This window comes from Amblyomma americanum, chromosome 10 (assembly GCF_052857255.1).
Source record: "Amblyomma americanum isolate KBUSLIRL-KWMA chromosome 10, ASM5285725v1, whole genome shotgun sequence".
NCBI classification, from domain to species: Eukaryota; Metazoa; Arthropoda; class Arachnida; order Ixodida; family Ixodidae; genus Amblyomma; species Amblyomma americanum.
Window position 1 is genome coordinate 80702660 of NC_135506.1, and position 72089 is coordinate 80774748.

The window sequence follows — 72089 nt, forward strand, 5'->3', positions numbered from 1 at the left end:
GAGCCATTGTAAAAGACTTGGAATTATCCATTCAGAGAAGGGTTGTGGCAACACGAGAGAAATCAAATAATACAAGTTCCTAATCAATCCTTAGAAGGGCACTCCGTACACACGCATACAGATACAGACAAAAGACAAGGCTAACAATAAATCCAACACCAGAAGCGAACTGCAATGAGTCGGAAGTACAATCTACCGCAAGACAAATGACCATTCAGAGTAAACAATTCATCAATGTATGAAGCGAAGACCGACATGACCGCAAAAAAATGAGGGGGATAACAGTAAATGGGTGACAATATAATACAATGCGCGAGAATACAAGATTAGAATAACAATAAAAAGGGGAAACAAAATAGCAGTAATTGTGGGACAATGCAACCTCTGCATCAGATATAAGAACCAGTTCACCCAATTCAGGCGCATGTCAATCAACCTTTAAAGTCACCAAATCTACACCAAACAATGTTGTTAATTTCTCGTCAGTAACTTTGTCACACGAAGAGTGCATGGTGCTGTCCAAGGGCCTCAATGTTTGCTCCACTAGCGGTATAATTATTGAACTTCAACTATAAAAAGATCTGGATAATTTCTCCCGAAACCTTAGACTGAGAGAATACTACCACGGTCACCTTCAAACATTAGATCCTGGTCCAAAACTTCGATCTATTACTCATTGGACACCACCTCCGCAGCGCGATAAGTGTCTAGATTTATACATAAAGGCAGTGCAAAAGGATATCCTTTCCGAATTTCAAAAACGACGCTCTTATCGCCCTAATCTCACAATGCCTGAACGCACTGCGTTGCAGGCTCTAAACAGCCGATCTGACATCGTAATAAAACCAGCGGATAAAGGTGGCGCCATCGTAGTTATGAATGAAAAGGATTACCTTGATGAGGCCCAAAGACAGTTAAGTGATTCCTCATTTTACAAGGCTCTCCCTACTTATCCTACGCCAGAGTATAATAAGAAAGTTTCAGAATCTATTTTAGGTTCGGCAAAAAAGAAGAAAATTGAGGACAAGATCGCAAAAGCTCTAATTCCGTTACATTCAAGTCTAGGACGTCTTTATCTTCTTCCAAAGATACATAAAGAAAATAATCCGGCCAGACCAATTGTCTCTGGAATTGGAACCGTTACTGAAAACATCTCGAGTTATGTCGACAGCCTCATCAGGGATATCTCTTCCTTATATATTTCCTATGTTAAGGACACCGCACATTTTTTGAGTGAAATTCTCGACTTAGTCATTCCAGAGGATTCCTTACTAGTGACCCTGGATGTCGCTTCGCTGTACACCAATATACCGCATGCTGATGGCATCAACGCAGTCGTCTAGAAGACGGCGATTAGTGGGCCGGCTGTCTGACATCGGTCCGTAATTTTCGGCTTTATTTTCTCACTTCAGAGGTATTCCAGTCTTTTTTTCGTGTGTCCTCGACGTGCGACGACCTGGGGGTCTCTGGCCGCCGGCAAAAGCACGTCAAGCGACCTCCTCGGCGCTGTGCGCCGTATCAACGCCGACACGGAACATCACCGCCAGCTGAGCTCCAAGCTGCACTGATGGCAGCAGCGCCAGCGGCGGGTCCAGCGGCCCCTGTAGTTGCGGCTACAGACCAGGCCCCGCCAAACAAGAGACTGCGCGACGACCAAGCCAGCAACGAGCCTCTGACCGACCATCCAGAGGACATGGACCAAGCATCATTTACAGTTGTATCCTACAAGAAAAAGAGAGCTACCGGTGTTCCTGTAGTTTTCAGGCCCACTGAGGAAGGAGGAAGCCTATGGAAAGCCAACCCCAACATTGTGGCTTCGGCGAGTGTAGCATCGGCTAAAGAAAAAGTCCTCAGCCATCGCATACACAAGGATGGGAGCCTGATGGTTACAGTATCGACGCTGCCCGCCGCCAACCGTCTGCTCACGGTAACTAAGCTGGCTGGAGTGGCTGTAGAGGCCCGAGTCCCATACTCTTACATGGCAAGCTATGGCAAAATACAAGATGTACAATCGCCCAATTTTTTAACCTGAACGCGCGAGCGTCGACCGGCCAGTCGATAAGCGCCGTACAACGGAGCATAGCGGCGAAGTGTGCGAGAATACGCGCGTGCGCACAATGCCCAGTCCAGTGCAGCTGCCCTCTGCCAGGCTGTTCCGGGAACCGGACCCCACCCCCTTTCGAGCACCGTTATCGTCTTCGTCTTTTCTTTTCTGAACGCTGCCATCACGCTATAAATAAAGGGTCAAGTGGCACCGCTTGGGCTCGATGGAATGCGACATACACCGGCTGATTGCACTACGTGAGAATCAGCACTTCTTTTTATTTTTATTTTCCCTACGGCTCACGCGGCAATTTCCTGCGGCAAAAAGATATCTGCCGCTGGAAGTCCTGCTGATTAGAAACTTCGATGTTGCAAAGAATAGCGTGCCTTGCCTATGTCTGACCAGAAATAAATTTATTGCTTTTCTCGAGAGCGAAACCAGAAGAAAAACAACGCCTCAATAAGGATACCTTTGCTCGCACTGGTTACCAAGGGGTATTAGAGATTTTGGTAATTCCAGCTGCTTGAGAAATTGTGGGGTCCCGGGTGTCGCAACTCGCTTGTTGCCCTTCAGTATTTGGAGAAGGCTCCACCAGACTGAACAACCGTTGCGATGCGTCGCGGAAGAGAGTCGTACAGCGCTGGTACGAGGTCGTGGTCGATTTTCAACAGCTCCCATTCGGCTTCAACTTTGCGCCACAGTTCATCGCAGCTCACGTTGTGAAGACCCATTTTTGATAAGTTCTTTTTCATTAGGCCCCACACGTTTTCAATTACATTCATGTCCGCTCCTTGTGGCGGCCAGTCAATCGTCATGATTCCGAGTTCTTCCAGGCGGCCTTTGGCAGCGCGAGACGTGTGCACGGGGGACAAGTCCTGCTGTAGGATGAAGCAGCCGTCATTGAAAGGACCGTCGAGCACATGAGGCAGGAGCACCTGTTCGACGATATTAATGTAGGAGGCGGTACAAAATCGGCCCTGTATTCTGTATAGTGGACCAAGGCCCTCTTTGGTTACAATCCCCCAAACGTTGATGCTTTTGCGTCCACTGGCTCTCACTTGGTGGACGTATCGGGGGTCATACCTACAAGAGAGGAGAACAATAAGTCAATTTAAAATTGCGGCAATTTACACCACAAACGTTTCTTAAATTAACAATAACAAGAAAAGGCTCACAGGAATAAATTTGTGAAAATAGAAACAGGCACAAACTAACTAAATATTCGTAATAGGAAGAAACGAACCTCGTTAGGTCTGGTCTGTATACTTGGCGTTTTTGGTCCCACTGCGTGCAGAATGTGGACTCGTCGGTAAAGACGACATTGTGCCAGTCATCTGCTGTCCAGTGCAGATGGGCCTGTGCAAAATCCAGTCTTTTTGCTTTCGCTGTGTCGGAAAGAAGCGGCTTTTGGGCAGCACTTCGATTCTTCAGGCCTTCTTCCAAAAGCCGTTTTCTCACCAATTCTTCGCTGACATCGAGGCCAACCGCATCTCTAACCTGGCCAGCCGTCATGAAGGGATTAGTCTCGGCGGCGAGAACCAAGGCGGCATCCTCTTCTGCTGTCGTCTTCCGAACGCAGTTCCTTGCTGCATCACCTATGCGCCCTTCGTCTCTAAACGCGCAAATTACCCTGTTCACTGTCGCTACATTTAAATCCAAAGCCATCGCGATCTGTCTTTGGGATGTGCCGCTCAAAGACATGCGTACTGCAGCTACTCTCTTTTCCTCTGGCACCCGAGGAGGCATTGTTGATGCTGCGTGAAGCAAACACTCCAGAAAGCGGATGCAAGGCCTTATATACTGTGAAGCGCGATAGCAATGACATCTGATCGGATTATTTCACTTATCAATTCACACTTCCCTCTCCTACAGAAAAGAAGGCGGTACCACGTTGCCTTTTCTAATCCTTTGTCAGTGGCGTGCAGAAAACAGAAGGAAAGGCGATAACGGACAAAAAAGCAGGTGGGGTGGGGTCCGGTTGCCGGAACAGCCTGGCAGAGGGAAGCTGCATTGGACTGTGCATTGCGCGCACGCGCGTATTCTCGCACACTTCGCCGCTGTGCTCCGTTATACGGCGCTTATCGACTGGCCGGTCGATGCTCGCGCGTTCAGGTTAAAAAATTGGGCGATTGTACCTGTCACCTACACAGACGAAGATCTGCAGGAATATCTACGCGACCAAGGTGTCCTCTCAGCAAGGAGGCTAACCGCCTACACTCCTGAGGATGGTGGAAAGATAAAAAAGGTACGCCGTCGCACAGTTATATTGGAATTCGCAAAAGATGCGCCGCTACCAAAACGAGTAACGCTGGGGTTCTGTAGTTACCCTGTAACTGAATACGTCGGCGCAGCAACTCAGTGCTATAAATGTCAGAGGCATGGCTACATATCAAGACACTGTAACGGCCCCGTGCGCTGCAAAGTGTGTGCTGGCCCCCACTCGCAAAAAGAATGCACTTCGAGAGCGCAACCTAAATGCGCTAACTGCGGTGGCCCACACCCTGCTTCCTATGGAGGGTGTTATAAAAAGAAAGCAGCCACAGTTGCTCGCACGGCAGAGCAAACACAAGGGAAACCCCCTAAGCGCCATAAACCACCACCTAACCCCGACGTGGTTTTCACGACTACGGCAGCTCTTTCCGAGAATCAGTCAGCACAGCGTGGCAGAGCAGCTGACAAGACCTACGCAGATGCGGTAAAAAAGAAGCGTGGGAAGTCCGTTGGTTCTTCTCCTTCATCAAAGCTACTGCAACGCACTACACAAGACCCGACAAACAGCGTCGCTCGCTCTGACCCTAGGGCGCCACAACATGACAAGAAGATCAGCGGCAGGCAGCAAACCGGAAGCTCTGAACAAGATGTCACATTCCTACTGATTCCGATGCTGTTTGCAGCCATCAAGGCTATTATCCGTGCAAACCCCTCGTCAGGAGGACTCCCAGAAGTAGAAGCTGTCCTTGCAATGGAGCCGTTGGTGTCGGTCTCCTATGCTGCGCAGGGGCGTAATACCACACTTCAGTAATCATGGCTTCCACAGCGAGAACTTCACCGCAGCTGACAATCCACAACATCTTTCGTACATGCACCATTTTCCAGTGGAACGCTCGCGGGCTACTTTCTAAACTCAAATTTCCAACAGCTCCTGCGAGCGTACCGCTTCCCCTTCATAGTCATCTGTGAATCACAGCGTCGAGGAAACTTTCCGACTCAATGGATACTATTTCCATCATTCACAACGACCAGATAACGTCAGCAGATTGCTGATTGGCTTTCGCAAGGATATCCCGGCCTCACCGGTTGATGTCCCGCCTCACAGCGACAAAGAATACGTATGCGCTGTTACAGTTATTGCCGGACAACAGTACACTCTGATTGGAGTATATCTTGAGCCAGGCACGCCATTTGATGCTTTGAGACTTGAAGACTTGATAGCAAGGACGCCCTCTCCGCATATTATTTGGGGAGACTTAATGCTCATATTGAAATTTGGGGCAGCTCGCATACATGTGCCCGAGGTGCCAAGCTTGCAAAACTTCTCTCTAAGCATTCAGTTCAGCCATTAAATGACGGCAGCATCACCTACCTCCGAGGCCCGACGACTACCAGCAGCATCGACGTGACATTTGTCACAAGTTCATTCGCCCACAACTTTCACTGGTGCACTGATTTGGAGACACGTGGAAGCGACCATTACCCAATCCTGATATCGGCTTTCCATGTGCAGAGGAACCCAAAGAAATTCCTTTTAAAATCTACAGACTGGGACGCATACAAGGACGCTGTAAGCAGAGGAGTTACTGAGGCAGCTCGCAATGAGGAATTAGCATCGACAATTGCGTATTGTCTGAGGGCGAGTACACAAATTACAGCTAAAAATGATAACCTACCTTCAAATAATGACACATTCCAAAGGCTTTGCGCTATACGCAGGCGAGCTGAAAGGAAAGCTCTGCGCACAAAAAGCCTCGGTGACCTACGTGCATGCCGACGGGCACAGCGTCACATTCGACGCTACATGGATAAACTCAGTCGGCAAAAGTGGCGTGACTTTTGTTCTACGCTGGATGTGCGCAAACCAGTAACCAATATATGGCGGATAGTTAGAGGTATGCGCACGCCACTTCAACAACTCCCCCCCTTCGCTGCACTTTCCCTTCACAAACAAAAATCTGTAAGTCTGAGAAGAATACTGCGAGCTGCGGTCGGCAGGGTCAGGGCATTCGACACTCTCCGCAGATGGTCAAACAGGCATCCCAAAGGCGGCAGTGCCAGCGTTAGACCTGCCTTTCACTATGGAAGAACTATCCACAGCTATCGCGGAGAGAAACAGGCACATGTCTCCGGGTCATGATGAGGTGACCTATGACGCCATTGCAAAGCTACCCCACACCTCCCGTCTTCGACTCCTGGAGTATTACAATTCTTCCTGGATGGCTGGTGAGGTCCCCACGGAATGGAAGGTGGCAAAAATCGTGCCCGTTTTGAAACCCTGTAAGCAGCCAACAAGCTACGCATCATTCCGGCCCATTGCCCTACTGAGCTGCGTAGGTAAGCTCATGGAGCGCATGATCTGCAAGCGCATAACTTGGTTCCTAGAGAGCCGAAATGAGTTCCCCCAAGAAATGAACGGGTTCCGTCAAAACAGGTCTGCAACTGACAATATCATCGCCCTCGTCTCATGAATTGAGGAGTACCTTCATGCTGGGTACATCCCAACAGCCGTTTTCCTAGACATCAAGGCCGCTTTTGACTCCGTCTTTCATCATGCGATTCTCGCAGCCTTTGGCAGTCTTGGCCTTGTTGGAAGGCTATACAAGTGGATTGGGCATTATTTAAAAGAACGACAAATTTTTATTACCACTCCAAACGGTCCAACACGCTTTCACGCAGTGGAGAGGGGCGTACCACAGGGAGCGGTGCTCAGCCCTCTCCTGTTCAATATTGTCCTTATTCACATAAGAAGACACCTTCCGCGAGGGGTCCGAATAACAATTTATGCTGATGATATGTGCATCTGGACCGCGTCACGTTCGTGCTATATTACCCAGCAACGTCTTCAGAGAGCACTATTGCACATTTCGATGTACCTGGCTTCCAGAGGTCTTCGTCTCTCGCCAGAAAAGAGTGTTGCAATGGCGTTTACAAGAAAAACGATGACCCGATATCCGCTGCTCCTAGGCGGACGATCGCTGCCATATGTACGATCTCAGCGATTCCTGGGTGTTGTAATCGACTATAATCTGTCATGGTCACATCAGATCAAAAACCTCCGTGCGAGGATTACTGCAGCATCGCAAGTATTCAGGTTCATGGCGGGAACAAGGTGGGGTAGCAACTGCCGATCAATGCTTCTGCTTGAAAAAGCCTACGTTGAAGGAACCTTGCGCTACTGTCTACCAGTGCTTCAAAGATTATCTACATCAAGCAATAAGACTCTTAATGCCGCTCGGAACAACTGCCGGCGAATATGTCTTGGCCTCCCAAAGGGTTCCTCTGCATCAGGAACAGTAGCGGAGGCAGGATGTCTCCCACTAGAGGTAATTGCCGCCCAGGAAACTATGCGTGCCCATCTCCGCCATGTCCTGCAAGGGAAGAAGCACTTCCTACAACGTATCCACCTAACTCACAGCAACTCTAGCTTTGGCCAGGCAGTGCAGCTCCTGCCCCTTCCTACTATTATTCAGCCACAGAAACTACTCCCTCTGGCCTTTCCTCCATGGACACTCTCTCCTCTAAAGGTGAAGAAGTCTGTTCCAGGTGTAAATGCAAAGAGCCGCATGCCACAGGCAGCACTTCTGCGAGCTACTCTCGCCTACTTAACCGAAGAATATACGCAGCACACTCATATCTTCACCGATGGTTCAACTACTAAAGAAACTTCTTCTTGTGGCCTTTATGTGCCCTCAACAGGCCATGCCCTTTCTTACCGGCTGCAGAGGAGGACCACCTCTACAACAGCTGAGCTTCACGGCATTAAGGAAGCTGTTTCTTATATCCTGCGCCGATCCGCCGGCCGCTGGGTTACCTTCACCGATTCAAAAGCATCTCTGCAGAGCCTGGCCAACCTGCTGAAGAAAATGAATCACCAGCCAGTTTCCCTGGACATTAGGTATATCCATCATTTAGCTATTGCCGCAGGCCTCTGCATAACATTTCAGTGGGTACCTGCTCACTGTGGCATTATGGCTAATGAAAAAGCAGATGAAGCGGCCCGTAAGGGCCATCAACATCAGAGATACATTCGAAGTTTTCTCACGAAATCTGATGCGTCCCAAATGGCTTAAAGTTTTGCGTACGAAAAAACGTATCGGCTTTGGAGTTTGCCGACACATCAGCACCAATTTCTTCACTCAATCGACCCACATCTTAGATCAAGACTCTCAAACAGAATTCCTCGACAACTCGAAACACTTTATCACCGACTTCGTCTGAATGCTGCATATACAAACGGCCTGCGATACCGTTTTGGACAAATGAACAGTCCGCATTGTGACAACTGTGCCTCGATAGAAACTGTGGAACATATCCTGCTTGAATGCCCTGCGTATGCTAACGAGCGTGCGTACTATGAACATTGCATGCAGAAGCTCTGCCCAGTGCCCCTAACAATGGGCAAAGTTTTAGGCCCCTTAGCCTGCTTCAGGCAACAGAGACTTGCAATGAACTTTCTTTTAACATATTTAAAAGGCATTGTACATCTCGATAAGCTCTAAATTCACTTGCAGGTTACCTTCATGCATTCTTCTTGCAGTGAACTTCGTCAGCCCATTTGTCGGACTATGCACTCCATCATTCCATAGGTTACATCAATACTCGCCACTGCATCCTTAGTACCCATTTCATGGCTGCATTTTATCTTCCTTTTTCCCCTTCCACCTCTTTACGCTGCTCTCCTTCAGTCTTTATCTCCCAAATTCCCCTCCCTACGCAGAGTAGCATACCAGCGATATTGAAACGCCGGCTAAATTCTCTGTTTTTTCATAAAGAGTCTCTCTCTCTCTCTCTCTCAGTCGTGTATGCTTATGAGCGCTTAGAATCTAAACAACCGGTTGACGGCAGCACACTTGCAGAGATGTTAAAACTGATACTTGAGTTAAATAACTTCGAGTTTAATGGCCAGCACTACGTGCAAATAAGTGGAACGTCAATGGGAACCAAAATTGAACCAAATTACGCTAATATATTCATGGCTGTGCTTGAGACGAAATTCCTGAACAATTTTCCCTTTAAACCAATATTTTACAGAAGATTCATCGATGACATATTTATGGTCTGGACACATGGTGAAGAAAAACTCACTAAGTTTATTTCGGACTTCAACAGCACTCATCCTAACATCTCGTTTTCGTCGTCGCCTTCATCCTCAACAATGAATTTTCTTGACGTCCAGGTGACCATCACGAACAACAAACTTGAGACAACAGTCTACAGAAAACCCACCGACCGTCACCAGTATCTGCACTACCAGAGCAGTCACACTCGCCATTGTAAAACATCCATCGCTTACAGTCAGTTCCTCCGTTTCCGTAGGATTTGCTTTAAAGAAGGCGACTTTGAATCAAACTGCGAGCAACTCCGTGTGGACCTAGCACGACAGAGGCACCCATTGTCAGTCATCGGCGATTCAGTCAAGAAAGCTTCAAAGCATGACCGGCGCGAACTCATAAATGGCAATAAGCAGTCACGCCCGGACTATCAAGTCAATCTGGTCCTTACCCATTCGGCTTCAATGCTCAATGTTAGCACAATTCTTAAAAAACACCACAACATCCTTCAACAGAGTGAAAAGATGAAAGAAGTTATCCCTGATCCCCCACGTGTTGTGTATAGGCGCGCAAGGAACATCCGGGATATGATAACATCGTCTACAATCGGCAACCGTAGCTTCAGAGGATCCGCGCCATGCCATAAAACTAGGTGCAAACTCTGTCCGATGATGACAACAACAACCAGTGCTAAAAGCACAGCGTCATCCTTCTCATTTAAGATAAAAGGTAACTTTTCATGCGACAGCGCTAATGTTGTCTACCTACTGGAATGTGGCACCTGTAAATCTCAGTACGTAGGGCAGACAGTTACACCATTCAGAATTCGCATCAACAACCACAGATCACATGACGGACACAGCCAAATCTCCCACTTTCAAAACACATCAACTACCTTGGGCACCCATTCGATAACTTTACAGCTATTGTACTCCAATCGGGGTTCAAAACAAATTATGACCGCGAGAGCTGTGAATCGTACCTGATTCACAAATTTAACACAGTCTCGCGCGGCATTAACGAAACAGTAGGCCGGCTATCATGCTTACACACTCAATAGATGTAACAAATAGTTATCCCAGACTCCTGGAATAATAATTATCCCAGACTATCAAAAATAATTATCCCAGACTCATAGAACGGGCGGCAGCATGCATAACAAGCATAGCTTCCGACGTGTTTTCCTTTTTTCACTTGCATTGTCCCACATTTACTGCTATTTTCTTCCCCTTTTTATTATTATTCTAATCTTGTATTGTCGCGCATTGTATTATATTGTCACCCATTTACTGTTATCCCCCCTCATTTTTTTGCTGTCATGTCGGTCTTCGCTTCATGCATTGATGAATTGTTTACTCTGAATGGTCATTTGTCTTGCGGTAGATTGTACTTCCGACTCATTGCAGTTCGCTTCTGGTGTTGGATTTATTGTTGGCCTTGTCTTTTGTCTGTATCTGTATGCGTGTGTATGGAGTGCCCTTCTAAGGATTGATTAGGAACTTGTATTATTTGATTTCTCCCGTTTTGCCACAACCCTTGTGTGAATGGATATTTCCATGTCTTGTACAATGGCTCTTCTTTCCTTTTTTCCCCTAATTTTCTTTCTTTTTCTTATTCTTTTTGTCTTTCTGTTTTTGCTTCTTTTCTCTCTTCTTTTTTTAGAGGAATCTTTGGCATTTCTCTTTACCCCCTGCTTTCCCCCCTACCAGTTCCTCTGGAATGTTGCCTTCTGCATGTACAGGGGTCAAGCCCTTCATGCTTCTCACCAAAATGCGCCCTTCACCCCTTTCCAAAGCAGCCCTGAGGTGGTGCCAAAGAATCTCCCCCTTTTTTCTTTTTTTTCTTTTTTTTCATTTTTAATGTCCTATTTTGTATTCTCTCGTGTTGCCACCATCCTTCTCTGAATGCATATTACCAAGCCTTGTACAATGGCTCTTCTTTCCTTTTTTCACTACTTTCCTTTTTTCTTTTTTCTTTTTTTCGTCTTTTTTTCTTTATTAGAGGCCTCGTTTGCATTCCTCTATACTCCCCCTCCTTCCCCCCTACCAGTTTCTCTGGAATGTAGCTTCCTCCTTGTACAGGGGTGGAGCCCTTCACGCTTGTCACCAAAATCCTGAGAGGAGCGACACCTCGAGGGCCTTTTCAAGGCAGCCCTGAGGTGGTGGGAAAGAATCTCCCTTTTGATATTTTTATTATCTTAATCTTATTGTTCTTTTGTTATTAAAAAAAATCGGCCTCTCCAGAACACCTGCACCAATTCACTCTCTTCCTTTGTTAAAAAAAATGTTCTTCCTGGTGTCTTCCCTCCCCTCCAAGTGTTCTGAACTAGTGCTATGCTGTAAACTTCTAAACGTTGTACCTCGCGCATTCTCTATAAAAACTGCGTGTTTCAAACGCTGTACTACACTCGAAAAAGGCTGGTCCTCCAGCCGAAACGTCGTGAATTAAATCCTGTTATGTTTCTTCAATTTTGGTGATTTTATATTATATTTACCAAATCAGCTGCCAGAAATCACTTTGGTATATATATATATATATATATATATATATATATATATATATATATATATATATATATATATATATATATATATATATATATATATATATATATATATATATATATATATATGCGTATCGCCTCATAACTGAATAATATCTGCTGGGGTCCTTGGACCCAATATATTAAACATATTTTTGGAACATGGCGCAGTGCTTCCCTTGAAGCACCCTGGCACGAACTGCCCGGTATTCGCTGCTTCCGGGATCGGCCCGGGGCAAATTAGCGGGTGCCTTTTCTTTATATCTTTGCTCTCCTATCCTTTAACTCTCCTACTTTCAGCACGGGGTAGCGAGCATGGCCAGTCTTCAGCCAATAGGCCGGCCCGTGCACTTTCCTTTCCTTCCCAGCAGAACAGCAACTTCAGTGTATTGCAGTCGTTATGGAGAGCACGAAAGACACGCAACAACGACAGAACGAAGCTAGGAACAGAGAACGTGCTCAAGAGACGTCAGAAGAACGCTCCGAGCAACTCGAGAAGCGTTGTAACGAAGATGCGGCTAGAAGACGTCATTGATTGATTGATTGATTGATTGATTACAAACGTCTTTATTTCTTCAATGTTCTCCGAACATGTGGGTGGACCGCCTAGTCCGGTAGTCCACTGGCTGCTGCTGCTGCGCTGGCCCTCCCCACCAGCCAGTGCTGACGGTCAGGATCATCGCTGAGCAGAATAGCCTCCCACTACTCCTCCGAGGGGTTGGGAATGGGGTCAACTAAGGGATTATATTGGCATGCCCACACCATATGGTAGAGGTTAGCTACCGCTCCACAATGTGGACACTGTGGAGAGTATAGTGTAGGGTACCACTGGTGTAATTTAGCTGGTGTTGGGTAGGTGTTGGATTGTAGTCTCCTAAGGGTGTTCTCTTCTAACTTGTTGAGGGCATGCCACGTCCCGGAATGACTGTTCAACTGGTTGGTTGGATTTATGGAAAATAAAATTGCGCAGTATCTGTCCCATATATCGTTGGACCTCTGAACCGCACCGTAAGGAAAGTGATAAAGGGAGGGAGTGAAAGAAGAAAGGAAGAAAGAGGTGCCGTAGTGGAGGGCTCCGGTATAATTTCTACTACCTGGGGAAGATTAACATGAGCTGACATCGCACAGCACACGGGCGCCTTAGCGTTTTGCCTCCATAGAAACGCAACCGCCGCGGTCGGGTTCGACCCTGGGAATTCCGATCAGTAGCCGAGAGCCCTAACCACTGAGCGAGCGCGGCGGGTTAATCTTCAACTGCGTAAAAGACCAGTTTGAGTGCTCAGGAGCTTCGGAATGAGACGCTGCGTAGACGACGTGCCGAGTAAACAAAGGTTTCGCAATTCAACTAGGGTTAACCAGAGCTAAACCAAAGCCAAAATTTTGAGCTTCACCTCCATCGAAACGCAACCGTCGCGGTCGGTTTCGAATCCGGCAACTACGGATCAATACTCCGGATCAGTACACGAGCGCATTACCTAATGAGCCACCCCGGCGGATTCCTTCCTTACCTTCGTTATTGAGTGTATCTTTATTTGTAAAATACTATTTTATGCCAAAAAGCATGCTGTCGCCCGAGAAAAAAATGCGCATTTTCGTTCCTCAAATTTCGTCAAAACGAATAATGTCTTCACGAGGTATAGAGCGTAGTTTATTCTAGGGTGCACTATAGCAGAGGCCGTAATAGTGGCCCGCTTGAACTACTTTTCTCGGCAATGCTCCAGCGGCTATGCAGGAACAGAAAGGGTACGGGCACCAAGCCCATTTCCTTCCCTTTCCTTCCAAGCTTAAACCACATTGCCGAAAGAAAAGTTGGGAGTGGCTTAGCTCGGCTATGACAGGATATCCGCAGCGAAAGCTAGGGCTCAGCATGGTTAGTCTTGGTTAATCTTGATTGCAAGTCCAGGTTAGTCTGGTTGTCTAGCTATGTTGTCGCATTAAAGACGACACAACTGTGGTTGTGGACCACGCGAGCTCGCGAGCTCTCCTTTTCAACCCTCCGACATGTTAACAGGCATGCGACGAAGCTGGTGCAGCGAGAGGAGGCGAGCGCAACGACGAGGAACGCGGTGTGACGTCATACCGAACGGCAGCGGCGGCGAGCCGCGCAGTGTTACATCATGCCAGAAGGCGCGGCGAGCACACAAAGCATAGTAGCCGTCTCACATAGCTCAGTGGACACTCGAACCGCGCTGTAAATAAAGGAATAAGGAAGTGAGGGAACGAAGAAAACGCGGTTCGAGTGTCCACAGAAATATGTGAGGCGCGCGTTTTGACGTGATGTGCTTCCTCGGAGGGCGGAAACGGCGAAATGCCCACGTTCACAGCCAGTAAAGCTTTCGCTTTAAGAAAAAAAATTGTCTCCGGCAGTTTCGCTTCTTCCTTCGTACATCCACAGCAAATCGGCATTCTACAGCACCCCCCACACACACACACACAGAGAAAGCCCGAGCGTTGCACAGCCTTTGTAGACGCATGGGGGGCCACATTCTTTACATGCAAGCGATTAAGCGAATTGAGGGAAGAGCCACATCGTGCTGCGAAGCGTTTCGCAAGCTTTCATTTCAAATGCGTTTTGAACTGCCGACAAAAATAATAATAATAATTGGTTTTTTGGGGAAAGTAAATGGCGCAGTATCTGTCTCATATATCGTTAGACACTTGAACCGCGCCGTTAGGGAAGGGATAAGGGAGAGAGTGAAAGAAGAAAGGAAGAAGGAGGTGCCGTAGTGGAGGGCTCCGGACTAATTTCGACCACCTGGGGATCTTTAACGGGCACTGACATCGCACAGCACACGGGCGCCTTATGCGTTTTTCCTCCATAAAAACGCAACCGCCGCGGTCGGGTTCGAACCCCGGAACTCCGGATTAGTAGTCGAGCGCCCTAAACACTGAGTCATCGCGGCGGGTCCGACAAAAAGGCTTGAAATCGCTTTTGGTTGTCGGCAAACATTAAAAAGTGTTATATATACGCTTTATCTTGTCACTTGTTCTCATATTTCAAACATTAAAAAGTGTAATAAATACACATTAGCTACCCACCCCGATGGCTCAGTGGATAGGGCGCGCGGCTACTGATTGGTGCTCCTGGGTTCGAACTCGGCCCCTGTGGCTGCGTTTTTATCTGGGCAAAGCGTTAAGCCGCCCGTTTGCTGTGCGATGTTAGTGCACGTTAAAGAACCCCAGATGGTCAAAATTATTACCGAGCCCTCCACTACGGCGCATCTACCTTTCTTCTTTCACCCTCTCCTTTAACACTTCTCTTACGACGTGGTTCAGGGGTCCGCCGATATATGAGACAGATACTGCGCCATTTCCTTTCCCCAAAGATTATTATTATTATTATTATTATTATTATTATTATTATTATTATTATTATTATCATTATTATTATTTATACACATTATACTGTCACTTATTCTCATATTACATTACAAAAATATACGTCTTGCTTATTAAGTATTTTATATTTCTTAAAGATATAAGAATAAAAATAATGCCTATATATACTCTTTTTAAATATTGTAGAACACAAGAAACCGGTTCAAGCACTTATATTTTGCAACCAACATTGCCAACGTAAAGGCGGCCGTGTGCCGGGAAATGTCAGTGCAAGTTGGTGGTCGAAATTATGTCAGAGACCTCCACTACAGCACCTCTCTCTTCGCTTCACCGTCTTCTTTATGCTTTACCTTATAACGGCGCGCTTCAGGTATCCACCGAGAATTTTGAGGCACTTACAGCGGCATTTCCTTTCCTAAAAAACAATCACTTTTCATTTTTTTCAATTTAGGCTTTGAACACCAATTTATGATAATTTCATTTTTAAAACAAAATTTCTTACATGCGGCTTACAAACGCAGGTACTGTGGCAACGCGGGGCTGTCTAATTCAGAAGCGGTGCTGCCACCGCGAAGTATATCCAATCTGGAGAGGCTGTATGATCTGTGGCGGCGGGAATAAATTGGCTGTTGGGGAAAGGAAAGCGGGCAGTATCTCACACCTCGGCTGAAACTTTAAGCGCGGCGAAAGGGAAGGGAAGAGAAGAGAGACAGAAATAGGGGCCGTAGGGGAGGGCTCCGGAATATATAATTTCTAACACCTGGTGACTTTAGCGGCATTTACATAGCAGACCGCACGGGCGCCTTTGCGTTTCCCCTCCATCAAAACGCGGCCGCCACGATATTGCGATATTTATTTTTTGACAACCAGGAGGAAGTGACGTCGACCAAACAGGGCGGAAGAAATCCTGAGCCATGAAATATAAAAACACCAGCACTGTGGTCTTTGGCGATATCAGAAGCGTTTGTTGAGGGGTTCTGAGATTAGTGCGCAAAACTTGCTTCACTCGCCTTGCGCGTCTCAGGACGGTTGTGCCTTCTCGGGGTCGCCTTTCACGTGTGTAACAGTCGGCCACTGTTGGACCATCGGCGAGGTGTTCGGAAAGCCAGAGCCTGTCAACACCTCCTAGGTAATACGAACGCTGACCGTGCAGAGCGGGCAGCAGTTTTGCGTTTGTCGTCCGCTAGCGCCGTTACCCTCGCTGACTGCTCTGGGTCTCCTGACAGTTGCAAAGGGACGCCTCAAACTGCCGTTCAGGACACATTCTTTGAAGATTGATCCAGTCTGAGCACTAACGAGGTGTTGCGAAAGTCACAGCCCGTCGCCACCTACGAGGTAAGACGAACGCTGACTGTTCAAAGCGGGCAGCAGTTTTGGTTTTAGTCAGCCGCTAGCCTCGTGACGTTCCCTGACTGCTCTGTGTCTCCTGTCAGTTGCAGAAGCACGCTTCAACCTGTCGATCGGGACAGATAGTTTAAAGAGTTATCCAGTCTGTTTGAGCACTAACGAGGTGCTGCGAAAGCCACAGCCCGTCGGCACCTACGAGGTAAGACGAACGCTGACCGTTCAAAGCGAGCAGCAGTTTTGGTTTAAGTCAGCCGCTAGCCCCGTGACGTTCCCTGACTGCCCTGGGTCTCCTGTCAGTTGCAGAGGGACGCTTAAACCTGTTGATCGGGACAGATAGTTTGAAGAGTTATCCCCTCTGTTCGACCATCCGCGAGGTGTTCGAAAAGCCACAGCGCGTCTTCTCCTCCGAGGTATGACGAACGCTGACCGTTCAAAGCGAGCAGCAGTTTTGGTTTAAGTCAGCCGCTAGCCCCGTGACGTTCCCTGACTGCTCTGTGTCTCCTGTCAGTTGCAGAGGGACGCCTCAAACTGCCGTTCCTGCAGGACGCACTGTTTGAAGAGTGATCCAATCTGTTTGAGCACTAACGAGGTGTTGCGAAAGCCACAGCCCGTCGGCACTTACGAGGTAAGACGAACGCTGACCGTTCAAAGCGAGCAGCAGTTTTGGTTTAAGTCAGCCGCTAGCCCCGTGACGTTCGCTGACTGCTCTGTGTCTCCTGTCAGTTGCAGAAGCACGCTTCAGCCTGTCAATAGGGACAGATAGTTTGAAGAGTTATCCATTTTGTTTGACCATCAACGAGGTGTTCGAAAAGCCACAGCGCGTCTTCTCCTCCGAGGTAAGACAAACGCTGACCGTTCAAAGCGAGCAGCAGTTTTGGTTTAAGTCAGCCGCTAACCCCGTGACGTTCCATGACTGCCCTCTGTCTCCTGTCAGTTGCAGAGGGACGCTTCAACCTGTTGATCGGGACAGATAGTTTGAAGAGTTATCTATTCTGTTTGACCATCAACGAGGTGTTCGAAAAGCAACAGCGCGTCTTCTCCTCCGAGGTAAGACGAACGCTGACCGTTCAAAGCGAGCAGCAGTTTTGGTTTAAGTCAGCCGCTAGCTTCGTGACGTTCGCTGACTGATCTTGGTCTCCTGACAGTTGCAGAAGGACGCTTCAAGCTCTCGATCAGGAGAGATTGTTTGAAGAGTGATCCATTCTGTTTGGCTATCAGAGAGGTGTTCGAAAAGCCACAGCGCGTCTTCTCCTCCGAGGTAAGACGAACGCTGACCGTTCAAAGCGAGCAGCAGTTTTGGTTTAAGTCAGCCGCTAGCCCCTTGACGTTCCCTGACTGCTCTGTGTCTAATGTCACTTGCAGAGGGACGCCTCAAACTGCCGTTCAGGACGCATTGTTTGAAGAGTGATATAGTCCGTTTGAGCACCGACGAGGTGTTCCGAAAGCCACAGCCCGTCTGCACTTCCGAGGTAAGACGAACGATGACCATTCAAAGCGATTAGCAGTTTTGGTTTATGTCAGGGATGGTTTTGGTTTATGTTTGGGATGCTTCAACCTGTCGACAAGAACAGATTGTTTGAAGAGTGATCCAGTCTCCTGAGCGCCCCTGTGCAAACCTGAAGTGAAAACATGGCGGCGATGACCGTCGCAGCCGACCTCGAGGGAGACGTCAGCTATAGTAGCCGACTCACTTCTGCCATGCAGGAAGAAGTGTCTGAAGCGCTGAAGCCGGGCCCACCGGAACAGGTTCTGGTCGAGGCCTTCTCTATGGCTGTCACTCGACATGACATAGCCACGCTAGGAGAAGGCAAGGGACTTAATGACAATATCGTGAACTTTTACCTGGCCATGATTGCGCAACGCTCCAAGCGGCAAGGCGGTCCGGCTGTGTACGCGTTCAGTACTTTTTTCTTCACCAAGCTGCATAGCTGTGGACCTGACGGCGTGAAACGCTGGACGCAAGGCGAAGACCTCTTCGCTTACGACATTCTACTGGTGCCCGTGCACTCCGAGGACCCGTCCCACTGGTGTCTCGCCGTGGTGGATTTCTGCACGCCCGAGATGGTCATCTATGACAGCCTGGGTCCGCGCGATGAGCATGCCAACATCATCGATGATTTGGCGGACTACCTGGAAAAGGTGAGCCACTGGCGTGACTGCGACCTGGACTGGAGCGGCTGGTATTTTTACCCATCCAATGTGCCACTCCAGAAGGACACCTTCGACTGCGGCGTCTTCCTGTGTCAGTACGCTGAGTGTCTCACCCGGGATGCACCGATTTTGTTCAAGGAGAAGCACATGCCGTACTTCCGCGGCCGTATTGTGTACGAGATTTTACACCGCCGGCTCCTCTCATGGTGAAGCCTACTTACAACATGCCTCGGTTCAAGCGTCCGTGCACCCAGAATATATTTTCAGTTCGATTGTACTTATGTAGCTTAAGTGCGGTTTTTATGTGATTTGGTGTAATTGCTGTTATTGAGGTTTGCGCCATTCTTGATTTTTTTTTCATATCTACTGCCCCTAGTTATTCATTCTGTATATTGCAGTGCGTGAGTAGCTACTTCCCGGTTTACTAGCGTTCGTCCTTTTTGCTTTTTTATGTCGATAGTGTCGATTGCTTTTGCTTTTTCATGTCGATTGCTGAGTGTGCATTGCGTGATGGTAGAAATGTTATTGGAAGAGACGGAACTGGTGAGGGCGAAGACGATGCAGCGGAGGTCTCAGACATAATTTCGGCCGCCTGGTGTTCAACTTCCTCTGATAGCGCACACTACGCGAAACTTTTTCTATTGCCGTCGAAGATACCCGGTTCACAATCTTGTAAATATTTTATCATCGTCTGCTCGAAGATTATGTTCAGATTTTTATATGCCTCTTGCTAATTTGTAATAATTTCTTCATTGATTTGCGACCACGCTGATCAGAGTTCAGTTCTACGTTTTTCAACGTTTTGTGTGTTGACAGTGCTTATGCATATTTATTGTGAATGATTGTGAGATCTGTTTTTGTGTGAAAAATTGGTTATTGTATTCTTCGCGATACGTACCAATTGACACCCAAGTAAAGCTCCAGTTTGGTTATAGAATTCTTGGTCACCCCTCGGAGTTTGCCTTTATTCTAATGTGTACAAACCTCTTCGGTCGTTGAGGTTCGGTTGCTTGCTATTGTCTGATAATATTTGATTCCGTAGCTTACTTGTTTTCCAATAAGATTTAACTTTACAGTTTTCATAATTAACTTTTTACAATTTTCCTGTCGCCTGTCAGTGCAAATCCAGCGGAGATTCCATCTTTTGCATATGCGAGTATGTGCAATCAAGATGAGCTGGCCAGCTTTTTTTCAAATATTTCTCTACAGCCCGATTTAAACTGTTTAGCGCTCTTTTAAGAAGTTTAAGCCCTAGAGACATTTGTGGCATTGGTTCATTACATTTATTTCGCATAGGAATCAACCACATAGTTTATATGTTTTCGACGTATTGATTTGGTGGGACCGTATTTCTATTTGCGAAGCGTTTTCCCTATTTCTATACTGTAAGGAGGAGGTGATGGAGAAAGACGAGGTGCGGTAACTGTCTCGCCATAAGTGTAGACTTGAGCTTTAAGGAACTCTCTTAAATTGTGAAAAAAGGTAAGTGCGCGGCCCTGGTGGTGATGACATGGATTCGCCAAGATTCATATCTTGAAAAGATTGTTGCCAGCGTCACATTTTCACACGCCTGCCACTTTCTGTCGCGACATGTGACGCCGCGACTTAAATCCGCTGCTAAAGAAAATATAAACTGTACAGAGAACCCAAGCAGCACAGGTCATCGGCCCAGTATTGCAAGAGGATGGTCCCATCACTCTCCTTTGTAGGGCCAACTTTGCCTATACAGTTCCAATGTTGGGCCAATTGTGCTGCTTAGGAAACATGAGGAGCAAGGTACCTGAATCACAGCAAAAAGCCATCCGCCTGGCGGAAGTAGCCGCGAGCAATCAACGCCTCTTTGCCTGCTTCAAACCGCGGAGGTCCCAGCCCCCGTCACCCAGGCCTGGGTGCCGGGGACGGGGAGTAGGCGGCCTCCTTATCTGGTTGATATAAACTTGGTATTATCAACCTCATCATCTCAATCGTCCTCCGCAGCTCAGTTCGCTCACTGCCGCATGGATGGAGGACCAAGCGATGGATAGGAAGCGAAATAATTGTAGAAACAAGCGCATAAAATGCGGCCCTTTTTCGTTAAGAATGAAAGAAAAAAATAATAATTGGTTTCTTGGGGGAAAGAAAATGGCGCAGTATCTGCCTCAAACAAATTTGGTTTTTGAGGGAAGAAAATGGTGCCGTAATTCTCTCAAAAATGCCAGTGGACATCGGAACCGTTTCGTAAGGGGAGGGGGAAGGTGAGAGTTAAAGATAGAGAGAAAAAGGTGCCGTAGTGAAAGGCTCCGGGATGCTTTCGACCACCTGGGGGTCTTTAGCGTGCACTGACATCGCACAGCCCAAGGGCGCCGTCGCGTTCGCCTCAGCCTCCATACGAAACGCGGCCGCTGCGGTCTGGTTCGAACACGGGCGAAGGGCGCCGTCGCGTTCGCCTCAGCCTCCTTACGAAACGCCGCCGCTGCGGTCTGGTTCGAACCCGGGCACTCCGACTCAGTAGACGAGCGCCTTAACCACTGAGCCACCGCGGCGGTAGGTTTTTGTCGGCATAGTGGAAAGCATACCCTCGAAGGCACTGAGATACAGCAATCAGCAACTAATCATAAAAGGCACTCACAGGCGCAGGCGCCTTATGCTGCGTAAAGCAGCCACCGTAAGCGCACGCTTTCTTCGCGCGCTTTGGCTGTGTACTCTTTCAGAAGCAAAACGCATAGCTTGTTGTATAGTGCCGCATTGAACATGAAGGAGCAAGAACAGTGTGCGGCGAAGTATGCACTCCGTTGCGCTCAATATGACCATAGACCGTATGGCCACCTGGTACTGGGAGCACGAATCGCCTTTCTTTTGTTGACAGCGCTTAAACAACACGGGCAGAAGACATAGAAGACGACGTCACAGTCGTCTTCTGTGTCCACTGTGCGTGTTTTTTAAGCGCTGTCAACAAAAAAATGGATCACCACCAACTAGTCCGACAACTTGTCTAATCAATGAAGCGCCTGCAAGAGTGCATTGAGGGCGGCCGCAGAACGTCAGCATGTGCGCGTTCCTCGCTTGCTCAGTGGCATGCGTTAATCCTTTTGCTTCCTAAGGACAAGAAAAAATCTCGCATTAATAGCCGACCGATACTCAGCAGCACCAGCCGCGGTGGCTGAATGGTGAGGGCACTCGGGTACTGTACCGGAGTACCCCGGTTGGAATCCGACCGCGGCGGCCGCGTTTTGATGGAGGCGAACCTTAAAGGCGCGCTTTTGCTGTGCGATATCTGTGCACGATAAATATCCCTATGCGGTCGAAATTATTCTGGGGTCCTCCACTACGACACCTCTTTCTTCATTTCTTCTCTTAGTCCCTACTTATCCCTTCCCATAAGGCGTGGTCCAGGTGACAGCCGAAACGTGAGACAGATACTGCGCCATTTCCTTTCACAAAAAGTAATTTTCTATGAATCATTTGTCGACTTTTACAAACGTTTTGAAAGGCTTGCACCGTGCGTTGGAGGTATTCACTTTCCCTCTATTTTTTCTGTCCTCTTCTCTAGTTCTCTTCAGGGAAGCTGATTGGGAAGGAAGGACCTTATAAATCATGCAATTAAATTTTGTTCTCTATTCAGTCTGTGCAATGCGCCAAAATGGCTGGTGAAATGCCACGTGGCTTCCAGAAGACCTGGGCGGATGGGGGAACGGGGGGGGGGGGGTGCTCGCCAAAAAGGAAGAACTGGCGGAAGTGACGCCATCCGCGGAAGTCGACCGGTCGTCCGGCTTTGTTCGCTTGCTAAGTTCCATCCCATGCTTTGGTGAACGAAGGATCAGCGCAATGTTCTCCCGGTGCCGCTTGTTTCCTCCAGTTTGGTTGTTCTGTGAGAGAAACTTGCGGTATGCAGCATACCTTTAATCTGCCTACACAGATTACGTAATTCCGTTAATATTTCTCTTTTGGTCATTTCATTTTCTGACCGCTTGTAAACTTTTTCCCTTTTACAGTTAGTTCGCATCCACGCCGCGCTACAGCCATTTACAGCACTGTTTTATATCTGTTTTATACTGGCAGTCTAACCACGATCCGCCGTTGTCACACAGCTTGCCACAGTTCTCGGTTACGGAAACCAACGGCCCCTGCGTTCTACGAAAGAAGTAACGTGGTGGTCAGCGGAGTAAAGCTTCATTTGAAAATATCTTAGTTATTTGCAATGCAGTGCATGTACAACGCCGAGTGCCGTCCCACGGCGCCGTCCGGTGGTAGAATTGCCTCCACCGCCGCGCCGCCCGCAAACCATCCGCATTATGTTGCTTCTAATGCGCGCAAAAGGCAATCGGTGTGAAACCTGTGATGATAGGCCGCTCCTCGCTTGCTGTGTGCTGGCTTTTTCTTGCTGCAAGGTAGATGCGCGGCGAGAAATATCGCTTATGCCGTTCATGACAGCCGAAATTGAAATTTACGTTAGTTAGCGCCATACAAGATTGATTTACTTCGCGCCCCCTGAAATGCGCACTCGCATTCTCAGGTTGATTATGTTTGTTATTTTAATCTTGGTGTTACAGCCAGTCTGGACCACGGAATACTTTTCATTGAGAGTTGTGCATCGCTTGTTACGTGCAGGTGCTCGCCCGGCTTTCGTCGTGCTGACTATGAGCTGGGATGAGGGATTTACACGGGATGCAACGAAAAAGAGAACGTCTTTAAAGACGGCCCAGAACTGCAGAAAGCAATAAAGCTTTCCCCTCCTGCTCCTTAAACCCAAGTTTTTTTCTCAGTGGCTCTTTCTTTCTAAACACCCTTCTTCTCTTCAAGGTCTGATAGTTACGCCTGTACATACGCCCCTAAGCTACCCATATTTTTGTTCTCGAGGCCGGTGGCGCTTTTTACAACAGGTGCAGGTAGCACTCTTTCTTTCAGCATGGTTGTCGTTGCAGCGGCGACGAGAAGGGCTTTTTCGTGAAATGTAAAAACTGATATGAATTTTGCTTTTGGTAGGCTTCAAACCTCTGAGCACAACAAGGAGCCGAAAACTATTAGCTAAAAGTTACTTATTGGTATTAGTTAACCAGACAGCTGGATAGCTGCCTCAGCTGTGTTCCAATGCAGCTCAATGCTCACGAAACTGTTCCGAAGAAAGCGCTCATCTAGTTCAAAAAACCCATTTTACCTGGAAACATTGCTTATTGTGTAAAAAGTTTGAGTATATTACCTCTCCCCTATCCTCTCTCCCTGTCCTTTCACCTCCTTAATTCCATTTCTCCATTCTGCCTGCTACCCATTGTTTTCGCTGTCCGAGCTAACCTGCTTCTGTACCGATGGCAGATGCCGGGGCTAGAAAAAATCTCATCCTTCCTTTTTATTGTTCATTGAAAAAGCACTAGTACTAAAAACTGTGCAACGATATCTGTTGCTGGCTGCAAAGCTGTTGAATAACCTTAAGCTTCTGACACACACATACTAATTTTGTTCCCTGTATTTCGAGGTTTCCAACCATAGTGTAGAGAATTAGCTGCAGCATAGCCTCAAAGGAGGTCTGCATGCTGTGCCCGGAGGCGTTGATCGGGCAGCGGGGATCCGTATCCTTAGTAAGGCTACTAAAGCGCAGAGAGTTTTCTGCCTGCCTCATGAGCTGGTCACAATCAACATGTGCGAGTCGCCCGCCAATTAGTGATATCAAAGTGACGCAAATGGAAGGCCTTAAAGCTTCAAGTTTTCCAGAATTTATTTGTCTTCTAAGAAAGGAACCGGCATATACTGGTGTATGTAACTTGTCGCAGTGCCTTGTAAATCTTTCCCTTTCGTGCAATTCGCTCCGCAAGTGCTCCTGTTCAAGTATACAGATTGGATTGACAGCAAATTTTGTTCTTATGTTGATTTATAGTTTGTTGATTGTTAAACGTCTCAAAGCGACTGAGGCTATGAGGGACATCGTAGTGAAGGGCTCCGCAAATTTCGGCCACCTGGAGTACATTAACGTGCACTGATATCGCAATATACACAGGCCTTTACAATTGCTTCTCCATCGGGAATTGACCGCCAAGACCGGGATCGAAACCGAGTCTTTCGGGACAGCAGCCGAGCGCCATCACCACTCAATTATCGCGTGCTGCTCAGTTTAATAATAATAATAATAATAATTGGTTTTTGGGGAAAGGAAATGGCACGGTATCTGTCTCATAACTTTGGACACCTGAATCGCGCCGTAAGGGAAGGAATAAAGGAGGGAGTGAAAGAGGAAAGGAACAAATAGGTCCGTAGTGGAGGGCTCCGGAAGAATTTTGACCACCTGGGGATCTTTAACGTGCTCTGACATCGCACAGCACACGGGCGCCTTAGCGTTTTGCCTCCATAGAAACGCCGCCGCCGCGGTCGGGTTCGAACCCGCGAACTCCGGATCAGTAGCCGAGTGCCCTATCCACTGAGCCAGCGCGGCGGGTTAATCTCGAACTGCGGACGAGACCAGTTTGAGTTCTCGAGAGCGTCGCATTGATACGATGTGTAAACGACGTGTCGTGGAAACAAAGCTTTCACAATTCAACTAGGGTTAACCGCAGCTAAACCACAGCCAATTTTTTGCGTTTTGCCCGCATCGAAACACAGCCGCCGCGGTCGGGTTAGAACCCGAGCACTCCGAATCAGTAGACGAGCGCCTTAACCACTGAGCCACCGCGGCGGATTCCTTCGGTATTGAGTGTATCCTTGTTTGTAAATTACCATTTTATGCCATAAAGCATGCTGTCAGACGGGGAAAATAATGCGCCTTTTCGTTCCCCAAAATTCTGTCACAACGAATAATCTCTTCCCGAGGTATAGTGCGTAGTTTATTCTAGGGTGCACTATATCCGACGCCGTGATAGTGGTTTGCTTCAATTACTTTTCTCGGCAATGCTGCAGCGGCTGTGCAGGAACAGGAAGGAGGCGGGCACAAAAGCCCTTTTTCTTCCCTTTTCAGCCAAGCCTAAACCCCAGTTCCAAAAGAAAAACTGGCAGTGGCTTAGCTCGGCTATGCAAGGATTTGCGTAGCGAAAGGTAAGGCATAGCATGGTTAGCCTTGGTTAACCTTGATTGCAAATTCAGGTCAGTCTGGTTGTCTAGCTAAGTTGTCGCACTAAAGACGACATAATTGTGGTTGCGGAGCTCGCGACTTCTCCTTTTAAATCCTCCGACATGTTATCAGACTTGCGGCGCAGCTGGCGAAGCTAGAGGAGGCGATCGCAAACGACGTGAAACGTGATGTGACGTCATACCAAACGGTGGCGGCAGCAAGCCGCGCAGTGTAACTTCATTTCAGATGGCGCGGCGAGCACGCAAAGCCTAGTAGGTGGTGGTAGTGGTTTTTATTAAAAGAATGGCAAAAAGGAAGGAAAAGATTTTTGCTAGCCCCGGCATCTGCCATCAATACTGAAGCACCTGAGCTGGGGCAGCGGAAATATAGGATAGCAAGCATAGTAACCGTCACATACATCTCGGTAGAAAACCGAACCGCACCGTAAAGGAAGGAATAAAGGAGGGAGGGAAAGAGGAATACGCGGTTCGGGTGTCCACCGAGATATGTGAGGCGCGCGTTGTGACATGATGAGCTTCCTCAGAGCGCGGTCAAGGCGAAATGCGCAAGTTCGCGGCCAGAATGGCTTTCGCTTTAAAACAGAAAATGTTTTGGGCAGTTTCTCTTCTTTCTTCGTATATCCACAGGAAATCGGCATTCTACAGCACCTACTCTTTTTTCTTCCGCTGGCGCTCGAAGCGAGCGGACGTGTTTTTAGCTCTCCGCTCCTTCGGGCACTGGGCCTAAGGCTTCACGGCGCTGCGGGGTCTCCCCATGGAGGCCACAGACACCATGAACAAGCGACGGCCTGTGTTCAGCGGTGACAATGAGCAACGCAAGGCAGGCCGCTCACGCTCCCGATCACAGAGACGAACGCCATCCAGAGCAAGGTCGTCCTGCACCATTCGGCGAATGCAGGCCGAGATCACTGATCTGTGGGCACGGTGAGGAGCCTGACGGCGGCGCTCACCACCACTTCGGAGAACCTGGAGTCCATCATCGGGACCTTAGACGTGTCGACGGCGGACCCACGCGTTCTAGCCCTGAGGGAGGCCATGGCGCTTATTCCCCAGGCGCAGGACTCCATGGCGGCTCCCTCCCCACCATATCTGGCCACCCCCGCGCTTTCTTCCGCCATTGCTACTCCCGGGGAACCGGCTGTGATGCCCTTTCCGCCTGATGCTGCTGCTGGGGGCTCACCGCGGACATCTCAGCCGAGGAGAGCATGTGCACCCTTATGGACGAGTCTGTTCTCAGGAAACGGCAACGCTCAACGGGGTCCGAGGAGGAGAGGGGCGCGGAAACCAACAGGGACATCGCGGTGGCCAAGCGGGCAGCTCTAAGCCCCCCACCGTCACTGTTTCCTCTTCCTCCATACTCTAAGCCGCAGGGTCTGCCCAGCACGGGCCCCATGGGGCCCTCTTCCGGCCTGCTACTGATGCTGCTGGGGCGACGGCGTCCGGAACAAAACCGGGTGCGACCTCACCAAATCCCGCCGCACGAGATAAGGCTGCGGCTGGGTCTTCGCCTGCTGGCAGCGACCGCGCCCAACTCCGCGGCGCGCCGCAGCAATGCGCCGCAGACAGCGGCGACGATGATGCTGGGACCAGCCTGGTCCCGTGGCGAACCATCACTACCAAGGGGCAGCGGCGTCGGAGAGCTGCCCTGGAGCGAGCCGCGGCTGCCATGGAGTTCTCGTCCAGCCTGGTGGGGACGGTGCTGTTTCGGCTGGCGAACCGGGGCACCGCCTTCACGAGGGAACAGGGCTGGGTGTTGGCCGAGGAGACCGGTCCGGGCGTCCTCGCCGTCCGGTGAAACAAGGGGCGCACTGTGGTGGCAGTGGACGCGGGGAGCAGCGATGTTTTCCAGGTCCTACTAGCCACTGCCGTCATTCGCGGCGTGCCGGTCTTCGCCAAGGAGCCTCCTCCTCGGAACCAAAGCTCCGGCCTGGTCTTCTGTGTGGACGGGCGCAGGACGGCGGAGGAGCTGCTTGCGGGGGCGGAGTCAATGATGCCGATTGTATCGGCGTCTCTGAAGGGCAGCACATTCGCTCTCCGTTTTGGGGCGCCGACACCACCAGCGTTCATCTCCATATTCAAGCGCAGGCTGGCGGTCTGCCCCTGCCATTCCCGGCCGCTACACTGTGCCAAGTGCGCCAGCCTGGGACATGCCACTGAGATATGTCGTGCTCCTGCCCGATGCACGCGCTGCGGCGAGCCGAACGAGCCTGGTACCTGCGCGAGCAAGCCCCGTTGCATTAAATTCGGGGGGGCGGGGGGGGCGGCACGCAGTCATTGACCCATCGTGCCCACACTGGCAGGGAGAGCTTCACGTGGCGTCTTTAGTGGCCACATCCATGGCACCGATGTCCAAGCGGGTTGTCCGAGCCGTCGTCCAGGCTGAAACAGTGGCCCCAGCCCAGCAACATCAGCAGACGCCGCGCGCGTTTTCTTATGCGCACGCCGTCAGCGGAGCACCCCAGCAGCAGCAGCCACCGAAGTAACGGCAGCACTGGCAGCGGCGGCGGCCATCCGGTTGCCCGGCGTCCCGTACAGCGCGGCCCGAGCCTGCGGCCGCTTCCCATGGTCAGCCCCCTGACGCACGGGACGCGGAGATCGCGTGCCTAAAGCTGGCGTTGCGCGACCTCAGCGCACACTTTCCCGGTGGGCACCGATGTACACCGGGCTTGCTTAGAAGTAGGGGGTGCTCCCGCACAGATAAGCCAGCATGATGGCTAGCCGCCGGACTCCCTCGCGCATACCATCCATCCTGCATTGCAACGTGCGGTCACTTACAGCGCGGTACGCCGAAATGCCAGTTCGCATCGCACAGGATTCGCCGGAAGTTATCGCGCTGCAGGATACGTACGTACGTTCACATGACGGGGAGCCCCAGATGCGGCTACCTGTCTACATTGGCCACCCACTCAGCCACCACGTGCGAGGAACCCACCTGTGCCGCAGTGCCCTGTTGTGACACATCTCATCGCCCCGGGAAATCAAGGTGCGCGATATATGTGCGGCAGGACGTCCAGCACACCCTTGTTGGCTCGGCGGCGGCCATTTCTGACGCCCAGGAGTGTGTGGTGGTGACAGTGCGCGTCGGTTGTGTTGACACGTCGGTGGCCAGTGTTTATGTGCGTCCAGCTGTCGCGTGGAACGCGCTGTGTTTTCGGGCTGTGTCTTCGTGCTGTGCCCCGCGCCAAATCATCTGTGGTGATTTTAAGGCCCACCATAGCGTGCGGGGCAGTGCGCGCCACTCCGCGCGTGGAGACGACCTGCACGACGCAGCAACGCAGCTGCGACTGACCCCCTTGAACACGGGCGAGCCCACCTTTCGACGACGCGGAACAACTGGCTCCTGCATCGACGTTGCCTTCGCATCCAGAGGCATCGAGGCGACATGGCGCCGATCACGATATTTCTGGGCTCGGATCGTTACTCCATCCTAATCGATCCCACTGCGTTAGAGGCGCGCCCCAAACGTGCCTACTCCATTAGCAACTGGAGTGCGTTCAGGCCGGCGGTCGACGAGGCGGCGGCCACTGGCGCAGATTTCTTTTCAAGTCTAGTCCGAAGCGCTCTCGTAGATACCCAACGAGCAGAGGTAAGGGCAGGGCAGCCCACACCTGATATGAAGCTGCTCAATCTGCGCGAGAAGAGAGATCGCGCAGAGCGACGGGCGCGACGGACTGACAGAGCCGCCGACTGGAATGTCTACGACCGCTTTGAAGCGGCAGCGCGCTGCCATGCCATCAAGCTATACACCCGGCAGTGGGCTTACTATGCCAAAGGATGGAGGAAGATTTCAGCTCGCGGAGGCTGTTTGACACCCTCCGGCGCATCACCGAACCACAGGAAAACCGTCAACCGCTGGCCGCCCTCGCAATCTTCAGCGGGCTCAGCTTTGTAGAATTGGCAGAGCGGTTTGCCGATCGATTCGCGCCGCCCAGTCCCGCAAACGCAGCTAACATAGCTGCTCCTGAGAGCCCCAGAAGCGACGCCAGTCCCTCGCACGTCGCCTCGGAAGGTCCATGTGATGCGCCGTTCACCAAGGCAGAACTGAACAATGAGCTGCAGCGCTGCCGCCGCCGCTCGGCGCCCGGACTGGAAGGGCTGACATACCAGATGCTGCGAAATCTGAATGCGCAGCAACGACAGATCCTCCTGCAGCAGATCAACCTGTTGTGGGAACGCGGGGCGCTACCAGTGGATTGGCGAACCGCGGTCGTTTGTCCCATCCGAAAGACAGGGCGCCCAACTATACGGAGCTGAGCGGATACCGTCCAGTGGCATTAACATCGGCGGGAGGTAAGCTCATGGAGCATATGGCATTGCAGCGCCTGAACGAGCGGGCTGCGGAGGCTGATTTGTTTGACGAGCGGCAGAAGGGTTTCCGTGGGATGCGGTGCACGGCTGATTCTATACCGGACGTTGTTACAGCGCTGGAGCATGCCAGGGCGGCAGGCAAGGTTACGCTGCTGCTACTACTGGACGTATGAGGCGCTTTTGACAACGTTCACCGCGCACCAATTCTCGCGGTCCTTGAGGGGGCCGGTGTGAGCGGGCATCTTTTGCGATACGTTCATGGCTTCCTGAGCGGGCGCACCATGCGCGTACGAGTAGGGGGTAAGCTCCACAAGCCTCGCCCGGTGAACATGGGCGTGCCGTAGTGCTCTGTCCTATCACCATTCCTGTTTAATGTGGCCATGTCGGTGGTACCGGCCTACCTCCCCACGACCGGCCGACACCATCTGTACATGTCCACATATGCAGACGACATAGCTCTTTGGTGCCGGGGACCACCGCGCGAGGCGTTCCACGTGCAGGGGTGCCTTCAGGGAGCCCTGACTGCAATCGACGCCAGCTTGCGCGGCCTTGGTCTGTCGCTGAGCGCGGAAAAATCGGTGGCCATGGCCTGCGTTTCGCGCTCGCGTGCGCACCTTGCGCCACTGTCACTGGTCGGGACTCCGATTCCTTGGCGTAAATCGGTGCGGTACCTTGGCCTGGACATCGACTGGCGCCTTTCCTTCCGCCCCGCGGCGACCAAGGCCTGTCTGCAGATGAAGAGGATCACCGCCGCCGTTCACAATCTCACCGCTCGAGGCCAGGGCATTTCCCAGCAAGCCGCGCTGCGTCTATACAATGCCGCAGCTTTGGGGGCGGTGCTCTATGCGCTGCCGCTCGTCACGGTGCGCAAGCCGTGCTGGAATAAACTCGAGCTTCAGCACCGCAAGTCCCTGCGCGTGTGCCTAGGCCTGCCCAAAAACTCGCAGTGCGCCGCAACGTTGGCCGAGGCAGGAGCGTGGCCCCTTGAGCTCCAAGCAGCGCGCAGGGCACTGCATCACATCGACCGGCTTCACCGCGCACCGGACGGCGGCTCGCTGCTGCAGCGTATGCGCTCGCACCCGCGCTCACGAATGGGTGAGGCGCTGCTCGAGTATGAGCAATTGACACAAGGCCCACCCCCCTACGGCTCCTGCGCGCCCTGGCCTGCTGCTTCGGAGGTACAGCGAGAGATCGTCGGCATTGCGGGAAAGCGGAGCACACCCCTCTGGGCCGTGCAGCAGCTGGCCAGAGCCGTCATACACGAGGAGCTCCAGGACCATCTCCTCGTGTACACCGACGGCTCAGTGGCCCGTGACAGCTGCTCCCTCGCTGCGGCGGCCACTATCCCCGCCATGCGACTGCACAGCCATCAACACGCAGCATTCCTGGGCTCCTCCACCACGGCGGAGTTGATGGGGATCCGGCTAGGGCTGGACCTGCTGCTCACCCTCGGCCCTCCGCTGCCCAGTAGTGCTCTGCTGTGCGACTACCGCGCCGCCCTCAGCCGCCTGCAATCTAACGGCCGCGGTACCCCACTAGTGCGGGAAATTCGCTCGGGCATCGAGCGCCTCGCGCAGAGAGGATGTGCCGTGCGTGCACAGTGTGTGCCCGGTCACTGCGGCATCGCCGGCAACGAAGAAGCTGACTACCTCGCAACCGCTGCACGCCAACTACCTGCCAGCGATCTGCCCCTTGCGCTGGAGGACGTGCGTGCGGCTATCCATGATCATCTCCGAAAGTAGCGCCCCGACCCACGCATTGCGGGAGGTGAGCGCATCGACAGTGTCACCGGCTGTCGCGCACTTACACGGTCACAACGCGCAATGATCCTCTGGGCGCGCATTGGCTGCGTGTGGCTCGGCGAATGACGGGTGCGTCACGGAATCGTGACGAGTGATGTGTGTGACGGATGCGGTGCAGTGGAAACATTAAAACACCTGCTCCTTCACTGTGCTCCGTTCGCCGATGCTCGTCGTGATATGCTCGCGGCCTATAGGGCGCAGAGCATTCTACGAGACTCCATCAAGACGCTATTGTGGCCGCAGGGCAGTGCGCGCACTCGTGAGCGAACTTTGGTGAGCCTCTCTGCATTCCTCGAACACACGGGCTTGACGTCCCGTCTGTTCTCCGTCAGGTAGTTACACGCAGTGACCGAACGCTCCGCGAGTTCTACCTTGAACGATTAATAACTGGACACCCCACTCCAGTTGTAACCAACACAGTGCTCTGCGCATGTGTGATTTAATTCCTCTAAATTGAACTAATCACGAGCACAACCTGGACACATTTCTTATTGTGTAAATAGTGTGTACATATTACTTCTCCCGCTATCCTCTCTTCCTGTCCCCTCACCTCTTTCATTTCATTTCTCCATTCTGCCTGCTATCCTTTATTTCCGTTGCCACAGCTCAGGTGCTTCAGTATCGATGGCAGATGCCGGGGCTAGAAAAATCTTTTCCTTCCTTTTTGCTATTATTTTTAATAAAACCACTACCACCACCACGGCCGCCGCGCAGGCCTGTGAGACGGGGAGTTGCGCGTCGGCGGTTAGAGGTTGGCTGGGAGTCGTTGACTGGTAGAGGCCTCTTCCACCTAATAGATTGTGTTGCGCTGGAGCTCAGGTTCCGGGCTTCTTAGCAGGGTCTACCCTGCTTCTCTACTATCAATATTTTTGCCCACCCTGGGAGAATTTGGGCACTCCAAAATTATGCGGTCGAGGGTCCCTCTCGCCCCATCGATGCCCTACATTGTGGGCATCGATCATGCGACCTCAGCTCTGATGTTACGTGATAAGCCCATTCCGGGTTAATAAATGTATTGGTTTGTAGCCGCCTCCGCGCGACAGCTTCTCTATTGTTTAATTTTGGGTCTGGTGGGGGTACCAGCCTATGTCCTAATTTGTAATCGTTAACAACTTTCCTGAAGTAGGCAGCGGTCCGTCGTGACGTCACGTCAGTGTTGGTGGAAGGAGCAAAGCTTTAGGGGCGCTGTGTCCACATTACAGGTAGCGCGCGCGCGTGAAAGTCACGGTCGCCGCTGGCACGGGGGACGAGGAGGGATACTTATGTATCCTACATCTGACATCGCACAGCACACGGGCGCCTTTGCGTTTAGCATCCATCGAAACGCTGCCGCCGCTGTCGGTTTCGAACCCGATTACTCCGGCTCAGTAGCCGAGCGCGCTAACCATTGAGCCACCGCGGCGTGGGGGTCGGTCAGTGGACCAAAATTTGTTTTGTGGCAAAGGAAGTGGCGCAGTATCTATCCCACACATCGGCGGACGCCTGAACCACGCCATAAGGGAAGGAATAAAGGAGGGACTGATAATAATAATAATAATAAGGGACGCCCTCAATCGCGCTTTGAGGTAAGTGGCGGTGGTGTGAGAGAGAAGTTGGCTGCATGCATTAGCGTTGGCTGTCGCGGCGGCCGTAACTGTAGCCATAGCTGTCTTGAGCACGTTGTCTTGGATTTGACCAAAACTGGACACCAGTTTGTATATATTAGCGACTTTTAGCAGAGCGGGCCAGCGGCCAGCGGAGAGGAGCGGACGAGAGAGGGCGCCAGTGCGCATGCGCAGAACGCTCAGGCGGCCAGCGGGTTCACGGCGCTGCGCGCTCGCCCGCTCATCTCGTTTTTCGAGCGGAGATCGCCCAGCGAGTGCGAGCGAGCGAGCGTAGTCGAGCACTAACATGGCGGCCTCCGGTGCGGACGTTGCTCCGTCAGCTTCATCGAGCACGGACGCGGCGCAAGCACGCCTGCAAGCAAAGAAGCCGCTTAAATGTTTTAGCACGCAAGAAGATCTTTGCCTTCTGCGGGAAGTGGCCGCGACAGGGCCATTCGGGGACGAGCTCAAGTGGGTGAGCGTCCTCGCGAGCGTTAACCGGGCGGTAGGCCGAGAGCTAACGCTTCGCGGAATAAAAGATCGCGTAGATCTTCTCATCGGCTACTGGAGGCGGCAAGGCTCGAAGAATCTCAAAAAGTGATTGTGCTTTTGTTTGTTCTCTCTGCAGCTCTGGCGCACATGTTTATGTGACGTGCATTTTCTCGCCTATTCAGATCGGGGACCGAAGAGCAGTACACTGAAAAGGAGCATATTCTTCAGGACCTCTCCGACTACGCGCGGGCTGTGCAGTACGAGCCAAGGATTGCCCCAAGGAGTGCAGGCTGCGCAGTGCGTTGGAAGAAGCCAGGAACGGCTCATGACGCCTCAAGGACTAGTAGGGCAGCTCAGGAACGACGAGGTGCGAGCCAGTTAGAGGAAGAACTTGCTGGCGACTGCGCCCATTCGGCCGAGCCAGCTTCGCAAATTTGCGTAGCTGGTGAGAACGACGGTAAGTTTTTGTCATGCCTGCATCTAAGTTCGCCTTCTTGTCTTTTCTATTTTGACCGGATAACTCTAAAGCCACATGCACGGCCCGTAAGCTCGTGTACTGGGCTTCCTACAAGTAGCCCATGTGTGCACACATGAAGCACTCGAGTTTTCATGTAGTTGTCTGTGTTCTAGCTTGTTTTCTCTTTCTCTGAGCCTCTCGGGAGGAGTGGGGGAGGGTTCACCGCATGACTGTGCACAGAGGTGTATCACAGGCTGCTGCGCGCCCACTCTTTGCGGACTGAATCAAATGATAGCGGAGCTGACAGTTGCATGCCAGTGGGCTGAGCTTTTTATCACACCTAGTGATAGGTGAAGAATACGTTAGTGCGACTTCTATACAGAGTTGCCTAATTCTAGCACAACAGACAAAACAAATTAGGTTATAGAAGGATCTGGGGCATCATGAGCTGATTTCGAAGTCTAACTGCTTGGCCCATAGGAAATGTTACAGCTGAAACGGGACAAATATTCATGGCCGGATTATAATCCTTGTAGCAGCTTCCATTGCTGGCCAAGCCAAATTTCACGTCAAGGAGCGCTTATAAAATCTAGTTAGGCACTTTATTTGTCAGGATGTTTTTGTGACAGATACCTAGCTTAACACTCGTTCGACAGTGACGTTTCATAAGTGAATGACAACAGAGTGCCAGCTCAGACATCATTGGGAACATTTTATACATTTTTCAAGCTTACCCAGAATTCATTTTGAACCGGGAAGGCTATGCCAGATCGTCGAATTTCATTTATGGCTGGCAATCATCGGATTGTATTGCATATATTGAATTTGTAGTTATAAAAGCACTGAGTGAGTGCCAGATAAAAATCACTGAGTACTTTGCGTTTTTTATCCAGGAAGGCGCAGGTTGCTCCAAAGCTTTAGGCTAGGGTAACATCTTTAGTGCGCACAAAAATAAAGTTGTGGTGCCTATCCAGCAGAAAATCTTTGTTAGAGAAGCTGAGAGACGTTTCGAGGCTGTTAAGAAAAGAATTCCCATGAACTGAAATTTAATATGCATGTGCTGGTCCCATTTCGCTCAGTTGTCCTGCGTAGGTGCAGCTATTGAAATTTTTGCCACTAACTTTTTCACAAAAGAGATGAATTTCTCCTTTAGCCGGACAGTGGCCAGGGCCTCGCATTGAATGAGCTTGTTCATTCACTCAAATTTACCGATAAGTGGAACAAAAAGTAGATTTTGCTCATCAGTGTACATACCGCTTAATATGCACTCTTGCTGCCTTGCAGCGTTTTTTACTTTTCACTGCTTCAGAGTGGGCTTTCAGTGCAGCCCAATGATTCATGATTCAATGCAAGGCAGATGCAATGCTGATCCATCATGTCGCACTGAGTCTGGTAGGTGTCTGTGCGACAAGATGGCACTAACAAGATGTGCCACCGTCACCTTGGGGTATGTCCGAAATGATAATGAGGGACATTGCCCCCTTCTCTTGCCCTTTTGGAGAATGTGTAATCCACTTGAACGTTTCGTACACATGCATTCTTGCCTTAGAATAGCAGCCAAGGCAGATTGGAGGTAGCACATTGACTGCCTGATGACAGAGAAGCTCTAGGAAACGATATACACACACTTTAGAAGCACGCATGTTCTACCTTCATTTTTGTCTACAGGCTGTTGGGCCGCCCACACAGGACACTTGCCCAGTATATCCCGACGCCGACACAAAATTTAGTATCGTTTGCAATCCGCTAACAGGGCTCCATCGGAGAAAACGGTTTCGAACACTGGCACAAAGTAGAGAAAGGGTGTACGAAAACATTCAGAATATTTATTACAAAACAAATTTTATTGACATGGGCACAGCAAAAAATGTATTCCAAAAATAGCCGCATAGACAAATGTAAAATTTCAATGCCAACTCGGAGGAACAGTAGCCTAATCTGGGAACCCTGCTTGAATGATTTTGCCTCCTCCTTTTTTCATTCATTATAAACAGGATCGCCAGCAGCCCAGCGGTTTCTCAGCGTTTACGATGAGGAGCTTGTGCTCGGACCATCTGCAGCTACCATTGACAATGAGCGGGACCGGATGGATGGTGGCCAGCAGCAGCAGAGCCAAGTCATGTCAGCACATTAAGAGCATCCTCCCTCCGCACCATCATCAATCGACAACGATCAGCGCCAGCCTGCAACTAGGTAACAGATTCTGCCGACCATGGGTAAAGGCAAGTACTTTAGGAATGTTTATTTACCACGTACAGTACACACGGAGCGGAATGGTGTTTAGGAATGCATTATTAGTGTACACAGGTAAATGTTGACATGCGTAGCGTTTGGGCAGCTTTGTCCGTTGATTTGCGGAAGTCGAACTAGAGCCCTCTTCGTTTAACCCTACAGTACAAATTATTGCTCATGGCTATAACGAAACCATGAGTATGTATTGAGACTCATTCCTGTCACTTTTAAAACATATGCATATAAACCACAAATATGAACAGTAAGAACCTTGCCTGAGTAGGAAGACAGAATGCAGAAATGAAAATACATTTTGCCATGGCGCAGCAGTTCATGACCCAAATGTTTCTTTATCACACGAATGCTTAACTGAATTGGAAACAAATCCCATCTCTTTCATGAATAGATATAGAAATATCGAATAAATGCACCGGAACAAAATTTGTTTATCAGGGTACGTTAGGCACGAAAACACTAACCTAAAAGCTAGGTGTCACATAAATACATGCTTCAAAACCATGGAACACATAATCAGTCGAATACGAACTGCATGACAAGAAACTGGTTTGAGAGTAGTTATGCTTTATCACAGGATCTATGCTTGTCCTATGGCATAATACTACACAGCAATCGCACAGTGCATGAACTCGCTTGAACTAACGGCCGAAATTGCCTTGCTTGTCTACCTTTTCAGGAATTCGAGGACTACAAAGCATGGGGCTCCAGCTGCTCACAATGAGGTAGACAAATGAATTTCACCTCCGCAATAGGGAGCTGGCAATTGAGAGGAAGAAAGTGGAAAACGAGGAGCGCCGCCTTGCTTTAGAAGAACGCAAGCTGGAGCTCGAAGAAAAAAAATTCAATTAGAATCATCCTCTCGGGAAGCAAACCAGCAGAAAATCTTTGAGCAATTGCAAAAACTGTTCGATGACCAAAACAAAAAACTGGCTAGTATTCTAAATGCACAACATCAATGATATCCATAACCAAATAATTGCCATCTTGATTTATATTTCCACAGTTATGAAATAAACTCTTCGTTTTCGCAAGTGCGTGGTGTTATGAAGCACTCTCGAGGGGCAAGGTAATCCTCTAGATGTGGTGCCGCAAGGCCAAAATACTGAGAAATTCGGGCGCTGTACAAACAGGTATGGCAGTTCGCGAGAAGTGCACTTGCTTTTGTATATGCGGGGCAGATCCTGGAGGTAAAGCTTCTGATTTTTTTGAAGTCTACAAAGGCAAAAAGTCTCGCAATTTTACCGAAGCCCCATTCCACTGCCTGCCTCACGCTGCTCATAGCTTTGTTGAATGCTTGCTGCTCAGGGGTCAAGGAACCACCGCCATAGGGCTTCAGCAGATGGGGCCGCAATGGGTAGGCAGGGTCCCCGTAGATGACGTAGTTGCGCCCCTGAACAAGCTTTTCCAACTTTGCATATGCTTTGCTGTTTCCGAAGTTACCTGGAAGAAGGAAAATAAATTGTATAATGAGACTACGTTCAACCTTGCCTGTTTCTAAGCACCAGGCATAGTCAAGAAATAATGATAAGCAACGCTTTGTTGAGGCGGCTGTGCTTGCCAGTTACTTACCAGCAACATGTTTGCTTCCGGGATACGATCCGTCTAACTGACAGATAATCCCATTTGGGCACATTACTGAATGATATTTCAGGGCGTGGACGCGTTTGTGGCCACTAAAATAAACTTTTTGGTTCCTTGATGGTCTGCATGTCGCCCGCGCCTTGCCGTTTATGAACGCCCCGCAGTTTTTAAGCGGGGCTACTTTTTTGTAAACTGCCTCAAAAAAGCACGAAAATGTGAGAAATATCGACTCGGAAAACTCTTATCCTATTTACGGCTTACCTGAGAGAACGTTTCCAGCGAGTCCAGGTTCAACCAGGCATGGTTGCTCAGGTCGTCTAACAAATGAAAAAACCGCGTTTCAATGTGCCCGAGAACTGCGTTGGTCACAGACGATAGGGTCTAGCTGTGTCGCCTAAAAAGGTCTTCAAGATCGCAGAGCCGGATCGGATATGCAAGCCGTCGCAGGGTTATGCACAGGGCCTCGTCCCCGGGAACTGCCACCCTCTATGGAGTTACCACAGCTTCAGGTATTAATAAGGCCCTCTGCAGCCTATGCAAGTCATGCTTCTCAAATCTGAAATGCGTCTTGAACACACCACTGTCGATATCGTAAATGTTCAGAAGCCCGCGCACAGAGAGTGGGTCACATCGCGTTTCACCAAACACTTCAAGACACAGCAGATCTTCTATCTCTGACCACTTTAGCTGTGACAAGAGCTGCGGGTCTTGGAGTATGCTCTTCGGCATCTCTAGAATTTACCATATAGCTGTGGCGGAGGCAAAATGCGGTCCTAACTCGCGAACTCGCCCTGGTTTACACACAGCGCACCAAAAAACAGCTTGCGGCCTGGGGCTTCGCCTTGACTTGACCGTCACAGCGCCAAATGCTTTTTTTTCTAAGATGACGTACTTTAAATTGAATAATAACGACCTCTAATGTTTAAATATATATCATAAACACGAAAAATGCCTTTATTTACAACTTTAGTAAAGAAAATTCAAGCGCGATTCATATTCGTTTCAGCGTAACTCCGCTTTTTACCTATAGGTGGAGCTGCACAGCACTCCGCGCTGCTCCGTGCTCCGCTCATTCGGGCGTTTTAGACGCTGCGCTATCACTCTTTACTCGCGCTACATTCCGCTGGTGCTCCGCTGGGGAACTACCAGCGGCGCGGAACGTAAACACGCTCAGCTAAAAGTCTCTATTACTTCTCCCCTATCCTCTCTTCCTGTCCCCCCAACCTCCTTCATTTCATTTCTCCATTCTGCCTGTTATCCTTTATTTGCGCTGCCCCAGCTCAGGTACTTCAGTATCGATGGCAGATGCTGGGGCTAGCAAAAACCTTTTCCTTCCTTTTTACTATTATTTTATTCATAAAACACTTTTACCACCCCCAGTCGATAACTCGGCGAGGGCATTTTTGAGGGCGGTGAAACGCACGTCAGAGCTATGGGGTGTCGGGTCCGCCGGCACTTGTATCGGTTCCGGGGGTAACTGGGCAGTGGGCGGGGAGCACCGAGCCGTTTATAGCGCCTGAATTTTGGCGTGCAGTTGAGGATTTTGTGCCCGGTGGGGAGGTGGCCGACACCTTTCACATGGTTTGGGCATGCAGGCAAAATCCTTCTCTCCCCTCATCACCCCTTCCCCTACCCGAGAGGTCTAGGAGGCGACTCTGCTCGGCTGCCAGGAACTATGGGCCAAACAGGCCCTGGTTCGGCGGACCTGCGCAGCAGTCAGGACCAACGGGGTCCCGGAATGAGGGACTGCGCCTTCTATAGTAGGAGGCGAGACCCACTAGGGGCCTCTCCCGGTCTATCTCTCTCTATATATAGATAAATTCTTTTCACCACCACCACATAACATATCGTTCCGCAAGGCACAAGAACCTTATGCACGACGCCTTTTTTTCAGTTATTCATTTTTCTGCGTGAGGCACTGTGCACTGCCAGAAATCTTTTCTGGAAGAGGCTGGCTCCAGCTTCCTGTGAACTGCGGCGCATATCTTCCCAACTCTATGTTCGCCGGAGAACTCCACCTGCACATTCTGCTGCGCAGCGATCTTCTTGAGACGATGTGAGACACTGTGTGGATATGGGATGCACACGACCTTCCTTCGTGCCTCTTCCTGCGGCCCAGGAGGGTGAGATGCCGCCTTTACCTTCAGCTTGCACAAAATTCGTTCTGTTAACCGCGCAAGGACCCGCCGCGGTGGCTTAGTGGTTAGCGTACTCGGCTACTGATCCGGAATTCCCAGGTTTGAACCCGACCGCGGCGGCTGCATTTTTATGGAGGCACAACGCTAAGTCGCCCGTGTGCTCTGCGATGTGAGTGCATGTTAAAGATCCCCAGGTGGTCGAAATTATTCCGGAGCCCTCCTCTACGGCACCTCTTTCTTCCTTTCTTCTTTCACTCCCTCCTTTATCCCTTCCCTTACGGCGCGGTTTAGGTATCCAACGAAAGTTCAGACATATACTGCGCCATTTCATTTCCCCAAAAACCTATTATTATTAACTGTGCAAGGATCCTTTCTTGATAGGCTGCTTCACGAAGTCTGGCCACCTGCCCAAGGAAACCTTCCGTTGCATCGCTTCCAGAATTTTTCCCTGGAAAGCCTCAACCTTGATCTCTAGAATGCCTCTACGGCACTCCACAGTAGGCAGCTAGGCCACCACGGTGCCGACCGGCCGCCGCGAAACGCTGGTCAGGCCGGAGGAGCCCAAGGCATAATCATCCTGCTCAGCTGGCTCAGATTCGGGCATGGGCTCTGAGTGGCCCGTCCTGTTTTGTCTCTTGTTGTTGAATTTTACTGGCTAGGATCTCATTTTAACGCCTAAGATAGAATCGGAGCTGAAGGGAGAGTTCGGTTGGAGAAGAGGAAGGGGCGATAGCGACATTAACCCAACTGCTCACACGCCGGGCATTGCACTAAGCTATGGGCGAGGGTGAAGGTACGGTAGTTGTAGAGGGTGCTGAAGGGGTTGGTGGTAGCAAGGCTTAATGTAATTGGATGGTAGAGTTTGTGCCTGGAGGACACACCTTAGGGTTTGGTGGCAATTGTCAAGGTATGGGAGGGAACTTTCGACATATTTCGCAGATACAGTTCACGGCTTTTACTCAACATCGTTTCTCCACCTATGCAATTCACAACCCTTACATGTTTATATAGCAGCGTTGCACCGCGAATAGAGCCGCTGCAATTAGCCTCCGCTGACAAACGTGTCTATATACAAGGGAAGAAAAAGCGCAAGTTTAGACAAAAAACTTAGACATGGCCATTGCGAAAATATTTCACAACCTCTTCGGTATTCAATTCCGAAGTTCCTCCCGACGCGTCCCATGAAATCCTTAGTCGAACAAAAATGAATAGAATATGTGTGAGGCATAACAAATAATTAGCTACGGTTGAAATACTTCTGAACCCAGTTAGAGATCGAAAGCTGTGGTGTGTCCGAGAAGTAGACAGGGCTTGCCGTCTGTAACGAGCGCGTTCCACACACTAGAAAGGCAGCGCTCCCGGTCTGCGCCCTGGCAGGTGGCAGATATATTAATGGTTGATTGAGAAAGGTCGGTCACCCAACGAACGCTGCGGCGTTGTCTACCGTCCTCTACCGACGAATATAAAGGTCAAAGGTCAACGTCAAAGGTCAAGAATCAAAGGTCAAGTGATGCGACACCATAGTGGAGAACATATGGTAAGACCTATAGCCACACTTGACCTCTGGCTCACTTGATGGTCAACCGGCAACGCGCGGCCAAATCAGCTTTACCTAACATAGTGAAGCTTTAGCTTCAGAAATATCAACGTTGTTTTTGTGGATCCGAATGGTGGAGTACTTCCAAAGTCCATGCACTAAAATTTGAATAATACAGAGAAGATTAGCATGGCCCCTGCGAAAATGAGATCTAAAAAATGATTTTCTTTTCAGTGCACTGAGTTCAGTCACACTACATACGGGCGAAACACAAAAGGCGCATATGTGCTGTGCGAAGTCAGTGCACGGTAAATATCCCCACATGGTCGAAATTTAGTAGCGGTTTTCTTCTGAAATAATAGTAAAAAGGAACGACAAAATTTTTGCTAGCCACGGCATCTGCCATCGATAATAATAATAATTGGTTTTGGGGGAAAGGAAATGGCGCAGTATCTGTCTCATATATCTTTGGACACCTTAACCGCGCCGTAAGGGAAGGGATATAGGAGGGAGTGAAAGAAGAAAGGAAGAATGGGTACCGTAGTGGAGGGCTCTGGAATAATTTTGACCACCTGGGGATCATTAATTTGCACTGACATCGCACAGCACACGGGCGCCTAAGCGTTTTTCCTCCATAAAAACGCAGCCGCCGCGGGCGGGTTCGAACCCGGGAACTCCGAATCAGCAGTCGAGCGCCCTAACCACTGAGCCACCGCGACGGGACTGCCATCGATCGATACCGAACCACCTGAGCTGGGGCAGCGGAAATAAAGGATAGCAGGCAGAATGGAGAAATGAAATGAAAGAGGTGAGGGGACAGAAAGAGAGGATAGGGGCAGAAGTAATATGTACATACTATTTACACAATAATAAATGTGTCCAGGTTGTGCGTGTGATTAGTTCATTTTAGAGCAATTAAATATCACACACGCACAACACTGTGTTGGCTAAAACTGGAGTGGGGCGTCCAGTTATTAATCGTTCAAGGCGGAACTCGCGCAGCGTTCGGTCACTCCGTATAACTACCTGACGGAGAACAGACGGGACGTCAATCCCGTGTGTTCGAGGAATGCACAGAGGCTCACCAAAGTTCGCTCAAGACTGTGCGCACTGCCCTGCGGCCACAATAACGTCTTGAAGGAGTCTGCTAGTATGCCCTGCACCCTATAGGCCGCTAGCATATCGCGACGAGCATCGGCGAACGCTGCACAATGAAGGAGCAGGTGTTCTAGTGTTTCCACTGCACCGCATCCGTCACACATGTCACTCGTTGCGATTCCGTGACGCACCCGTCGTTCCCCGGGCTACACGCAGCCAATGCGCGCGCGGAGCATCATTGCACGTTGTGACCGTGTAAGTGCGCGACAGGCGGTGATACTGTCGATGCGATAACCTCCTGCGATGCGTGGGTCGGGGTGCTGCTTTCGTAGATGGTCGTGGATGACCGCACGCACGTCCTTCAACGCAAGGGGCAGATCGCTGGCAGGTAGTTGGTGTGCAGCGGTTGCGAGGTCGTCAGCATCTTTGTTGCCGGCGATGCCGCAGTGACCGGGCACCCACTGTGCACGCACGGCGCATCCTCACTGCGGGATGCACTCGATGCGCGAGCGAATTTCCTGCACTAGTGGGGTACCGCGGCCGTTCGATTGCAGGCGGTTGAGGGCGGCGCAGGAGTCGCACAGCAAAGCACTCCTGGGCGGGGGAGGGCCGAGGGTGAGCAGCAGGTCCAGCCCGAGCCGGTTCCCCTTCAACTCCGCAGTGGTGGAGGAGCCCAGGAAGGTTGCGTGTTGCTGGCTGTGCAATCGCAGGGCGGGGATGGTAGCCGCAGCAGCAAGGAAGAAGCCGTCGAGGAACACTGAGCCGTCGGTGTACACGAGGAGATGGTCCTGCAGCTCCTCGTGTATGATGGCTCTGGCCAGCTGCTGCACAGCACAGAGGGGTGTGCTCCGCTTTCTAGCAATGCCGACGATCTCTCGCTGCACCTCAGAGGCAGCAGGCTAGGGCGCGCAGGAGCCGTAGGGGGGTGGGCCTTGTGTCAATTGCTAACACTCGAGCAGCGCCGCGCCAATTCGTGAGCGCGGGTGCGAGCGCATACGCTGCAGCAGCGAGCCACCGTCCGGTGCGCGGTGAAGCCGGTCGATGTGGTTCAGTACCCTGCGCGCTGCTTGCAGCTCAAGTGGCCACGCTCCTGCCTCGGCCACCGTTGCGGCGCACTGCGCGTTTTTGGGCAGGCCTAGGCACCCGCGCAGGGACTTGCGGTGCTGGAGCTCGAGTTTCTACCAGCACGGCTTGCGAACCGTGACGAGCGGCAGCGCAAAGAGCACCGCCCCTAAAGCTGCGGCATTGTATAGCCGCAGCGCGGCTTGCTGGGAGATGCCCTGGCCTCGAGCGGTGAGCATGTGCACGGCGGCGGTGATCCTGTTTATCTGCAGACAGGCCTTGGTCGCTGCGGGGCGGAAGGAAACGCGCCAGTCGATGTACAGGCCAAGGAACCGCCCCGATTTACGCCAAGGAATCGGAGTCTCGTCCAATGACAGTGGCGCAAGGTGCGCGCGTCAGCGCGAAACGCAGGCCATGGCCACCGATTTGTCCGCGCTCAGCGACAGACCAAGGCCGCGCAAGCTGGCGTCGATTGCGGTCAGGGCTTCCTGAAGGCACCCCCGCACGCGGAACGCCTCGACCGGCGGTCCCCGGCACCACAGAGCTATGTTGTCTGCACATATGGACATGTACACATGGTGTCGGCCGCTCGCGGGGAGGAAGGCCGGCACCACCGACATGGCCACATTAAACTGAAATGGTGATAAGACAGAACCCTGCGTCACGCACACGTCCACCGGGCGAGACTTGTAGAGCTTACCCCCTACTCGTACGCTCATGGTGCGCCCGCTCAGGAAGCCATGAACGTATCGCAAAAGGCGCCCGCTCACACTGGCCCCCTCAAGCACCGCGAGAATTGGTGTGCGGTGAACGTTGTCAAAAGCGCCCGAGACGTCCAGTAGTAGCAGCAGCGCAGCCTGGTCTGCCGCTCTGGCATGCTCCAGCGCTGTAACAACGTCCGATATAGAATCAGCCGTGCACCGCATCCCACGGAAACCCATCTGTGTCTCGTTAAACAATTCAGCCTCCACAGCCCGCTCGTTCAGACGCTGCAACGCCATATGCTCCATGAGCTTACCTGCCGCCGATGTTAATGCCACTGGCCGGTATCCGCTCAGCTCCGTAAGTGGGCGCACTGCCTTTCGGATGGGACAAACGACCACGGTTCGCCAATCCTCCGGTAGCTCCCCGCTTTCCCACACCAGGTTTATCTGCTGCTGGAAGATCTGTCGTTGCTGCGCATCCAGGTTTCGCAGCATCTGGTATGTCACCCCGTCCGGTCCGGGCGCCGAGCGGCGGCGGCAGCGCTGCAGCGCATTGTTCAGTGCCGCCGCGGTGAACGGCGCATCACATAGACCTTCCGAGGCGACGGGCGAGGGACTGGCGTCGCTTCTGGGGCTCTCAAGAACAGCAATGTTAGCTGCGTTTGCGGGGCTGGGCCGCACGAATCGATCGGCAAACCGCTCTACCAACTCTACAAAGCTGAGCCCGCTGGAGATTGCGAGGGCGGCCAGCTGTTGACGGTTTGCCTCTGGTTCGGTGATGCGTTGCAGGGTGTCAAACAGCCTCCGCGAGCTGACATCTTCCTCCATCCTTTGGCATAGTGAAGCCCACTGCCGGCGGTATAGCTTGTTGGCGTGGCGGGCGCTTCGGCGTCCAAGCGGTTCTAGACAGTCCATTTGGCGGCTCTGTCAGTCCGTCGCGCCCGTCGCTCTGCGCGATCTCTCTTCTCGCACAGATTGAGCAGCTTCATATCAGGTGTGGGGTGCCCTGCCATTTCCTCTGCTCGTTGGGTGGCTGCGACAGCGCTTTGAACTAGACTTGAAAAGAAATCTACGCCAGTGGCCGCGCCTCGTCGACCGCCCGCCTGAACGCACTCCAGTTGGTAATGGAGTAGGCACGTTTGGGGCGCGCCTCCAACGCAGTGGGTTCAATTAGGATGGAGTAATGATCCGAGCCAAAGAGAGATGGTGATCGGCGCCATGTCGCCTTGATGCCTCTTGTTGCGAAAGCAGCGTCGATGCAGGAGCTGGTTGTTCCGCGTCGTCGAAATGTGGGCTCGCCGGTGTTCAACGGGGTCAGTCCGAGCTGCGTTGCTGCGTCGTGCAGGTCCTCTCCATGCGCGGAGTGGCGCCGCACTGCCCCACGCACTATGGTGGGCATTAAAATCACCACAGATGATTTGGCGCGGGGCACAGCAGGAAGACACAGCACGAAAACACAGCGCGTTCCACACGACAGCTGGACGCACATAAACACTGGCCACCGACGTGTCAACACCACCGACGCGCACTGACACCTCCACGCACTTCTGGGCGTCAGATATCGCCGCCGCCGAGCCGACGACGGTGTGCTGGACGTCCCGCCGCACTTATATCGCGCACCTTGATTTCCCGGGGCGATGAGATATGACACAACAGGGCACTGCGGCACAGGTGGGTTCCTCGCACGTGGTGGCGGAGTGGTAGGCAATTGAGCGAGGTAGCCGCATCTGGGGCTCCCCGTCATGTGAACGTACAGTCGGGGACAAAAGTCTCTGGACAACGCGTTCCACAAACGAAGCCGATAGCTCTGCTATTACCCGGCAGTTGGAGACCACAATTACGAAGCTAAAACGACAAGATTTTTACTTTCACCTCCACAAATATGATCTCCAGCTGCCGGATAATCGCACGACTATCGGCTTCGTTTGTGGAACACGTGGTCCACAGACTTTTGTCCCCGACTAAACGTATACGTCTCCTGCAGCGCGATAACTTCCGGCGAATCCTGTGCGATGTGAACTCGCATGTCGGTGTACCGCGCCGCAAGTGAGAACACGTTCCAGTGCAGGATGGATGGTATGCAGGAGGGAGTCCAGCGGCTAGCCGTCATGCTAGCTTAACTGTGCGGGAGCATCCGCTGCTTCTAGGGAAGCTCGTTGTCCATCGGTGCCCTCTGGGAAAAGTGCGCTGAGGGCGCGCAACGCCAGCTTTATGCGCGTGATCTCCGTGTCTCGTGCATCAGGGGGCTGACCATGAGAAGCGTCCGAAGGCTCGGGCCGCGCTGCACGGGACGCCGGGCAACCGGATCGCCGCTGCCGCTGCCGGCGCTGTCGTTGCTTCGGTGGGTGCTGCTGCTGAGGTGTTCACCTGACGGCCTGCGCATAAGAAAGCGCGCGCGGCGTCTGCTGATGTTGCTGGGTTGCAGCCGCTGTTTCAGCCTGGACGACGGCTCGGACAACCCGCCTGGACATCGGTACCATGTATTTGGCCTTTAAAGTGGCGACGTGAGGCTCTCGCTTCCAGTGCGGGCACGCTGGGGCAATGGCTGCGTACCGTCCCCCGCAGTTAATGCAGCGGGGCTTGCTAGCGCAGGTACCAAGCTCGTGCGGCCCGCCGCAGCGCGTGTATCGGTCAGGAGCACGACACTCCTCAGTGGCATGCCCCAGGCTGGCGCACTTGGCACACTGATGCGGCCGGGGACGGCAGGGGCGGACCGCGAGCCTACGCTTGAATATGGTGATGAATACCAGGGGTGTCGGCGCCGCAAAACGGAGAGAGAGTGTGCTGCCTGAGAGAGACGCCGACACCATCGGCACTGTTGACTCCGCCGCCGCTAGCAGCTCCTCCGCCGTCCTGTGCCCGTCCACACCGAAGACCAGGCCGGATTTTTGGTTCCGAGGAGGAGGCTCCTTGGCGCAGACAGGCACGCCGTGGATGATGGCTGTGGCTAGCAGAGCCTGGAGAGCACCGCTGCTGCCCGCGTCCACTGCTACCACATTCCGCCGCATATTTGCTCGGACGGCGAGGACGCCCGGGCGGGATCTGATCTCCTCGGCCAACTCCCAGCCCTGTTCCCTGGTGAAGGCGATGCCCCCGTTCGCCGGCGCATTGCTGCGGCGCGCCGCGGTGTTGGGCGCTCTCGCTGCCAGCAGACGAAGCCCCAGCCGCAGCCTGGTCTCGTGCGGCGGGATTTGGTGAGGTCGCACCCGGCTTTCTTCCGGACGCCGTCGCCCCAGGAGCAACAGCAGCAGCATCAGCAGAAGGCTGGAGGTGGTCTCCATGGGGCTTGTGCTGGGCAGGCCCTGCTCGTTCGAGTGTGGAGGGAAAGGGAACAGTGACGGTGGGGGAGTGGGGGGGGCTTCGAACTTCCCGCTTGGCCACCGCAATGTCCCTTTTGGTTTCCGAGTCTCTCTCCTCCTTGGACCCCGTTGAGCGGCGCCGTTTCCTGAGAACAGGCTCGTCCATCAGGGTGCACATGCTCCCACGGCTGCAGTTGTCCGCGGGGAGCCCGCAGCAGCAGCATCAGGGGGAGAGGGCATCACAGCCGGTTTCCCAGGTGTAGCATAGGCGGCAGAAAGCGCAGGGGTGGCCAGAAATGGCGGGGAGGGAGCCGCCATGGAGTTCTGCGTCTGGTGAGCGAGCGCCAAGGCGTCTCTGAAAGCTAGAACGCGTGGGTCCGCCGGCGGCACGTCCAAGGTCCCGATGACGGACTCGAGGTTCTCCGAGGTGGTGATGAGCGCCGCCGTCAGGCACCTCACCGTGTCCCGCAGGACAGCGATCTCGGCCTGCATTCGCCGAATGGTGCTGGACGACATTGCTCTGGATGGCGTTCGTCTCCGTGATCGTGAGCGTGAGCCACCTGCCCTGCGTTGCTCATTGTCACCGCCGAACACAGGCCTTCGCTAGTTCACGGTGTCTGTGGCCTCCATGGGGAGACCCCGCAGCGCCGCGAAGCCTTAGGCCCAGCGTCCAAAGGAGCAGAGAGCTAAAAAAACCCGCAGAAACTGAAAGTTGGTGTTTGAAGAAGGAAATGGCGCAGTATCGGTCTCACATCTCGGTGTACAGACGAAAAGCGCCGTAAGAATTGGATGAAGAAAGAAGTGATAGAATAAAGGATGCAATGCATGCCGTAGTGGAGGCAACCGGATTCATTTCTACCACCGGGGGATCTGTTTACAGCGAAGCTGTATACCTCTATCATGGAAGGAAATTTTCGTGTCGTCGGCGTCGTAAGCAAAAAACGCCAGGCTAAAAGTTGAATGCTACTACGAGTGGAAATGCACTCAACAGCGTAGAAATCGTATGTCATATTGATCATACAGCGGTGGTAATATAAAACATAAATAGGTAGATACAAAAAATAAACAGAAATATATATACCAAAATTAAAAATAAAATATATAAAGTAAATAAAATAAATTTTAAAAATAAAATATAAATAAAGCGTAGGTCTCCTTTAAAATCAAGATTAGACATACCACTCAGTACTCGTTTTCATTAAAAAAACAAGAAAAAAGCATCAAAGCCACATGAGGGATAATAAAGGTCATGTGACAATAGGAACACCCTCCGAAGCCTTCCGGTAAACAGGTTTGCAGCTGCTTCGAAAGGGGTTGACGTCATTCGAAGCCCTCGTTTGAAGTGCAAACCGCATAACGTATGATAACGGCGCCTGCATACAATGCGAAGCACGTTCTTTTTCTTCTGTCTGTTTCGCTGTAAAGATTAAATAAATTTTTTTGGGGGGGGGGGGAGGAAATGGCGCAGTATTTGTCTCACATATCAGCGGACACCTGAACTGCGCCGTAAGGGAAGGGATGAATGAGGGAGTGAAAGAAGAAAGGAAGAGGTGCCATAGTGGCGGGCTCCGAAATAATTCCGACCACCTGGGTATCTTTAACGTCCACTGATATCGCACAGAAGACGGGAGCCTTTGCGTTTCGCCTCCATCGATAGGCTGCCGCCGCGGTCGGATTCGATTACGGTTGAGTTTTCATGTGGAGGTCGTAAGCAAAAATTGCTGATGACCTAGATCTGTTGGGCCAGGATATATGTAGTGAAAGCGCGGAGACTTCAGCATCGGAAGAGTTTATTCACTAGATGCGCCTTTATTCAAGGTTAAAGCTTGAGCCGACGTGGCGGAGTGAAGAGGAAGAGGAAACCGTTCTGACCGGCTGTGTGTTGAAATGCGGAGAAGTGAAGTGTAGTGATTGAAGAAGTGGGTATGTTGTTGTTGTGGTTGTTAGCCTATCAAAAGATGGCACATACCCACACTGGGGGATCGGCCAAGAATCGCTTGGCTATTCACCTGAACGCAGTTAACAAAAAGGAAAAGCACGTGGGAGCGCAACACCGGTGAATTTTTCGTCTTCAACAGAAAAGGGGTGTGTTTTGATTTTAAACTTTTAAGAATAATAATATAGGGAGGGATTAAATATTATTGATTTAGTCAAAATGTAATAATTGATAGAAAAGAAAAGGTTGGAACACTTAGCAAGGCAGTCGGTGAGATTCTATCAGGAAATTTTGAACAGCGGTGCAAACAGATCTGTGGCTGAACCCAAATGTGGTGGCGCCAAATGATAGCAAGAGCGGGCTGCTCAAACTAAGGCCAAGATGCTGCAAGGGCTCCTCCAGCAACCTTTTTCTCAGTGAGTTGAATCGGCGACAATACAGCCAAAAATGTTCAATAGATTCTGGCTCACGGCAAAATGCACAAAGGGGAGAGAGCGCCAAACCCAACTTGTGTAAATAGAAATTTAGAGGAGGGATGCAGCAGCGCAGCCTCGTCAGTGATACTTCAAGCTGCCGTGAGCAACAAATTTTCCTGTTCCAATAATATTTAGGGTGCTCATAATCCGCCGATTATAAAAGTGCTTAAAAACGCACGTCGCCGAAATCTAGATGCTGTAATGTAGGCTGTAGCAAGCATGATTGGCAACACTGGGCAGCTGAGGGAAGCCTTTGCGAGATTATCAGCAATCTCATTAACTGTCACACTGCTGTGGCCGGGAACCCATACGAAATGAACAAGGCTCAAATGCGGAGGAAGTAGGGATAAGAAAGTTGATAAAATGGGACCGTCAACCTGTGCAGCGAGGGACGAACACAAAGATAAAGAATCAGTAATTACTGCAACTGCTGTAATAGAAGGGCATAGCTTGCGTAGAGCAAGTACAACTGCTAGAAACTCTGCTTGAAAAATAGGGGTGAAATCTGGAAGGCGCAGAGAAAAGGACCAGTCTAAATGCGAGAAAAATATTCCCACACCTGCTTTTTTATTGCATTGCGATGCATGAGTGGCTATTGCTATATCTGTAGGTAGGGTCCTCAGATGATCTTCTAGAAGACCATTTAGAATACTCGGTGGCAAAAGTTTTGCATTTTTTGGAATATGTCGTCGAAAACAATGTGGATAGTGGGCCCATTCCGAAGCGCAGGAAGGATATCATAAATGTTTACATCTAAAGGCTGAAGTAATCCTTGCACAAACACTACCTGAGGGGAATTGAAACGAGACCAGGGGACACCAAAAAAGGAGGTCGGCTGAGAACAGAAAATGCTTTGGGAACGGGGGAAATGGGATTCATAGATCCTGAGGTAAGTTTGCACAGTTAAAAATTGAAGTCGTGATAAGAGAGACGGAATGCGGGCTTCAAGGTACAGCACATTGATAGCCACAAATTTTGGAAGACCGAGGCACATGCGAAGTGCTTCCCTCTCTAAAAGGACGAGAGGGCAAAGTTTATATGTAGCTGAGCCTGAAAACAACACTGACCCAAATTCTAAAATTGGCCTGACATACATTATGTAGATCATTAATAGCGCATCTCTGCGCATGCCGTACCGGTGATGACAAAATCTCCGTAACATGCCCACGGCACGAGCCCCTTTCGCCGCGACATGGTCAATGTGAGGTCGCCAGGTGAGTTTGTTGTCATGAATGACCCCTAGGTATTTTAGAGATTGAACCTGCGGTATTATTTTTAACTGGCAAGTGAGAGAGACCACTACAGGAGTGAATAGAAGGAAAACAAAAATAGCGCACTTGCCAACATTTAACTTCAGGTGTAATGCGTTCAACCAGTGCTCAAGTGTATCCAAATATGACTGCAAGAGACCATACAGAGAACGTATATCCGGCGCAGCAGCAAAAAACGCAATGTCGTCCGCATAGACGTAAGTGCGTACATGGCGGTGGAGAGGAATTGAGCTTAACAGAATATTAAAGAGCACAGGAGAAAGAACAGCTCCTTGCTGTACACCTCGCCTTTGTCTATACCTCTCTGAATGAACACCATTATGGACGCAAAAGAATTCCCTGTTATGAAGAAATGCAGATATCCATGCAACTATATAATCTGGAAATTGAAGAGACTGTAGCCTATGTATCAGGATGGAGTGTTCTACAATGTCGTAAGCTTTGGCGACATCTAACGTAACCAAAGCCGCGACCAGGCGTTGACGACGAGCAAGGAGAATTCTGCTCTCAAGATCAGCATGTACATTCCATATCGAACACCGTGGCCGGAAACCGAGTTGGCACGGGCTGAGTATACTTTTGCGGTCCACAATCGCTGACACCCGAATTAGTAACAACCTTTCTATCAACTTTACCACGTTTGATGTTAAAGAAATTGGCCTAATATTATCCAATTCATAGCCTCCACCCAGATTTTTATGTAAAGGGATCACCTTGGACAGCTTCCACTCAGACGGTATCCAAGCGTGTTTGAGAGAGTAGTTTATTAGGTGCAATAAGGAGTTGGGAGACACTTCAAATAGAATCTTGAGCATCTTTGTGGTAACACCATCAGGGCCAGGAGCAGCAGCTGGCAATCTCTGGACAACTTGTGAAAGCTCCGATAGATTTACTTGTGAGGCATTATAATTTGGTACGACTGGTGCAAACAACAATGGTCGCATAGGTAGTAAAGACGAGAACCGCTTTTGCAGGCCTGTGGCTATTAATTGAACCGGCTGGATAGCTTCTATAGGTGACATAACTAATGACTGAAAATTATGAGAGGACATGAGCTGTTTCCTAGACCGTAGAAAACCGAATAGTGCACGTCGGTTTCCCGCCTTTGAAAGATAATCGAAGTGTTCTGAGTCATAATTTTCCTTTGCACGAGAAACTGTGCGTTTAAAGGTGGCTGCAATAAATTTTTAATCACTCCAGTTATTCGGACATTGGTTATGAAGAAGCTTTTTCCATGCTGCCTTCCTCCGCCTGTAATCTCTTGTACAGTCCGCATTCCACCAGTTAGAAGAATTACCTTTTGTTGGCCTCACCAGGAACTCCGACTTTTTACGGCTTTCCTCAATAGCCAGACATATGCTTGCTGACTGGTGGACCTCGGCGATGTTAGACACTGGAGCAAGAGCAGAGCGCAACGCCGTCTGAAATCTGTCATAATTTACATGTGACCGCAACTGAGAAGGCGCCGGAGTAACACGACATATGATATCAATATGAATAGGTATATGATCACTTGAAGTGCTGCTTTCAACTGTCAACCAATTCGTTACGCCATTTCCAGGACTAATGAACGTGAGGTGGATATGTGCCATATTACTTTATATTAAATTATATTATATTATTATTTTATATTATATTATATTATTATTATATTATATGTCAGTGGGTATGTGCCATATTACTTGAGGAGAAGAAGAAGAAGTGATCGAGACAGCGAAGCGAAGCGGACTTGCTGACGTGTTTTTGCTGGCGGCTGCTGTTTTCTGCATCACTGGTGGTTCCGGCTTGTTCCTCCTTGGTGAGCCCGTACTACGTTGGGGGGGTGTTGGCCAAGGCGTTGTTTAAGACGCAGTTCATGTGAACCTGAGAGCGCGTTTTGCTGAGAGATGTCGTTGACCTCCCCAGGTGGAGGGGTCGGCAGCTTGGTTTGCCATCTTGCCAGCCCAAAGCCTGCCACTTGAGTCCTTCCACAAAAATGGTATTGATGCGGTTCCCGTGGCTATCGTCCCAATCAGTGAGGGTGAGATCAAAATGAAATCCCCAAAACTAATTCAATAGGAGCTAAGATCATTGACTGCCCAATACCTGCAGATCTCTGAGGTGCGTCCATTTGGCCGTCGAGGAATTGTGTGCAAGTCCTCGGACATCGCTTGTGTTGCAGACTTGCTTAAGTGCACAATTTTCAGCTCGCTGCCGGTGAAAGCATTCACTCCCGAACAGCTTGCATGTGTCAAGGGTATCGTAAGAGGTGTTAACCCAGCATCGTCCCCGCAAGAACTTCTACAGGAATGTCAGGATGCAGGCGTTGGGGTCTTTTCAGTCTACCGCTCCAGTAGAGAGGTAAACGGCTCGCGCGTTGCAACTGAGTCTGTAATAACAACTTTTGCTGGCTCTTTCTGCCCTGCTGAACTGAAAATCTGGCAGATTGTATACCGTGTGGGCCCTCTAGAACCCCACCCTCTTCAATGCACCAACTGTTGGCGGTTCGGGCATAGCGGCAAAGCATGCAAGTCGGAGACCCACTGCCGTTTATGTGGAAAAGGTCATTCTGCTGATAACTGCGCCTCAGAGCAGCCTCATTGTTGCCTCTGCAGCAACAGTCACTTAGCTGATGATGCCAACTGCGCAAAACGTAGTGAAGATCGTAGCTTGTTAGACATTATCAAAGAGAAGCGGTGCTCAAGAGCCGCTGCTTACGCTGTTCTTAACAGAACAAAAGATTCATATGCTAGTCGTGTGCGCGCTCCTGTTGGGGACATTGAGTCTAACTTGACTGCCTCAATTGTGACCACAGAAGAAAAAGCTCTTCATAATGTGGTTGAGCGAATGCTAAACACTTTCTCTGAGGCGTTGGCTCAGTTTGTTGCAGTTCAGTCTGCGTCACCATCAACACCCGTCCTGGCAGCAACGCCTGCATCTGTTTCAGCTTCTGCAGCTAGTGCTAGCCGCTCTACATCACCTTCTGATGCTCCCCAGGTCCCACATCACATCTCTGTTCCTAGCAGTGAATGTCGCAGTGACATCTGCACAACAGATGTCGAAATGTCGCGCCCTATGCAGAAGCGCCGTGCTTCCTCATCACCATCTAATTCTAGTACTCCACAGATAAAAGCTAAAAAAGGACCACCCAAAACCTCATCCCCATGTTGATATCCTTAAAGAGGCGGTTTCGGCCTCTTTAATTGTTCAATAATCATTGAAGGTATCAAAGTGTTACAATAGAATTGCCGTTCCGTCTTGTCTTCTCTTCCAAATCTAGACATACTTATTCACAAGCATAAGCTTGATATTGTACTTTTACAAGAAACGTGGTTATCACCGCATAAATCATTTTCAATGAGAAACTTTCGAGTCTTCAGGTCAGATCGAAATGTTGGCAGGGGAGGTGGACAGGTAACCATGCTATCTAAAAATTTGTCATCAGGCATATATCTCTAAGAAAATTCCCTCTGACAGTGAGCATTTAGCTATCAAAATTTCATTTCCGCATTGTGCTGATATTACAATTGCTAATGTCTATCTTCCTTTAGGTGTGCACAAGACGGACTGTTTAGACAGCTTGGTGACTGGCACAAACAATGCAGTCATCGCAGGAGATTTTAATTCTCACCATAGTGACTGGGGAAGTCGCACTGATTCCTGCGGCCAGATTCTCTGGTCGTGGCTGTCTGCAAATGCTGTACGCTGCTGCAACTCTAGAGAAATAACCTTTTGCGAGGGGTTGCTCGCTCAGCCATTGACTTAACATTATCAGCAGGTAGGCTAGATGTGACTGATTGGTCGACAGAGGATTCGGGTACGTCTAGTGATCACTTTCCTATAACTTTCACTATCCGGTTATATCCTCTTAAAACTAGTTGTGTAACCCACAAACTTGTCAACCACAAAATTTATAAAAATCTGATGTCCGCCTCAATTGCCTCTATAGTTAATATAAGCCGTGATGACAGAGCTCAGCAGCCGGTTTCATTTTTGCAAAATGCAATAGACCACTCAATATTCGCTGTGCCCGCAGCAGCCTCTAATAAACAGCCGTCTCCTTGGTGGACAGAAGAATGAGAGAAGGCCTATCGTCGCGGAAAAGCGGCCTGGAAGAGGCTGTCCTGCTACCAGAGTCCTGCTAATTGGTTCAATTACAAATTCTTCTCTGCATCTTTCAAAAGAACACTTGCAAAAGCCAAGGAGGAGCAAAACCAAAATTTAAACACATAGCTTTCTAATCCTCGTCATCGGAAAACACTGTATAGATTCATGGAACGTAACAAGAATTCCGCCGTCCCTCTTCTCACCAGTTCAACAGTGTTATCACCACAAAAGGCTCAGGAGAGATTGGAGTGTATTGCTAATGGATTGGCGTTACGCTTCCAGACGCAGAGAAGCGTCCCTTTGTGCACAATTTCACCCTCTTCGAATTATACAGAGGTTGACACATCAGAGCTACTCTCAGTACTGCCAATGTTGCATCCTACAGCTCTTGTACCAGATGGTGTCACTGTTGGTATGATTACAATTTTAGCCGAGGAGTTTACAAGCGCCCTTTTAGATACGGTCAATGCTTCTCTGGAAAATGCATGGATTCCAAGCATTTGGAAGACGGCGAAAATTATTTTATTAATAAAAGATGTAGGAAAAGGATATGTCTTAGGTATTATTCGGCTAATTGCGCTGACTTCAAATTTAGTCAAATTAATAGAAAGATTAGTGCACAGTCACCTCACAAAACATGTTCATGACATCAACGGTCTCAGCTCAGCTCAGATTGGCTTTCGTCGTGGATGCTCTATATGGTCCGCGCATGTGGATCTTGAGAGCAGAATCCGGCTCTCGCTACGCAGAAGAAAACTTTCAACTTTGGTCACTCTTAATGTAGCAAAGGCCTATGACAGTGTATAATAGCATACTATTTTACTTAACAGATTTGCTGAGTTACATCCTCCAACCTACATTTATGCGTGGATATCTGAATTTCTGAAGGACAGATTCTTTTACTGCGCCGAGGGAACCCTATGTTCAAATACATATTATCAATCAAGAGGTGTGCCGCAAGGGTCGGTGCTATCCTCTCTGCTTTTTAATATTTTGGTCAGTGGCATCCCCATTTGTCCTGATATAAAAGTTTTTATGTATGCAGATGACATAGCTTTTTTCGCCTCGGCCAGAGATATCCACTGCCTTTACCACATTCCGCAGGGATATTTGGATGCTCTTGAAGTAAGGTTGCAGAGTATTAATTTATCCCTGAATGTAGACAAATGCGGAGATTTGGTATTTCCTCCACACAGGCCTTTGCACATTTCATTAGTCCATCGCTCTCTCCAGATGCCATAAGTGGAATCTGTAAATTATCTGGGTGTTACTTACCACCCAGCATTAGATTGGAGCCTTCATATAAAGAACAATGCGTTTCACGAAGAATGCGCTCTAAGCCGGCTGACAAAAATCGCCAATAAGAAGTTTGGGGTGCGCCACCACACGTTACTGTTACTATACAAAGCATACGTAAGACCTATACTTGAATTTGGTTGCATTCTGTTCTCTGGTAGCGCAAGCTACAAGATTCAACCCTTAATCTTACTGGAAAGGCGCGCCCTCCACTCTGCCTTGGTCTTCCAAAATCAGTTTCAAACGCCCTGCTTTATCTGGAAGCCCGTATTCCTGATCTAACTTCCCGTTTTCAAATACTCACGGTGCGAACTTTCCTCAGGTCGATGGAGCCAGTGACTGATGTCAGTACTCCTATTTTTGTGTCTCAGCCGGCCTTATTCTTTTCTCATCATTGGCCACGGTATCAAATGCCACAAATTATGCTAACGCAGAACCTTTTAACACCGATTGGTGTTGATCTCAGTTCTTTGCAGTGGGTTGATGACACGCCGGCAGCAGTGGAATTCCATTTCGACCACATCTTCCCATCTCATGCGAAACACATGCCAGCAAACATTTTAAGCGGTATTCTCTCGGATCACATAGAGAAATACCCCCATCATACGGTGATTGCTACCGATGCCTCCGTCAACTGCCAAAAAGCTGCAGTTGGCATCTTTTCTCAGGATTTGGCATGGAGCTATTCCGTCCGCATCCCAGATTATATTCCTATATTCTTTGCGGAATTTTTGGCTCTCGGAATGGCCCTTCACAAAATTCCATGCCATGTATCTCATGTTATTATTCTCGCTGATTGTTTGTCAGTGTTAGTCTCCCTTGACACTTCACAAGAAGATTTTTTGAGGCGTTTCTTGCGATTTTTTCTCCCATGCACTTTGAAGGTGGATCGTTTTGTCTAGGTCCCTGGCCATGCAGGTATTCATTCAAATGAGGTGGCTGATTACTTAGCAAGGTCGGCTCTTGACGGGTCAGTGACACATCCCGTCCCGAATTTCAGCCTGCTGGCGATTTCCAGGTTTCAGCGGTTCCTACATATATCCGCCAGGTTACGAGATCCCTTACTAAATACCACTGACTATCAGCACTTAGCATATAATTGGAACGTCCGTTCGTGTAAATCCAGGTTGTGTGAGGTAACAATGACGCGGTTGCGGTGCAGGATTCCAAGTTTGAATTTATATCTATGCAGGTGTGGGTTGACACCGACGAACCTATGTGACGCATGTGGGAAAGTTGAATCTTTAGACCATTTTCTCCTCTACTGCCCAAAGTTCGCACTTCAGAAAAAGATTTACCTGGAGGTCCCTTTCTCCAGGTTAGGGCTCCCTTTATCTTTGCCAGTATTATTATCGTTTGGTGCGAACGCCAAGGGATTTGCATTGGGTTCTATTTGTGGGTTTCTCCACGATTACATAATTGCAACTGGTAAGTTGATGTGCTAATTATTTTAAAGTTCTACGAGCTCTTCTTTTTTCACCAAAATGCTGTCTGTTATTTAACTGTCAATATTCACGATTGGTGCTACATTTTTGTCATCATCTTCCACGTAAACTTTGTTTATTCAACTACACCTTGGCCAATCCCCCCGCGTGGGTATGTGCCATATACCTGGGGTGAAGAAGAAGAAGAAGAAGAAGGAAGGCGCGATCACAGGGAATGACGTACGGAACCGTAGGAATCGCTTACCGCGTGTTGAATCGGCGGCCTAATGTTTCGCGCATGCGCAACTTATAATTGCAAATTACGAGGCCACTGCTTCGTTTCTGGACGTTGCTAAAATTGCGCACAAAGTCGGCTTAGGAAATGCACTTGCACTAAGTTATTAGGTTTGATTTAGCATTTGTATTAAGCAGACACCCACTGCGCAGTGTAGCAGTAAATTCTCTAGAGGGAGGGAAAAAGAGCTTTTTCATTACAAAAAATCATGAAATGAAAATCATTTGATTTTTATAGAAGGAAGCGCTCTTGGTCCGGTTTTCAGATATTCTCGCAAGCAGAGCGTCAGTGCGTGCAAAAACGCTTTAAAAACATAAAGTTCATACAAATAGGGGGGTTCTTATGCCCAGAAATTGGACAAAGGCAACAGCGTGAGCTCTGTCTCTGCACTTCTCAAAAAAGTATTTTTTTATTAGCGGCGTGGCTAAGCCATCTATAGTTACACGAATCATTACAACTGGGTCATGCCAGCCCATATTCGTTAATTACTAAATTTACCAGACCTTTTCACAAGAACTTCAGTGGTTATTTGCAGCCGCTTCTAGTTCCCAGTATTAACGATAGAATTCTACAGATCCGTATTTGTCTGTCTGGATGGTGTCGTCATCGGCCTTAGGCCCGTTTCATATGCACGCGATTCTCGCCTGCGACACTGCGAACTCCGTCGGTCTGCGACTGGGGAGGGCCGTCGGTCTAGTCGCAGACGGCTTGCGATCGAGTTCCGTCCGGTTGGCATTCAGTCACAGCTTCGGTCTGTTCGCTCAGCGACTGAACAATGGGGAGCGCCGAACTAAATTATTATTATTATAATAATAATTGTTTTTTGGAAAATAAATGGCGCAGAATCTGTCTCATATATCAATGGACACCTGAACCGCGCCGTAAGGCAAGGGATAAAGGAGAAAGTGAAAGAAGAAAGGAAGAAAGAGGTGCCGCAGTGGAGGGCTCCGGAATAATTTCGACCACCCGGGGATCTTTAACGTGCACTGACATCGCACAGCACACGGGCGCCTTAGCGTTTCCTCCATAAAAACGTAGCCGCTGTCGGCGGGTTCGAACTTGGGAACTCCGTATCAGTATCCGAGCGCTCTAACAACTTACCGCGGGTCCTTGGTCAGAGTTTTACGGCTTTGCGTGTCTCTGTCTTGACGTGCTAGCAATTGTTGCTCATATCGAGCAAGTGGGCACGGCTCAGGCCGTTTCCATTCTTCGTTCAGTCACAAGAGCAACACAAGGGGATGTTCTTGGCAGCCGCGATGCGATGGGGCGCGTGGGTTAGTCTTTCGTTCCCGAGGCCAACCGATCAGGCGTTCAGACCACCGGCGTCCGTTCCAGCCCGTGGTCCACGAAGCTCTGCCGTCCTCGGAGCTAGGGTACTGTGTCGACGCCTGATGGACGCCGTCTCGATGACCTTCTGTCCACGGACCGGTGTCACCGGAAAGAGGGATGCTATCTACCAGTGCCGAACCAGTGCTGACGTGGCACTGTAGACGAGGCTTCTCTGAAATTTACAACAAACGCGTGGACATTTCTTCCTATCACAACGTACGCAAGTTTTGCGGACCGTTGCAGTTACTACAATATGACAACTGGTTAGTAGCCATTAAGAACTTTGTTTTTATTTGTATTATGAGAGTTTAACGCCTCAAAGCGACGCAGTCTATGAGCGACGCCGTAGCGAAGGGCTCCAGAAATTTTGACCATTTTGTGGCTCTTTAACGTACACTGACATCACACAGCAGACAGGCCTCTAGAAGTTCGCCTCCAACGCAATTCGACCGCCGAGGTCGGAATCGGACGCGCGTCTTTCGGGTCACGCAATATTGCATGTCTCATGAGTGTTTTGCATCGTGTAGAGGCGTCTATTGTTTCGTCTGCTTATAGCACACGCACACACCCGCCGCGGCGGATCAGTGGCTACAGCGCTATGCTAGTGAGCCGGAGTTCTCGCGTGCCCGTGTGCTGTGCGATGTCAATGCACGGTAGAGATCTCCATGTGGTCGGAATTATTGCGGACTCGCAGCAGGCCTGCCGAATTATGTGCGGTGTTGGATAGAGCCACTCGCCCCCAGTATACTATAAAAGATAGTTTGGGTGTTATGTCAGCAGGGGGCTGAGGGGAACGAGGCTGCCCGAGCGTTCCTGCAACCGGGCTCCACTGGGTCCCCTGGATCCGCCGCAGCAATCATACCAATCCTTCTAATCACTTACGCGGATATTACAAACCGCCTGCGCCTCTGCAGAAGGGTTCTCCCGGGACACGCTCGACATAACCTAGGATTGCCACCTTAGATAGCTCCAAACGGGGTCTTTCTTAAACCGCGTCATACTAGAACACGTGGACCCTACATTCACGGGCAGGTGAAAATTCTGCGGGCGGTATGCAGACCTATACCACATGGTGTGAGCCTACCAGTGCAATACACATATAGCCGTTATAAGTCCAGCCAACTAGGTAGGGTTGGGAGGCGGCCATGTGCAGCTGTGACCTGGAGGCCCAGCGAGCCCTGGTCCAGAGAGCGCGGGCATCAGCGGCGCCAATGGCGTCCCGGATTAGGGACTGCCACCCAGCGCACAAACCATCCCCCATCTCCCATTCCTAATTTATTACAGTGCAACAAATAATGTTTTCTCCTCCTCCTTCTCCAACGGAGCCCTCCACCATGCCACCTCTTTCGTCCTTTCCTCTTTACGTCCGTCCTTTATCCCTTCCCTTACGGCGCGGTTCAGGTGTCCGCTGATATATGAAACAGACACTGCGCCTATCCTCCGCGGTGGCTCAGTGGTTAGGTCGCTCGGCTACTGATCCGGAGTTCTCGGGTTCAAACCCGACCACAGCGGCTGCACCTTAATGCAGGCAATATGCTAAGGCCCCCGTGTGCTGTGCGATATCAGTGCATGTTAAAGATTCCCTGGTAGTCAAAATTATTCAGGAGCCCTCCACTACGGCCCCTCTTTCTTCCTTATTTCTCTCACTCCCTTCTTTCTCTCTTCGCTTAGGCCTTTCAGGTGTCCCCCAATATGTGACTGATACTGCGCCACTTCTTTTCCCCCAAAACCAATTTTAATTTTTATGTTTACATTCCGCAGATGGATGTTACCGCATACAGACATACAGACAGACAGAGAGAAAAACATTATTTGGCAAGTGAGTTTTAGACCGTGCTGGGTCCCTGGGCCACTGCGCGGTCGCGCACTGCATCAAGAATGTAATGCGTGGGACATGACGTGGGCAGCCCTAGTCACCGCCGAATGATGTCGGTGGACACCCGAACCGCGTCGTAAACGAAGGGATAAAAGAGGGAGGTAAAGAAGAAAGGAAGAAAGAGTGGCTGTAGTGGCGGGCTCCGGAATAGATCACTCCTGACATCGCACAGCACACGGACGCCTTAGCGTTTTTCCTCCTTAAAAAAACAGCAAAGTGGTTTTAGGCGAGGAAATGGCGCAGTAACTGTCTCACTTATCGCGGTGAACACCCGAACCGTGCTGTAAGGGAAGGTGGTGGGTGGTTACAACGTTACTGCCTCGAAATGGAAGGGATTAGTTGGGACTGGGGCGAGTCCAGGGTGGCCTACAGTCGGGGGCGACCAGCTCGCGTGATGAGGGCCAGTTGCGTTCTTTTTATTGAACTGGCCAAGAGCTTCTCCCATTCCAGGGAGCTGGCAAGAGTGTCATCAAACAGGGTTTGCTAGCGCATTCCTATAAAATATGGTCTTGGTTGGCGTCACCACAGTGCGGGCATGCGTGGTCGTATTCACGGTTTGTGATTAATCATAATCGGTAGGAGCTAGGAATTGGCCTTGTTTGTAGGCGTCTGTGTTGTGGATTGTACTCTGTTCAGGTCCGGGATGAGGGGGCGCATCTTAGCTCGCGATAAAAAAAACCTGAAAATTCGTTTCTTGGGATACGAAATGGCACGGTATCTGTATCACATATCGGCGGACACCTGAACCACGCCGTAAGGGAAGGGATAAAGGGGAAAGTGAAAGAATAATGTAAGAAAGAGTTGCCATAGTGGAGGGCTCGGGAATAATTTTGACCACCTGGGGATCTTCAACGTGCACTGACATCACACAGCACACGGGCGCCTTAGCGTTTCGCCTCCATCGAAAGAAACACAGCCGCCGCGGTCGGATTGCAACCCGGGAGCCGAACCATTTTTGTGGTTTCTTGCGCTTCCCCCCGCGTCAATCAGAACTGAAGCTCGAGGTAGTTAACCGAAAGGCATAGCGCTTATTTCTGGGCCTTGCCACTTGCAGCTGCAAATGACTTGGTGAAGCTAGAGCCACAGCGTTACGCCTGCCTTCCTCGCAGCGCCTGTAGTACAGCCTTTTGTCACAACTTCTGCGACTTGTCGAAACAGCGGTTAGAAGGCCCCTGCTGCGCCGTTTGCACATTGTGAACAAAATTATACAGCTGAGGTTTGAACATTCTATTACAACCGCGACCACAGCGAGCTGCGGTGTGCGGAATTAGGGCATACATAGCACGCCTACCTGCGGATATGTACACATGACTGAGTTAACGGAGGAGCACGCAATTCGACGCCAGCACTTTAATGCCTGAATTGGGCAAGAGAGGTTTGAACATTTTATTGACCTAGTGCCATCCATGCACGAGGAAATGATATTGAATCAACTTCTGCGCAAATATGCATTTCTTTTCTTAACTTAGGGTAGGTAGGAGGGCCGGTCCAACATTAAAAATTATTCTGTATTCTGTAATCTGCATGACATTTATTCGTCCGGCGCTAAACGCAGTCAATATAAAGGCAAGCAACCAAAAGTGATAATCACCGACTACGAGCGAGCAGTTCAGCGCCTTCGAAAGCCTGCGGAAAAAACCACGATTCTCTCTCTGGGACCACATCGTGTTTCAGAAGCTGGAATAAACGTTGACGTTCAATCGGTCCCGTCACACATCGCGGAACGAGAAAGCTGACGGTCTCGCCAGTTTGGCCCATACTTAAAAGGCGCCTCTGACTCTGGCGAACGATCTTAGGCAGCACTGCGTTGCTGTAATTCGCAGCCATTTTGTGTCCTTCTCCCCCAAGCTTCTCACACCTTTCAGCAGTCGATTCTCGGACCTCGCTGTTCCGGCTACGCACAGAAGCTCATGGACGACAGCCTGGTTACGCAGAGTAGGCCTCCTCGCGTCCCCAATTTACACTGCGCCAAGTTCAAGCAGACCAAGGACGCATCTTGTAGAAATTTGCCAAGTGAAAGAACGCACGAAATAAAAGGAACCTACCGTCTTTGCCAAACGTGGACAGTCTGCATGGTTTCCCTCATGTATTTGAGTCCTTGCGGCTTACCAAAACATCAAAACGTCTTGAAAAGTGAGGAAAAGGGTTTGCCTTTGATTGCCGAGATTTAGACCTTGAGAGGAGGGATAAGTGCTCCATTACACCGTACTCGCAGCAGTACACAGGATTTTCCTTAACTTCCTGGGTTTAGTCAAACTACTGGGTGTATTGTAGCGCTGCCAGTGTGGACTCATGGGGACTACTTTGAATATGGACTCCGCTAAGTAGCTTTTTCCTCCTTTCCCTTTTTGTCTTCTCGCCATGGAGAGTGTTTGTACGTGCGATTGCCCAGTGGTAAGCTAACCAAGGCTTCTTTATTCTTGAAACAAAATTGGTCGTGTTGCAGACTTACTGAAGCCGCGTGCAATATTTTAAACGGAAAATGAATAATTTATTTTAAAAGAGTGTGGACGGCGTCCCAAAAATGAAACGCTGTCCATTAATTCGGGGTTCGTAACTCTTGCAGCCTACCAACTACAGACGCTGTTTCCTACACAGCAGACAGCTGCTGAGGCGGGAGACGCACATCGGTTTCATCGCTGGAATAGAATTCTATACACCTTAAATTGCAGAGCTGTAGACCCGGGTTCCCGGGTTCGAACCCGACCGCGGCGGCTGCGTTTGGTGGAGGAAAAACGCTAAGGCGCCCGTGTGCTGTGCGATGACAGTGCACGTTAAAGATCCCCAGGTGGTCGAAATTATTCCGGAGCCCTCCACTACGGCACCTCCGTCTTCCCTTCTTCTTTCACGCCCTCTCTTGTCCCTTCCCTTACGGCGTGGTTCAGGTGTCCAACAATATATGAGACAGATACTGCGCCATTTCCTTTCCCCAAAAAACCAATTATTATTATTATTATTATTTGGACGATTATCGCTCTTTGAAGGCATCGAAGATTGACCAATCCGCAAGGAGAGACGACGAAGAAGCTCTGACGTCGATGCCGCGTGGCGCGTGCCAGCCAAGGAGGCTATATAACAGCACATCACTGGAACGCCTCAGACGAACGACAGCGGGTCTACAAGTAGGATGCAAGAAGCCATGGCTCCCGTGGAACGTAGGTGCTCCGGAGATGTACGAGGCTGCGAATCCTGGCTGCTCGGACCAGACAGTGCCCACCAGTTCCTCTGCAGGTGGTCGCGGGGGACTCGGCCCCTACCGTGTAGCGGCCCTTTGATGCTTCGATGCCTGCGCTTCCGCTGGCATCGATGCAACCTAGGCAGCCCAAGCGACACGCACCACGTCATCACCTGCCTGGCTGCACCCAACACTGACGGCAGCGTCTCTCGCTGAATCTTGAGGTGAGCAGAAACTGCTATAAGCACGTTGCTGCATCTGGCGCAGGTTTTTATTTTCTGTGCTTAGCTGAGAGCGATTTCATGTGGTCCTTCGGATATTCGTTCTGCGTCTCGCGCCTCATAGTATTCTGTCTTGTCCAGCATTTCTTTTTCTGCGCTTCCTTTCCACGCATTCTGGTGGGCAATCATGAAAAAATAGTTGATTTATCGCACGTTCGAAGTACGTAACGGCTGGATAATTGGCTGTGCGTATTTGAGAGTCCGCCCTAATTAGTCTAATACCTCTAAAATATATCCTACATGTATGAAGGCGGCGTAACGGTTTTAACGTCTCCGAGCGTCACATGAGAAGTGAGGGGCAGCTTAGCGGTGCGTCTCGGATCAATTTAGACCACCGGTGGTCCTTCAACTTTGAACCACCCGGGTGCCCGTGTGTGCTTTAGAAAGAACCACCATAGCCCCTCGGAACAGTGGGGAGAAGACAAAGGGAGGGCGCTGCCGAGCCAGGTATCGAGCATGTGCTCTCGAGCGAGGAATCGAGCACTTGCTCTCGAGCCAGGCAGCGAGCGCGTGCTCTCGAGCCAGGTATCGAGCTCGTGCTCTCGAGCGAGGTATCGAGCACGTGCTCTCGAGCGAGGTATCGAGCACTTGCTCTCGAGCCGGGCAGCGAGCGCGTGCTCTCGAGCCAGGTATCGAGCACTTGCTCTCGAGCCATGCAGCGAGCGCGTGCTCTCGAGCCAGGTATCGAGCACGTGCTCTCGAGCCAGGGAGCGAGCGCGTGCTCTCGAGCCAGGTATCGAGCTCTTGCTCTCGAGCCAGGCAGCGAGCGCGTGCTCTCGAGACAGGTATCGAAGACGCGCTCTCGAGTCAAGTAGCGAGCGCGTGCTGCCGAGCCAGACGCCGTTCTATTTTCGGGGCTGGGCGGCAGAGTCGTGCCGACTGTGCGAGGCTGCCTTTGTCCGTGGTCGCTGCACCAGGAGCCTCCCGGGCCGAGCCAATTGTTCAAGGTGTTCGAATGCAAGGACCCGGCATTGTGAGCCAGCCGTGTTGTGCTTCCAGAAGCGAGCAGGCACGACCCGACGTTGTGCCACTGGACTTATCCCTATTCACACCAACCACCAGCACCGACATCGTGACCCGAACGACCACCGTAGGACTTCCTGTGAAGGTGAGCCACACCTTAGTAGAGTTTATTTTTTGTCCCTTTCAGTGAATATTTTCTGTGTCCCGTAATTGGTTCGTAAACGTCTATTAGATCCGATAATAGTGCTCTGGTTTCTTGGCACCTTCATGGGTCAGAGCTTCGCCACGAACATGCACTGCGAGTAGCAAGAAGGATTTGTATTCAGCTGTAAGCGCCGTGGATTCGCTCGTGACGTACTCGTGAGCCCACGGCATGGTTCCTTCCCTACTCCGCCTGGCAGTAGCCGTGTAACTCTGGCAGTTCTAAGACGAGCGCCTGGTTCGGAACGCGGCCTGGGGCGCGAGGCTCACCTGCGCCTGCCTTTGCCTTGAGTGGCTGCGGCGAGCATATTTGCCGATGTCAGCGCACGTTAAAGATCCCCATGTGGTCGATATTATTTTGGAGTTCTCCAATACAGCACCTGCGTGGCGGCTGAATGGCTACGGCACTCGTCTGCTGCCCCGAAAGATGCAGGCTCCATCACGGCTGCTTGGTCGAATTTCGATGGAGGGGAAATTCTAGACGCCTGTGTACTGTGCGATGTCAATGCACGTCCAGGAACGCGGGTGGTCGAAATTTCCGGAGCCCTTCACTACGACATACCTCACAGCCTGAGTCGCTTTGGGACGTTAAACACCAATAAAACAAACCAAACCTCTCTCTTCACTGCCACCCTCCTCCCTTTCCACATGACAGGGTTGAGGCGTGCACCAAGAAGTGTTAATACGCCTTTCATTTTCCTGACAAGCGGTATTTTTGAGGTGTCGGTGAATGCGGCAAATGAGTGTGTTAGCTGAATATCGACAGTGCTAAACCCAGTTGGTTGACGCCCTTTCAGAGTTTGACTTTAGGCGCGAATCTCACGTCTTTGCACCGCTTCGCAATCGCGAAATTCGATTTCCCGGCGAGCCTCGCGTTTAATATCGGCGTTTCATGCGTGCTTTTGAGGCTGCGAGCCAACAGCGCGGCAGCGGATGTGTTGGTAAGCGAACGCTCTTGCCAGACTGCCGAGGCTCTGGCCTGTGCGCGTCGCCAAAGTGGCGCGTGGCCAGCTCAAGTTTCTGCACGACGCTGTTCCGCCTCAACCATGTCATTGGGCTCGAATGACCCATAGCATGTCGACGCGCCGCGCAGCAGCGCGTGTGTATGCGCGACTGCGTCGCTTTAAGCGCCGGCATAGAGCGTCTGCAATTGGCCGTCGACGTGAGTGCAGTCCGTACACGATTCTGTTATGCACGATGCCGTCCGGCCTGTGTCACCTGCAGATGACACGTCACAGAGCCGCCGCCGCCGAAACCGAGCGCTCGCCTGTCTCTGTACGCCGTCGGCGGTTGTGTTCATTGGCGTTGGCGTTGACAAAGTTCTAGACTCCGATGATTTTGAGGAAAGGAAGGGAGCATGGTCGGCTCCCTGGGTGAGTGGACGCCTCAATCGCGCTTTGATGTACTACGTGGCGAAGGTGAGAGGTGTGGGCGGCACCCATTAGCGCTGACAGAGTTCTGGCAGACACGCGGAACTGCAGCAATAGGCCTCAGCGTTCATTGGGTAACCTTCCTCTAGCTGTCAGCCATCAATTTAACTGCCACCTGCCAGGGTGACAGGCTGCGTGCGCTGCCTATGCAGTGTGCGGAACGCGCTCTACGTTAGACGCCAAGCCGCGTCTGCTTGCATCGTACACCACGGGTTTCGCTCTCTAACCAGGTTCAGCAGTAGTTATCTCTTCTCGTACGGCGCGCTTGGTGCACGCCAATACAATGAGACAGATACTGCGCCATTTCCTTTCCCCTAAAACCAAATTTTCATAAAACGCCGGTGCACTTTCATGCGTTCCTCTGAACGGTAGGTGTGATCCATGGGACACCTGCCGTAGTGACCGACACCGCGGGTCGCTGCCGTAAGGCTAAATTGGTTTTTGGGGAACGCAAATAGCGCAGTATCTCTCTCGCATATCGGCGGACACCTGAACATCGCCACAAGGGATGGGATAAAGTAGACTCAGGAAGAAAGAGCGGCGACGAAGCGTGCGGCGCACCCAGTCCTCCTCCCCGGTTGCCTTGGTAATGGCGCATGCGCACAACTGGTCTCGTGTGTACCATGAAATACTTTACTGGTAGCATAGTGTAGCTCCCGCTACAATATCCGGATCGGCGCTGAGGAGTATGATCGCCCTTTGGTCTAAAGATTTTACGCTTCCCTCAAATGGAGCCTGAGGGAATTCCCTGATGATGGAATTGAGGTGTGCTGTGGCCTTATAAAGCTTACACTTTCTAGGGAACTGACCCGGGCAGTACAGGCTGAACAAGGGGGCTTGGAAATGAGTTGGTTTGCAAGCGACGCCAAATGCCGGCCTGGCTCATTTTAAGGATGTATCAGCTGGAAAGTATTCAACCCGCCCTCTTCCATAGCTTTGTGTGATCTCTCTCACATTATAACGGTCGCGCCCTGTGAAGCCCTCGGCGAGCACACCTGCGCACGTAACCTCGCTGGGAACGAGGAGGCGCATGAATTAGCTCGAGAACTTAGCTCCAATTAGCTCGAGGAATGTGCTTCGCACTAAAATTGTTTGGAAGAAAGGAAAAGCGCAGTAACTATCTCAAATCTCAGTTGATACCTTTACCGCGCCGTGAGGGAGGGCAGGAAGATGGGAGTGAAAATTGGGGGTTCTTGGGAAAGGAAATGGCGCAGTAGATGTCTATCATCTCGGCGGACACCTGAACCGCGTGGTGTGGGAAGAGATAAAGGAGGTATTGAAAGTAGAAAGGAAGAAAGAGGTGCCATAGTGGATGGCTGTGGAATAATTTTGACCACCTGGGGATCTTTAACGTGCACTGACATCGCTCAGCACACGGGCTCCTATGCGTATCGCCTCCATTGAAACGCTGCCGCCGCGGTCGGGTTCGAACCGGGGTACTCCGCTCAGTCATCGAGCGCCTTCACCACTAAGCCACCGCGGCGGGGAGGCAGTAGCGTCCACCCAAAAATTCAGGCATTTATGCTGCTTTCTTTTGCTAAAGCACAAGGGAGGTTGATTTTGAGGAAACGGAAAGCGCATAAATCTTTCGCAGGATCTGTGGACACATCGCGGTGTGTGGCGGAAGTGTCCATCTGCAAAAAAATCGTGCTTTCAATATTTCCTCCCTAGCAATGCTAAAGCACCGGAAATTTTAAAGCGATAGCTTTAATACTACCCTCCGTAGCTTCTTCGCCATGTGCCCCAGTTTGACCTTGAACCGAGGAGAAACCACGTGACAGCTATGACGTCACTCAGCAAGCCGTCACCGAAACCAAGCGCGCAATTCTGTTTCGGTAAGCCGACGGCTTTTGTTCTGTTCATTGGCGTTGGCTTTGACGAAGTTCTAGACTGCGATGATTTTGAGCAAAGGAAGGGGGCTTAACTAGTTCCCTAGGTCAGTAACTGTCGCTTATATCTCGGTGGACACCCGAACCGCACAGTAAGGGAAGGCAAAAAGGAGGGAGTGGAAAAGAAAGGAAGAAAGAGATGGTGGAGGGCTCCGGAATAGTTTAGACTGCCTGGGAGTCTTTAACATTATGACATCGCACAGCACACGGGCGCCTTTTTGCGTTTCAACTTCATCTAAGCGCGGAACTGCAGCTATAGGCCTCAGGGTTAATTGGGTGACCAACCTCTTTCAACCAACCATTAATTTAACTGCGACCTGCCGGGGTGGCAGGGTGAGCGCGCCGCCTATCCAGTATGCAGGACGCTCTAAACGTTACAGACGCCGAAGCGCTACCGCAGCATTCGCTCTCTAAACGGGTTCCGCAGTAGTCAAGCGTTTTTATGAAGGAAAAACGCTAAGGCGCCCGTGTGCTGTGCGATGTCAGTGCACGTTAAAGATCCCCAGGTGGTCGAAATTATTCCGGAGCCCTCCACTACGGCACCTCTTCTTCCTTTCTTCTTTCACTCCCTCCTTTATCCCTTCCCTTACGGCGCGGTTCAGGTGTCCAATAATATTTGAGACAGATACTGCCCCATTTCTTTTCCCCCAACCAATTATTTTTATTATTAGTCAAACCGCAGCTAATTTTTTCCGGGCGTTTTCGAGGTATCCACGGACAATGTGAGCCATCTTTGCGCCTTTAATTTCCTATATCCAATGGAGTGTTTATATTGCGAATAAGGCTAGACGGAATTAAAATTATTTGCTTCGTGCGGACTGGCCATGGTCAAAGGCCTGACAATTGATTTTCAGGAAAGGAAATGACGCAGTAACTGTCTCACATTTCTCGGTGGACACCTGAACCACGTCTTGAAGGAGGGGATAAAAGAGGGAGCGAATGAAATGAAGAAAGACGTGCCGAAGTGGAGGGTTCCGGAATAATTTCGACCACCTGGGGATCTCTAACGTGCACTGAAATCGCACAGCACACAGGCTGTTTGTGTGTTTCGCCTCCATCGAAACGCGGCAGCCGCGTTCGGTTTCAAATCCGTGTACTTTGGATCAGCAGCCGAGTGCCCTAACTATTCAGCTACCGCGGCGGGTAGCGTTTAGTAGATTGTCTTATTCCGGCCACGGTGGCTCAGTTAGGGCGCTCGGCTGCTGAGCCGGAGTAGCTCGTTGGTACGAACGCGGGTGTGGCCGCCGCGGTGAAAGCGTTTCGATGGAGGTGAAACTCACAGCTCTGTCAGTGCGCGTTAAAGATCCCCAGGTGGTCGAAATTATTCCGGAGCCTCGGCTCCACTACGGCACCTCTTTCTTCTCTCACACCGACCTCCTCATACGGCGCGGTTCTGGTGTCCACCGAGATGAGACAACTAGTGAGCGATTTCCTTAAATGAAAACCAATTTACTTCTTTGTGCGCGTCTATCACCGTTCAGAATGTGTTCTAGGCGTCTCATCTCAGTTGTAGTCAACATAGTGCAGTGCGCGTGTTTTTTTTTGCTCCATCATTAGCTATTCACACGCACAACCTGGACATATTTCTTTGTGTATATTAGTTGTGTATATTTGTTTGTGTAAATAGTTTGTGTATATTACCTCTCCTATCCTCTCTTCCTGTGTCCCCTCACCTCTTTCATTTCATTTCTTCATTCTGCCTGCTATCCTTTTTTTTCCGCTTTCCCAGCTCAGGTGCTTCAGTATTGATGGCAGATGCCGGTGCATCTCCTTCCTTCCATATGCCCCTTCCATGCCCGATTTTGTAATTTCTGAAGAGGGTGTTTTAATTTTTTTAAAGCTGGATGTTAAGAAATTTTTTGGTTTTATTGATCTGTTTTTTCATATTTGTAAACCGTCGTATGGACATTTTAACTAGCTCCTCAGACAGTTTAAACGTTTAGAAAATGGCTTAAGATGTCTTGTGGTCTAATTGCAGGAAAGTTCTAGACATCTTGATACATATTGTAGCTATCTTCTGGCCAAGCCAGCGCTGACACAAGATCTGTCGTATCAACTGGCCAAGATATCTTAGTTTACATAGTGCTGAATAAAGGCCTCCACAGTCATCATGCAAGCACCGCAAAAATA

The 72089-nt window shown here is 50.5% G+C and overlaps 3 pseudogenes; all 3 read left to right on the forward strand.

Moving 5' to 3' along the window:
* Positions 1-18175: 18175 nt before the first annotated feature.
* LOC144108455 (sentrin-specific protease 1 pseudogene) lies at positions 18176-18898 on the forward strand (annotated as a pseudogene).
* Positions 18899-34058: 15160 nt separating this feature from the next.
* LOC144108456 (uncharacterized) lies at positions 34059-37461 on the forward strand (annotated as a pseudogene).
* A 4545-nt stretch (positions 37462-42006) lies between these two features.
* On the forward strand, positions 42007-42099 carry LOC144108916 (U6 spliceosomal RNA; annotated as a pseudogene).
* Positions 42100-72089: the final 29990 nt, after the last annotated feature.